General features: G+C 46.1%; 3 protein-coding genes across 15 annotated transcripts; 1 reads left to right on the top strand and 2 right to left on the bottom strand.

Moving 5' to 3' along the window:
- Positions 1–4,517: 4,517 nt before the first annotated feature.
- Positions 4,518–26,731, bottom strand: CAD (carbamoyl-phosphate synthetase 2, aspartate transcarbamylase, and dihydroorotase). 3 transcript variants are annotated; one of them, XM_063077644.1, is made up of 45 exons: positions 26,562–26,731; positions 26,209–26,348; positions 24,189–24,318; positions 23,181–23,323; positions 22,880–23,021; positions 22,500–22,671; positions 22,113–22,298; positions 21,821–21,933; positions 21,381–21,526; positions 20,983–21,114; positions 20,606–20,839; positions 20,260–20,481; positions 19,878–20,066; positions 19,491–19,615; positions 19,180–19,310; positions 16,430–16,542; positions 15,791–16,035; positions 15,320–15,566; positions 14,892–14,990; positions 14,494–14,718; positions 14,222–14,404; positions 13,819–14,037; positions 13,416–13,583; positions 12,641–12,823; positions 12,407–12,511; positions 11,690–11,929; positions 11,360–11,441; positions 10,887–11,053; positions 10,541–10,705; positions 10,237–10,368; positions 9,847–10,048; positions 9,229–9,419; positions 8,988–9,128; positions 8,649–8,750; positions 8,083–8,179; positions 7,733–7,804; positions 7,390–7,434; positions 7,117–7,286; positions 6,930–7,004; positions 6,164–6,376; positions 5,868–5,993; positions 5,527–5,682; positions 5,327–5,428; positions 5,010–5,104; positions 4,518–4,900 (listed from the first exon to the last, which is right to left on the bottom strand). In XM_063077644.1, the coding sequence occupies exons 1-45, from the start codon at positions 26,641–26,643 to the stop codon at positions 4,798–4,800; spliced, it is 6,750 nt and encodes a 2,249-aa protein (XP_062933714.1). In that variant the 5' UTR covers positions 26,644–26,731; the 3' UTR covers positions 4,518–4,797. The 3 variants fall into 3 exon arrangements, with proteins under 3 accessions (XP_062933714.1, XP_062933715.1, XP_062933716.1); XM_063077645.1 differs by having other exon boundaries at positions 7,733–7,783; XM_063077646.1 differs by lacking the exon at positions 7,733–7,804.
- A 294-nt stretch (positions 26,732–27,025) lies between these two features.
- Positions 27,026–31,583, bottom strand: ATRAID (all-trans retinoic acid induced differentiation factor). Of its 2 annotated transcripts, none has more exons than XM_063078251.1 (7): positions 30,852–31,583; positions 30,657–30,778; positions 28,461–28,532; positions 28,192–28,263; positions 27,975–28,096; positions 27,591–27,688; positions 27,026–27,367 (listed from the first exon to the last, which is right to left on the bottom strand). In XM_063078251.1, exons 2-7 carry the CDS (start codon positions 30,701–30,703, stop codon positions 27,263–27,265), a joined length of 516 nt encoding a protein of 171 aa, XP_062934321.1. In that variant the 5' UTR covers positions 30,704–30,778; positions 30,852–31,583; the 3' UTR covers positions 27,026–27,262. The 2 variants fall into 2 exon arrangements, with proteins under 2 accessions (XP_062934321.1, XP_062934322.1); XM_063078252.1 differs by having other exon boundaries at positions 31,456–31,583.
- SLC5A6 (solute carrier family 5 member 6) lies at positions 31,099–43,766 on the top strand. 10 transcript variants are annotated; one of them, XM_063078243.1, is made up of 17 exons: positions 31,099–31,316; positions 32,445–32,505; positions 36,133–36,655; positions 36,956–37,021; positions 37,357–37,408; positions 37,803–37,870; positions 38,194–38,348; positions 38,762–38,902; positions 39,103–39,232; positions 39,837–39,925; positions 40,332–40,444; positions 40,792–40,859; positions 41,275–41,361; positions 41,511–41,692; positions 41,904–42,007; positions 42,251–42,366; positions 42,764–43,766. In XM_063078243.1, exons 3-17 carry the CDS (start codon positions 36,263–36,265, stop codon positions 43,001–43,003), a joined length of 2,004 nt encoding a protein of 667 aa, XP_062934313.1. In that variant the 5' UTR covers positions 31,099–31,316; positions 32,445–32,505; positions 36,133–36,262; the 3' UTR covers positions 43,004–43,766. The 10 variants fall into 10 exon arrangements, with proteins under 10 accessions (XP_062934313.1, XP_062934312.1, XP_062934314.1 ...); XM_063078242.1 differs by lacking the exon at positions 31,099–31,316 and adding an exon at positions 31,717–32,055 and having other exon boundaries at positions 32,442–32,505; XM_063078244.1 differs by lacking the exon at positions 31,099–31,316 and adding an exon at positions 32,089–32,204.
- Positions 43,767–64,716: the final 20,950 nt, after the last annotated feature.

Here is a 64,716-nt window from a genome sequence, read left to right as displayed (position 1 = left end):
AAGGAACAATGGAAGGATGGTGAACAGGACGCGGGGCCAATGGCCCATCCCCAGCTCTAGGTCAGTATTTAAAGTATCTCCTTAGTCCCCAGCTCCCACCAAAGGCCAACAAGCCAATTTTTCTTCCATGCTGGCTTCCCCCAGGGAAATCTGCAGAAGCATTTGATGGCAACTATTCCAAGGAAGCAGTTTTCATTTCTAAGGTCCTCCAGGTAGGTGAGCTGCCTTCTCGTGGCCCTGCCCTGGACATTGCTTCCCCCAGCCCCACCACAAATGCACAGTGCCTAGCTTCCCCCCGAACCCCGCTTGGTGACTCTTTCGTCTATCTCCTGTGGATTCACCACAGCTTTTGCAACATTTCTAGACTCTCAAGTCCCCATCCCAACACCTCCTCTTTCCTTGCCTCTTGGCAAATGACCTCAGCTTCTAAACCAGTCCCTCAGTAACCCCACGAATCCTGGTACCCACCTTACACCCACAAAGCGTCAGATTACAATTGTGATACGCCCTTCCTTGCCCCAGGCTTCATCCTCTTTGGCCTACGGCAGGATCTGGTTCTACCAACACCTCCCCTGTACCTCACAGACCTCTTGAAGGGCTTTCTTCTGAGTTCTCCTCCCACCTTTCAGATTCAGGTTTTAGCCCTCTGTTCATTTCCCTATGCTCCCATTCCTTTTTGTGAACAGATGCAGATATTTTAAAAGCTTTGATTACCTGTATGTTGATGCTTCAGTCACCAAATGTTTATTGAGCACCTACTATATGCTCAGCACTGTTCCAGGTACTTGGGATACATTAGTGAACGAAGCCCCTGTTTTCACGGCACGTATGTTATCTCATATAAATACCACTTATTCAAGCTGTCTGATTAGCTCAGCTGGTTAGAATGTGGTGCTAATAACACCAAGGTCTGGGGTTTGGTCCCTGTACTGGCCAGCGAAAGTCAATAAATAAATACCACATACTCATCTGTCTCACCTTGCTCTCATTCTCCAGCTTTATTACCTCCATGACATCTCCATATAGATGGTCCACAGCAGCTGAGAGGTATTATGCCGAAACAGAAACCATCTTCAAACCAGCTTCAACCACCCTTCCCTACTCCAAACCTGGTCTATCTTCATCAGCCCTCATTCTCAGTCTCAAGGTCCCACACTGTGGAGTCATTTTTCTCTCTCCCCTCTCATGGATGTTATAACATCCATTCCTGTCACTTAATCCAGAACCTCTTTAGCCATCATCTGTGTTTACTGCGACAACTTCATAATGGGCTATCCCGATGGTGGGATGGCTCCTTCCGCACCTCTTCTAGGTGCTGCTGCCAAAGTGGATTTCCCTCTTGTAAAGCTACGCTACTACACCGATTGTCGCGACTACGCCAATTGTCAGGTTACAGCAATAGCTACGCTAAAGCCAAAATGTTTCATTGTTTTAGTGATAAGTTTCCATTTGTGTTGTCAGGGTTAGGGCTCAAACTCTTCAAACCCATTGTACAGACTGGGTCACCAAACCCCTCACATGCCAGGCTGGGTCACCAGACCCCTCACATGCAGGTCCACAAGCTAGGTAGTTGGGAAAGGTCCTGGGAGCCATTGGCAGATGACACGAGCTCAGTCTTCAGCAGCAGCAGTGGTGGTGGCCTCCTGGAGGGTCCCAGAGGCCCTGGCAGCAACAGCCTCCAGCAGTGGTAGCAGTCTCCCCGTGGCCTCCTGGGGGCAGGGAACACTATGGCTGAGCCACTCTTTCTTTATACTTAAGTCCATAACCCAGGATACCTGGGTGTACACGTGAAATTACATTAGACAATAACCAAGGAACACCTGGGTGCACATGCATATTTACATCAAATGTTCAGCAAGACTCTGAACATCTGAGGGGCCCTGACCATCTTCCTATATTCTCCCTATGCCTCTACCCTCATTTCAGCCTGGCTCTGATTCTCTGCTCTACATCTCCACCAGCTGATGTCCCTCCACTGTCTCTGGAATATTGTTGCAGAACTACAAATGTCTCTCAAGTTCACGCTGGGAACTTCCAACTCTACCCTTTCAACTCGAAGCACTAAGGTGCACCTACTTGCCCACAGTGGCAGCTAGTTAGTGGTAAGAGGCAGGAATAGGATGCAGGTGGCAAAGCTCCAAACAGATGATCTATTCTGAGGGGATTTCTCCTTCATTAGGGTAGACAGGGCAGAGTTGGGGAGGAAATGACTTTGCAATGATAATAAGCAAACATTAGGCCAGTCTCCTTCCATGGGATGAATAGATTTTATTAAAGAGTTCATCCAAAAGTGTCAAAAGGAATGTTAATGTTTGTAAAATGCTTAGAACAGTGATTGGCACATAATTCAAGTTTTTTTTTTTTTTTTTTTTTTTAAGAAATAGATCAAGTCTCTTAAATATTTCAGGAGGAAGAGAGACCAAGAAACTAACTTTATGGTTAACAACAATCAATGGAACATACAAAGTTTCTCAGTGGATATGCAACTGGCTCAGACAAGGGTAATTTGTTTTATTAAAGGGCCTTTTTTGTTTTTTGCTAATAGCTTATTTCCCAATATAATAAGATCTAATTTCTGGTTGTAGGGGAAAGTTTATTCAACTCAGAGCTGTGTTATGATTAGGAGAGCCAAAGAAAGGATCAGGGCAGGAACACCTCCCACCACTTAGCGACTGAGTAGAATATGTGTGCTGCTTGGCAAGCACCGCTGCTGCTTGAGGATGAGGCTCTCCAAGTTCTGTGGGAATCTGTGTGTGATGGATTCCCAAGTGCTCAAGAGCACCTGACTTGTTCGACTAGTTTAAGCAGGGAAATTGAAGCTCTAGAAAGGAGTTCTATAAATGATTCTCTACTTTTCAACCAACAACTTCCTCCAGATGCCTGAGGGAGAACCTGTCAGGATCAGGGTTTGGAGATTGGAAAGAGTTTACATCAGCAAGACTGGAGAGGTCTCAGGTCTCCTGAGGAGATCACAGCATTGTACTTTGTCCTACCATTCTTCAAATAGTACCCGTGGTTATGAATTAATATTTCTGTTGGAATCAGCATCCAAACCTCTTGGCCTGGTCCCTCAGACTCTCAACCCTAACAATACTGAGCAGGAATCCTCTGTCCGGTGTATCTCCTCACTGTACCGCAGACACGAATTTCTGTTCCTGTCAACTGTACTGTAAATAAGATCCTTTGTCCTCCTCCTGTCCACCTACTAAATCTCATCCTTCCTCAGGAACTTGCTCTAACCACCACTCCACGAGGCTTTTCTGACTCCCTATCTGTGATCTCTCTTTTCTGAAAACTGGTTCCCCACAGGACACTTTAGCCTTGTTCTCTAACCGCTTTAGATTTGTGTGGTTTTTCTCTCCTGCTGGTTTTAGATGCCCTTAAAGCCAGAAGTGACCTTTCCGTTCTTGTCTTAATAGAAAGGAGGGTCTGAAGTCAAGCAGTCCTGTGTCTGATTCTTGTGGCTAGTGGTCTGGCAAGCCAACTACTCTGAGCCAGTTTCCACATCTGCAAAATGGTTGGAAGGTTGGTGTGAAATTAAATATGTATAAAGTTCCTGCTTACACCTAGTTTTTAAAAAATGAGGTCTTTCTTTCCACATCTCTATATAACATGCTAACAGCTTTGGATGAAGTACATTCTCCCTGAACAGTGTTAGAGCACTTTGGACCATCATATGCCAATGTTTAGTGTTTAACCTGGAGAAGTCACTAGATGCCTTATGACCTGAGGTTACAAATTGAGGGTGAGAATGATCTTGTTTATCTTTGTATTCCCCTTGCACATGGTGCTTTGTACTCAGAAGGTGCTAAATTAAAGTTTCTTGGAACAAGAAATGAGATTTCTCTAATGCTACTGAAGTTCATGGAATGGGAAAGCTGCTTCACAGAAGCCCTCACCTGCAGAGACATGAACTATTCCACCCCAGCTCCCACCCCGGGGTCTCCAAGCAACAGTGCTCCTCAGCCCTCCATGGCATCGGCCCCTCTGTTCAGTATCAGGCAGAGGCTGCTAACAGTGATGGTGGCTGGAAAACTCCAGGGCGAGGATTTGAGGATGCAGTGGCAGCCTTAGCCACTGAAGGAGAGGACTAGCCAGAAAGAGGAGGGAAGAGTAAAGGGCTGGAGGTTAATGAACCTCATCTGTCCAGATCCAGGTCCTTGGCCTTCCTTTCACAGCCTAAGCGTTCTTTAAGTGTTCAGGAAGAATGCAAAGCTGTTTGTCAGGACTTTGAGTGCAACCTGATTGAGGAAGGAGGCCTGAACACTAGCCAGTGTCTCCGGGTGAGCTCTGGTATCGGTGTAACACAGGACTCAAGAGAGTGCCAACAGAATAACATGTTCCTGTCGAGTCCTAAAGAGCCATGACTCTGCTCAGCCCTGCCAGAGCAAGAGCCCTGCCCAATGAGGCTGCTCGTATAATTTGGGAATCTGTACCCATGTTCTAAAAGAAAGCTCTGTCCTACTACACTCAGCATCCTATGCTAAGGCCCATGACACTCACAAGGAAGCAGGAACTAGAGGCAGCTCAGATTTATTAAGTCAGTAGAAAAGTGACTGTACAGATCTAAGGTGCAAGAACGGAGATGGGGTAGACTGGGCCCCTGCACCTGGGACTCCACCTCGTCAGAAAGCTCCAGTCCAGAGCCTGAGGCATGGTCTGCGTGTGTGTGCACATGTACATGAGAGCTATCTGGATGCCCCCGAGTATCTACTAAGTGTGCTGCCCCCGTGGGGGGCACTGGGATTTCTTGCCCAGCAGCTGGGCTTAAAGAGAAGAGGCTGAGAAAGCCGGGCCCTAGAAACGGCCCAGCACGGTGGCTAACAGAGCCATCCGGATGTACATGCCGTTCTCAGCCTGGCGGAAATAGGCTGCCCGGGGGTCCGAGTCCACCTCCACACTGCAAGAAAAGGCAAGCAGTCATCATGCAGTCCATGAATCGCCTGTACGGCACTAACTCCCCTCCCCAAGGCCAGCCTCGAACATTCTCCTGTTCGATGCCTCCTCACCTTATCTCGTTGACACGGGGCATTGGGTGCATCACCACCATCTTTTTCTTTGCCCGGGTCATGATGTGGGGAGTGAGGATGAACTGACCAAAGCACTGTAAGGCAGAAGGGGTCCCCGTTAGCGCCTCAGAGACTACAGAGAACACAAGTCTTAACTGCTCCCATAGGGTCCCCTCTACAACTACACGCATCTAGGGCAACTGAGGGGCCTGGGGCTTAACAGCTGTGACACAGCCACCAGTGCTTGGCCTTCCTGCCTTCTCATCTGGATGCTTTACAGCTCCAACCCTGGCTTCTTCCTCAAGCTTGGCACTCACAGCTTCATACTCCTGGGTAGAGCCAAATCGTTCCTTCTGGATTCGAGTCATGTAGAGTACGTCAGAGTCGGGCAGTGCCTCCTCAATGCTCTCAAATTCCTCCTGGAGGGCGAGGCAGAGCCACAGTGAATGCAGTGCTGGGCTCTGACTGCCCAACCCATGGTCTCTATGGCCTCTGGGATGGGCTGTGAGGGTCTCACCTGCTTGGTGCCCCGAGAGGCCACAAAGTCCCACACATTGGGTGGCATACGCAGGCTGGGAGGTGCCACGTAGCGCAGGCTGACACGGTACTGGGTGAGCAGACAGGCCAGGGAGTGCACTGTGCGTCCGTGCTTCAGGTCACCCACCATTGTGATCTAGGGGAGGAATGCAATCACCAGAGAGACCCCAGATTGGACACCCCTCCGCCATTTCAAAGCTTTCAGCCTCAGGACCAGGATCAAGGCCTCTAAGATGCAGCCTGCCCTGGAGAAACTACTTCCTAACTGCTTGTCTTTCCACACCTCCCATGCAGAGCTCCCACCCCTGCCACCACCCTCACCGTCATGCCATTGACAGTCCCCAGTTCCTCTCGGATGGTGAAGATGTCCAGCAGGGCCTGGGTGGGATGCTCTCCAACCCCATCCCCTGCGTTGATCACTGGCCTCCGGCAGTGCTTGGCTGCCAGCTGTGAAAATGGGAACAAAGGAGAATCCTGTCTTCCACAACTCAGAAGCCCCTCCCTGCCTCAGTCTCACTCTTCCTGGGTCTTCCTGCCCATCTGGTTCAACCTGTGACTGAAAAGAAAACGTGGGCCTAGACTTATCATCCCCATCTTGGTGCACAGGCTGGCCTCACCTCCACAGCTCCGGGCTGGGGGTGCCGCAGCACGACGACGTCAGCATAGCAGCTCATGGTCTGCACTGAGTCAGCCAGTGACTCGCCCTTCTGGACGGAGGACGTGGCTTCGGAGAAGCTGAGGACAGCACCCCCTAGCCGAGCCATGGCTGCTGCAAAGGAGCTGCTGGTCCGCGTGCTCACCTCGTAGAACATGGAGGCCATAACCTTCCCCTGGGGAGAGGACAGGGTGGAAGGTATGTGTGTGTATGTGTGTGTTCATCTTGGGGAGCACAAAGGTAGGTGCCCACCTCCCCAACTTATATCAGAGCAGTGCTGAGAGGACCCTTTACCCCCTCAAACCTCCCCTGTGACCTATCAGAGTCTTGACATTTCCACCATTAGTGTCACTCTGAGCTAAAGGCTCTGTCTCCAAAAAGCCATTGTTAAGTGTCTGAATGGCCAGGGAGAGAAGGAAACACCCTAGCTCTCTCCTGTGACTGTCAGCACCGACCAGATAACCCCATTAGTGGGCTGATGCTCTGGTGCTCAGGGCCTACCAAGTCAGCTAAATACTGCTTTGAGGAGGAAAACATGGGGTAAAGATCTAGACCCAGAGGCCTTCCAGAGGAGAAGGCCAAGCTGACACAGAGAGTTTGGATTTGCAGGAGGGGACCTGATGACATGGGGTGTAAGACCCATTCTGACCACTGCACAGCCCTGCCCTGATAGGGGCCAATGAGCAGGCAGAGGTCTGGATCTTCAGCCCCACAACCCTGACCCTGACCTTGAGGATGTCGAGGCTCCGCTCTTTCTGTACCATCATCCGTAGCGTGTGTGCCACATTGAACAGGTGAGACATCTAAGAAAGATCCCAAGTCAGCTGGGAAGGCAGTAAGCAGCCCCAGAGATCCTAGCCCCAACCTTCCAATCCTCAAAGCTCTGGGTGTTGCCATCCTCCCTCCCCCAGGCACCTGATCCTTGGTGAATTGCTGGACAGACAGGATATGCTGGCCCACTAATGAATGCAGCAGGGGTGAGGTCTGGGGGTGTAGCAGGCCAGGAGTCCCCAGGTTCTGGGGTGATGCCTGTCTAGGTACTGGTGGTGGAGGGTAGCAGGTGCCATCAGGAGTTCCCATCAGCTCTGCAGTGAGGGATGGGACAGAAGAGGCTGGTCAGAGGGTTCCCTTACCCAGGCCAGATCACAGAGGTTCCCAAGGTGAGTATGTGTCAGGGTGGAGTCTCACCTGGCTCAGTTGCCTTCCGAGAGGACTTTTCCTTTGGCTCCTCAGCTGCAGGTGGGGCAATAGGATAGATGTAAATTTGCAGCTGAGGTTTAGGAAAGAGCCTGCATTTCCCCAGGAACTCTGGGTCACAGTGTATGTGTTAAACCAATTCACACCACAGTGGCTATAGCAGGTTAGGGGAGGGCAGGAAGGACTGCAGCAGCTCTTGGGACAAACACATGATTCCAGATGGGGGCTGTGCTGTGTGGGAGCAGTGGTGCCCTCCAGGGGCCTTCCCAGTTGGCAAAAGGATCCTAGGCAAGAGGAACGGCCAGGCTCACACCAACCAACGACCTGGATTTACCCCACACTCTGCTGCTCTGTGGGATCCCAGCTCCTGGGCGGAAGAACATAGCTGCCCACGACAAAAAAGGGCCTGTAAGAAGCAGCCTGGGATGTCTACCTCATGCAGAGGTGACTTATGTAGGCAAGGGAGGGTACAGTGGGTCAGACTAGAATGTAGAGATGGAGAAAAGGACAGGGTAAGTGGAAAAAGGAGAGGTGCTGGGAGGAGGGGCCTGAGTCAGTGCCCAGGCAACTGAGCCCCCAACCCTGATCCATCCTGGATACTGGGTGGAAAAGGATCCCATTCCAAGATCCCATGTCTTGGAATCAGAGTGACCCCATCTTTCGCATCATAGGAACCCCTCTTACCTGGGAGACCAGGGTCAGAGGCTCGGTGGATTCGGGGTGGCAGGTGGAAACGGCCATCAGGGAGCCCTGGGATGCCCCTGCGAGGCCTTTCGGGTGTCTGGAGGGATGACATCGGCCCAGCGATTTGAAAAGTAACTGACCCAACCCCACCTCAAATTCAATCCCTCAAGAAAAGCCAACTGCTCCTTGTCCACATGGATCCCACGGTACATTATCTCCCCTCAGTTCTGTCCTTTGAGTGTGTTGTCAACAAGTGGCAGACAAACTCCTCTTCCAATGTGTGTGCTCACCCAATGACAGGACCCTAAACTGTGTGCTCACCCAATGACAGGACCCCAAGACCTAACTCTGGTTGGATTAACAATGAGCTTGTATTTCTCACAGGTAGCCTCCTAAACTGGGAGTTAATTCTGTATTTTGCAGTAGGTGGTATGGACTTTAACCATCAAGGGTGGAGTCTTCCGCTGCTTTGAACCATTAATGAAAACATTCAAGCTGTTAGTCCTGCCCCTGGGCACACCCCCAGGCCCTTTTAGCCTGCCCTAGCCCAGAAACCACTTGGATACCGAGGTTATCTCACTGGTGGCAGGTGCTGAGGACGGGAGCTGGGGTATAGCCCCCTGAGGCCACTTCCGAACATCCTGTCCATAGCCTGGGGGCACCAGAACCTGCAGAAAGAAAGCAGGGGAATAAGGAAGGGGCAGAGACAGCCACAACTGGGATCCTAAAGGAGTGGACGCCAGCCAGAAGAAGAAATGCCTTGGGGGAGCTGTGCCCATCCCCTACCCCCGTACAGGGCAGCTGGAGGGGGTGGGCTGGATCGTGCAGATGTGCTGGGCAGGGAGAAATATGAAAATGGTGGGAGAGAAGTCACTACTGAGGTCAGACAGGGGCCACACACATACCTGCCCGTCAATATAGGCAACATCCCCTCGAAGGACCACACGGCGGACGGTGCCCTTCACCTTCTGCCCTTCGAAGGGTGTCCAGTGGGCCTTGGAGAAGGGCATGTGGCTGGGGATTGTCCATTCATGCTCCAGATCCACCTGTCCAGAGGGTCATGGGTTATGCTAGGGAAAGGCCAGGCCGGGGAACAGATCCTAGGGCTGAAGCGTCTGCCATCCACTCCGGGCCCTCAGTCCATACCTCCACATAGGTGTCCTCCTGTGGGGGTAGGTGAAAGATCCGCCGAGGATTGTGGTGCAGTCGCTGCAGCACGTCGTCCAGACTGAGCCGGCCTTCACTTACAGCTGTCAGTAACAGCGGCAGCATGGTCTCCAGCCCTGGGAAACCAGGCGGAGGCCTGGGCCCACATTTCTCCTCCAGGGTATGGGGGGCTGGGGGAACAGAGCCGTTACCCTCAGCACCAATCGCCTCCCCGCCCGGGAAGTCATACTGCCCCAGGACTGCACTTCCAGCAATCTCACCATACTCACTACCAACCCTGACGCTCATTTTTTCTAGAAACTAGAAACAAGGGAAATGGGACTGCTGTCATCTTCCGGGGCCCACACCTTTACCCACGTGTTCTCTCATTTACAATTCTGCTCATCTGCTCATTCATTCTTTCAAGTGAGTACCTATCAAGCACCAATCACAGACCAGGCACTGAATTAGAGGCTGGGGTCCTACACACATTAAGACCCCATCCTCATGGAGACCTGAGTCCTAACGGGGCTTGCATTTTCTTACTGGGCTGCCCCACAGCTTGAGCCGGGGCACAAGCCCTGCCAGGCAGAGGAAGTGCACACTGGGCCTTCTCACCATGGTCTGAGGCAAAGCAGTCGATGACAGCCATGTTCTCCCACAGGGCCTCCACATCCTGGTTGGAGCCAAGCTCAGGCCGGACCTCCCCCTTCCCAGGCCCCAGGCGTTCCAGGTCGTCACGGCTCAGGAACAGGTGGTGGGGGGCCACCTCACAGGTCACTGGAAGCCCCTGTGCCTTTGCAGCTTTGATCAGCAGGATCTGGGGGGTATAGGGAGATGCAGAGGAGGCCTCCCAAGTCCCCACAGCCAGCAGCCCTTCTCAGAAAGTTATGGGGCAGACACTAAGGATGCTGGCTTGCAGCTCTCCTTCTGCCCCCACAGTACTACCCTGACCTTTGGTGTTGCTGGGAAAGTGACAGGCGCACCAGGTCTCTGGTGCACTTTTACCTCCTCCTTCCGCGCCACATGACATATGTGCACTGAGCGCTGGGTCAGCTGAGCCACCATGAGGACAGCGGCAACACTCTGCTGTTCCGCGTGGGCCACGATGGGAAGATGGGCTGGCCACGTCTCAAAGTGCTAGGGGCAGAATGAAATGATAAGGGAGTGTGCAGAGCCTTTGATTCTGCGTGCTCATCAGAGTCCAGGCCTTTAGGGGCTCCCCCGTCTCTGCTGTCAAGACCGCTTAGGTGGGGGCCGTCTAGCCAAGAGAACCTGTGCAGCAGCCTCCTGCTACAAGTGCACTCCCTACCTCCATCCACTGGCCCACACTGTCCAGCCTTAGCTCAGAGAAGGTCTCGTTGAGGTAGAGCTTCAGCCCTGCTGCAGACCCAGCCACGGCGCCCAGGGTCCCTGCATTTTCAGACGAGGCCCCGAGGAATAAGGCAAAGTCACAGCGGGCACCAGCCTCTGCCAGCTGGAAAGGATGCATACAAGATAAAGATCACTGGCCTCCATGCCACACAGGCCAGCCTGGCACCAGTGGCCTGGGCCCATGGTGTGGTGTGGAAGGACAAGGGTGCAGGGAGGGAAGGGCACCTGGTCGGGGGCATATGGGTTTCTGAAACCAGGAAGCAGGAGGGAGTGCAGTGGCTCACCTTCTGGGCTAGGGACAGAGCAGGGGCATCGATGATGGGGGGCCGGGTATTAGGCATGGCACACACCATGGTGACACCCCCAGCCAGGGCAGCAGCTGTGCCTGAGGCAAAGTCCTCCTTGTGTGTCCCTCCTGGTTCCCGCAGGTGCACATGGACGTCAATCAATCCTGAAGAGCATGGTGGCGGCAAGATTAGAGGGAGCTTCAGAAACAGGAAGGACGTCAAAGAGGTGAGGCAGGAGGCTGGAAAACTAGCAGCAACTGATACAAGCAAGAGGTGGCAAGGTTCCTCAGTCAAGGGCGCCACTGATTGAGGAAACAAAGAGCTCAGAGCGAGAAAGATTCTGGGCCTTTCTCAGTCTATGCAGTCCAGCGCAGAGAGGGGCCCCACAGCCACCTCCCTCCACAATGACCGTCTCTGTGCTAGCTGCCACCAGTGACCAGAAGCCAAGTTCTCCCAAGAGATGTGCTTACCAGGTAGCCGCACAAGCTTCTGGGAAGTCATGCAGTCAACATGCACCTTCAAAGGCGGGGCTGGCCCGATCTGGCCTAGGGCCTGCAAGTGGAAGGCACGGTCAGCTTTGATTTAAGGGAACAGCAATCTTGGGAGTTGTAGGTAGGGACTGGGCTTTCCCATAAACCAGGTTCCTAATGCTCTACAGCCACCTCCCCGCTTTGTGGCCATCCAGCTTTATTATTACATGGCTGTTTCATATCGATATTTCCCAACCCCACGATGTGCTCACACCTCCCTCATCCCCCCCGCCACTGGCTGTCTCCCTCCAGCACCGGAGTCTCAGGTACCTCCACAAAGAGTTTGGTGCACTTGATATCAATGATGAGGGGCACAGAGAAGTCAGCGGCCAGGCGCCGGGTGCGGTAGCCCTTGGTGACAAAGGAAGAGAGACGCCGGCCTCCGGCCCCTCGCATTGACAGGTTAATCACTAGCTCAAAATGATTCTCAGCCAGTTGCTCCAAGATGCTTCGCTGTGGTGGGCACTCACCATCCACAGCCTCCTCAAAGTGCCAGTCCACAGCTGTTACCTGCCAGCCAGGAGCCAAGGTCAGGGCCAGCCTGAGCCTGGCAGGTGTCAGGAAGGATAGTCTGAAGGCGGGGAGCTGGCCCTGAAGCCCACGAGGAGACTGAGGACCCACAGCATGGGGACCGGGGGCTGCCTCTACTTGCTACTGACAAAGTATACTTCTTGACAGGAAAGATATCTATACTATTTTAAATAAGATAGGTGACCAAGGACTATGTGCAGTATGAGCTGACACACATATACATACAGACATAATGCTGGAAGGAAAAATACCAGAAGGTTAATAGTGGTAGACAGATTACAAGGGATTTTTTTCTCTTTGCCTTTCTGTATATTCTACCTGTTCTACATGGAATATAAATTAGTATATCAATAGTCATAACAAAAGCAGGGGAACAGGGAGAGAATCCTCTGGTACAATGTTTTCACACCCTCGAGAAAGGGCAGCAGTGGGGGTCGGTGGCCGGAGCCCCTGTACCTTGACGCCGTGCTCAGTGTAGAAGTCAGCTGTGCCCAGACTGGCATAGAGGCTGTAGCCCAGGCTCTCCAGCAGCCGCACAGTTGGGAGCAGCTCACTTTTGTTCTGAAACCAAGCAGGAGACTGATGAGGTTGTGTTTCTCCTGTCTTCCATTTCAAGGTCAGCTCTGGCCCAGGGAGCCAAGGCCATTTAGTTCCCCACCTCTCCAGGAGGCCCTCCCTGGACTCTGGTACCTTGTAGCTGCCAATGGTCAGCAGGATGTTCTTCTTGGGGATCTTAAAGCCAGTGCTGAGCATGGCCTTGAGGTAGGCTTCACAACGGCTCTCCCCAAAGCAGGCCACCTCCCCGGTACTAGTCATTTCCACGCCCAACACCACATCGGCACCCGCCAAGCGGGAGAAGGAGAACTGAGGCACCTGAGAGAGCAGAATGAAAGAGAGAAGGCCAGGTGTGGGGGGACATGTCCCCTCCCCAGGACAGGCAGACACAGCACCTCTTCTTGATCTCATCTGAACAGCAGGGCCAGCCTCCCCTCCTGCCCCTGCTCTCCATGTGTCCTGCCGCTTCCTACATACTCTGGGTCTTCCTGCAGCTTCCACTCAGGCAACTCCCTGGTCTTGGGTACTTCCCCAACAGGCTCTGCAAATCAAAAGCCCTAACCGTCCTTTAAGACGCCATTCAAATACCACTCCTTCTCTCAAGCCTCCCCAGGTCACCCCTCGTGGACGTGGCATCTCCTGTCTCTAAGCTCCTTCAGCATTTTGTTCATGTCTTGATTACGCAGGTTCATCACAGACTGTCCTGGAACAAAGCTAGTTATGGACCCAACTTCTCTTGCCTCCCATTACTAGGGTGGAAGCACCTAAGGGACAAAGCACCTTATTATCCTGACGTTCTGGCAATGCCTTGCAGCAGATGCCTGGTTTACATGCTGACTGGTGGCTTTGTGTGGTGAGTGAACCCTCTCACTATTTTTCTGCTGACCCCAAGGATTTCAATCTTTCTTACCTTTACCCCCACAACTCCAGAGCCAGTCATGAGCCCCACGGGTTCCACCTCTTCCCCCATGATGACCTGTGTGGCCAAGGCTACTAGGTCCACACCTAGTGTCTTGGAGACGAAGGGGAAGGAGCGAGAGACACGCACGTTGCATTCAATAACCTTCAGCTGGTCGTCCTGGGATAGAGAAGGACTGGTCAGGCCTCTGGCAGGCTGGCCTTATGACACTACTCCACTGACCTTGGCTTTTCCCCTCACCCACCATCCTGTGGGCTCTAGCTATGACCCCTCCCTCCAGCTTTCCTGCCTACTCAGATGAGGGCAGGAGACAGTGCAGTGCTTTGTGGCACCATGGCCAGCACAGAATGTGGAGGAGCTGCAGCCTTTTGGTCCCTTCCTTCAGCCTCATTACCTTGGCAATAAGCTGTAGGTTGAAGGGGCCCGTGACCTGTAGCTCCTGGCCCACAGCATGCACAATGGCTTTGATCCGCTCCAGGGTTTTGGCAGTGATGTCTTGTGGGGGGGTCACCAGTGTGGCATCGCCTGAATGCACACCTGCATTCTCCACATGCTCAGAGATGGCGATGGCTGCCACCACCCCGTCACAGGCCACAGCATCCACATCAATCTCCTAGTGGGGAAACACAGGCAGTGTGATGCAGGGCAAGGGTCATTTTCTTCTCCCACTTGCCCTAGGCTGCTCCCTTCAACAGCCCCAACACAGCCCACGTGTCCACAATTCTGCAGGACCTCAGAGGGGACTCTCTTCCAGGGCTAGGAGCCTACCCTCAGAGACCTCTTTGTCAGCCTCCCACCTTGGCCTCCTGGATGAATTTGGAGATGACAACAGGGTGCTCCTTGGACACGGCTGCTGCACTGCTCAGGAAGCGCTCCAGGTCCCCATCGGTGTATGCCACATTCATAGCGGCACCGCTCAGCACGTAGGAGGGGCGCACCACACAGGGGTACCCCACGGTCTGGCAGAACTGACGAGCAGACTAAGAGAGGCAGAGAGCTTAACTGAGTTGGTCACACTCACCCACGAACATCATCCAGCCTCCAGGCCCCTCACCAAGCCCCAGCCCACCTCTAGGTCACTGAGCTCCCTCCACTGCGGCTGGCTGATACCAATGGTATCGAGGAGCCGGGAGAACTTGAAACGGTTCTCGGCTGAGTCGATGGCTTCAGGGGAGGTGCCTAGCACGCGGCATTGTTGCCGATGCAAAGCCATGGCCATGTTGTTGGGCAGCTGCCCACCCATGGATAGGATCACGCCTTCAGGGTTCTCTAGCTCGTAGATGTCCATAACCACCTACAGTGCAGGGGGAGAAGCAAGTGGTGGCCACAGAAGGGGCCAGGGAGCTGAGCCTTCTTGCTCGCAGCTCCCCTTCCACCATCACCAAGCTTCAAAGCATCTTAGGTCAGCCAGCCAGTCCCACTTGAGCCTGGCCACCCAGGCTACCAGGCAGCCCCCATCCCTCTTACCTCGAAAGAGATCTCATCAAAATAGAGTCGATCGCACATGTCATAGTCAGTGCTAACTGTTTCTGGGTTGTAGTTGACCATGATGGTCTTATATCCCATCTGTGACAGGGCGAGGAATGATATTTAGCAATCAAGTGGAAAGAAGAATATGGGTAAACTAAGCCAAAGCCCCCACACTTCAGAGTGCCAGCCCAGCTTCCTCTGAAACAGCTGTCTAGGACACCTGCCTTGGGAGGGGAATAGGTACAAAGTGTTGGGCAGGAGACTCACGCACTGTGTGGGGCACAACAGGTGGCCTGAGAGGGGCCCCCTACCCCAAAGCAGTATGATAGAAGTAAGGGGTAGCAGTTAACAGGAAGGGCCAAGATTAGGTATGGAAGGACAGCAATGGCTAGAGCTGAACTGATAGGAAAGATGAACTCTCGGACCTTTCGGAGCTGCTGGATGCAGCCTACGGCGCACCAGTCAAACTCGACGCTGGAGCCAATACGGTAGACACCAGAGCCAAGGACCAGGACGTGAGGTATTCGAAAGGTGAGGTCATGGGTGGTGCCCTGGTATGTTAGGTACAGGTAATTTGTCTGGGCTGGCCACTCAGCTGCAACTGTGTCAATCTGTTTCACCGCGGGGCAGATCCCCAGTTCCTGTCGTAGCTTGCGAACAGCCAGCTCTGTGCTAAAGGAGAAGAAAGGTCAGAAACATGGGCCCTGGGAGTCACGTACAGACTGATAGAGGGGAGAGGCCCTAGGGCAGGGATGAGAGAGGAAAACATCCCAGGCATGATGGCCAGAAGGCTTCAAAGCTCCCCACACCCTCTCTCCCTTCCTAGGACCCCTTACTGGTACCAAGGTTTTCTGTCCCACATTTCTCAGCCCGAGGCCCTCACTGCCATTTCTGACCTCAGAACTGCAAGGGCAATCTGCTTGTCTGAAAAGCCAAGGCACTTGGCCTGGTGCAGCAGGTCTGGGGGCAAAGGCTGTCCTCGGTGTTGTTCCAGTAGCTGGGCGTGTGCTATGATGCGCTTCATTCGGTGCAGGAACCAGCGGTCTATGCGTGTGAGCTCATATAGGCGCTCCACCGAGTAACCGGCCCACAGAGCAGCTGCCACCACAAAGATCCGCTTATCTGTTGGAGTCTCCAGCTCCTGATGGGAGAGAGCAGAGAGACGGATACAGAAAAATTGTGCAGAGGAAGAAGATATCAGCATGTTAAACAAAAATATTCCTAACCTACAGTCAGCACCTTTAAACAAAGCAGGAGTGGCTGCCATTGTGTTAGGAAAGGGAAGCTGTACACTAGAGCACAGGCTCTGCCAACTACAAAATCCTGAATACAAATCTTGGCTCTGCCTCTCACTGGCTGTGTGGCTTTGAGCAATTTCCACAACCCCTCTAAGCCTCAGTTTCCACATCTGTGAAAACACAGCAAGTTTCCAGTGACAACTGCTGCTAGTGTTATTGGTAAGAAGCTCATGACCTGTTAGCAGAGAGAAGCAGGGTCCATTTCAGGGGTGTTGCCAAGAGAGGGGTGCTGCTTACCATATCACTGACTGGCTTCACCGTGTGATCAAAGCCCACACAGTTCTCATCCACCATGCGCAGGGCCTTCTGGAAGGCCTCCTCAAATGAACGCCCAATGCCCATGACTTCACCTGGAGGAGCAGGATAGAAGGACTGAGGGTCTGGAAGTGAAGGGGGTAGGGGCCACTGCCCAGAATGCCTACAGTTTATAGTCAAGTCTTTAAGAGGTTCTCAAGGCAAGTCCCTATGGTGGTGGGATTCATAGTGTTTCACTATTCAGAAATCTTAAACTTACAGCTCTTCTCCCTACCATTTTCATGTATAAATTCAGGTTTTGTGCTTACTAGTGAATGTGAAATTGATATGCCTAAAATGGGGCCATGAATATTGGAATATGTCATAGTTTCTCACAGTGGCCTGAACCACTGATGGATGCCCAGGTATTTGGCTTGCTTTATTCATGTTATGATGACACCATCTGAAATCTGTCTCGTTCTTTAGAATATGCCAACCACATTTACAACTACTAGGAGCTGGCCAGATAGCTGTTAGTTAGAGCAAGGTGTTACAACACCAAGGTCAACGGTTCAGATTCCCACACCAGCCAGCTGTCAAATGACAAAACAAAACAAAACAGAGTATAACACATTTACAACTATCATTTTAAATTAGAGTTTCTCTTCCTGGACTTTTTCTTATGTTTTATACTTGACCATAGCATACACACAATTTCCATCCTGCTTTTTTCCTCATCATAACAAGCATTTCCCCACATTGTTCTGTGACCTTATAAGTACCAGTATAATTCCTGTATGACCTGCCATAATTTAACTACCGATTCGCTGAAGAACATTTAGCGTTTAAGTGTTGATCATTATAAGTAAGGCTGTCATATTTTCTTTATTTTGGATTATTTCCTTAGGATAAATTTCCAGAAGTGCAGGGGCAATAGGTAAGACAAAATTCATAGCCCTTGATAAGTACTAATTGCTTTATATAGAAATTTGTGCTTTACAATACGAAGTGTAAGTTTAATTAACCTTCTAAGAAGTGGGCATAATCATTTTAGATGATTTTTGCTAATAAGGAAAAACGGTATCTCATTTTAACGAGATTTCTATTCACTAATAAGAGGAAACTTTCCCCCCCATGTTTGCTTATTCATTTCCTCTTCTGTAAAGTTTTGTCTATGTCCTCTGACCATTTTACCCTAGGGGATTCAAGTATTTCTTACCAATTATAAGCTTTATTTTTTATTTACAATCCTAACATTTATGTTTCTTTAAAAAATTGTTAAAACACCAAGATACTAAAATTAGTGCTGAGGAAGTGGATTATAAGTGATTTTGTTCAATTCCTTTGTACTGTGATTATATTATAAAGCCTTTTATTTTGGGATTTGTTATAAACGAGAAACCCAACACACTCATATTATATATGTATGCCTAGAAAATTTTTGCAATCATATATATACCCAAGTTAATCCATCTCTGTATGACAAGACTACAGGTGATTATTTTTCTTTGGTCAAAGTATCTTTTCTCATTTTTCAATGATTCATGTATCTTAGTAGTACAACAAAAGTTACAGAAGTTACCAAAGATCACATTCTAAGAATACTTGAATAGATATAAAACTTTTAAATGTCTCCTAGATGAATCAATCTTTGATTGTCCTATTTTCAATCCACTTCTTTTAGCCACAATTTAATTATGGCTTCATTCCCATGTTTACTGTAATTTTCATATAACAGAAATTCATCTCCAGAAGGAACAACTTGGCAGTCTTGTAGGATTTCTAAAAATTCTGAAATAATATCTGAGCTTAAACTGACTTGTTTAAATGCTACTTCTGCTTTAAATGGCAATTTGGAGCACAATGAAATGCTCTTATCTATAAAGCTGGTCGTGCTTTGTTACATGTACATGCTTGTTTTTATTGAAATGCTTTAGAAGACAGTCTAAGGCAACTAAAGGGACACCACAAAGAAAAATATTAACTCAATTCCAACATGCTCTACCACTGCTTGGTGGATGGCTGTTATACCTATTCGTTGTTCGCTAATAAATTGTTATAAAAAAGGTTTCTAATGCCCTGCTCTGATCTTAATGTCATGTTAAAAAATACTTTGTTTAGTGAGTGAAACAGAAAGTGTCACAGAAAGAGACATGCTAAGAATGGCTGCCACTGCGCTTACTTGGACTTAGGAGGGTTCAAGGGCAAACAGCAGTAATTGTTTCCCTGAAACATCAGTATTTATATTAACAGTGAACAAAATGTCACTGGCACTAATAGCCCAGTGATGAGGTCATGGGCAAAATGCCACGAGGATGAAATGCTGTGGGTGGAGTTTCATGAAACTCACAGACGACAGGCAACGTAGAGGAACAGAGGGCACACAACGAGGAACTAGGTCTAGTTTTCAGTGCCTCCTCTGCCTGCTACTCATTGGAGGGTCCTCAGCCACGTCCCTTTCCTTCCCTGGGCACCTCGGTTTACTCATTTGTAAAATAAGAGAGGGGAGACAGTCTGAGGGCTAGCACCCCATCCCAGAGATTCTGTGTTCCAACACAGACTTGCAGACGACTTTGACCCCCACTCCTGATAGGGACTGTTATCTTAGTTTAATTTTCCCTATTAGCTCTGAGAAACCATGCTTCCAAGCAGCTGCTGATACTAGGAGCTGAAAGGCTGTGCCAGGGAACTCTGACATTCATGGTTCTTGTTTCTATGGACCCTGTGGGGATAACCTGGGGCGTGACTCTCACCAACACTCTTCATGCAGCTCCCAATCTTTGTGCTGACACGCAGGAACTTGCTGAGGTCCCAGCGAGGAATCTTCACAACACAATAATCCAGGCTGGGTTCAAAGGCCGCTGTTCCCCCTGTCACAGAGTTCCTGGGAGCCAGCAGGTAGAGGGGCCAGAAGGACAGAGAGGGAGACGCAAAGGGTGAGCTTCCAGATAGCTTTCTCCATCCCCACAAATCCAGGCCAAGGTCCTTTTCATATTCTGTCCCATGAATGTCTTCTTCAGCTCCCCACGCCCTCATCACCATTATTTCTGCCCCATCCTTGTACCTGAGCTCGGGCAGAGGGATGCCCAAAGCTAGCTTGGCTGCCACATAGGCCAGTGGATAACCCGTGGCCTTGCTGGCCAGGGCAGAGCTGCGAGAGAGCCTGGCATTCACTTCGATGATGTAATACTACAAAGAGGGAGAAGAAAGAATCACCAGATACCTGGCCTAAAAGCCCTGCCTGGGAGAGATCTCAGAAGAGAGAGAAAATAAGCCCTCCCCATAGGGATGGATAGCAAAAGGGCTCTCGCCAAGGCCCAACCCTACCAAAGATGATTCTGGCTCCTACTTAAGAGCCTGTAGGGCCAAAGAACCTTCTAGCCTTGAGGCCCCAAAATTCTGGAAGAGGAGACAGCAACTAGAATATCAGCTCCAGGGCCTAGAGCCTCACCTGCTCAGACTCAGGGTTCAAGGCATACTGCACATTGCACTCCCCAACGATTCCCAGGTGCTGGGTCACCTTGATAGCCGTCTGCCGCAGTAGCTGGTACTCCCTATCATTCAGTGTCTGGCTTGGAGCCACCACTATGGACTCACCGGTGTGGATGCCCAGGGGGTCTAAGTTCTCCATGTTGCACACCTGTGAAGAGAGGGTACCATGGAGGTCACGACCAAGGAGAGTCAGGAGGCAGCATCCCAGGGTCCTGTTACTCTGGGGCTGGACCTAACCTGTCTCTGAGGGACAAAGAACCCTCAAAGATCTCAGTCCTGGTCTCTGCTCTTCCAAAAGCTCATAATGCCTGACACGACTCCCACCCCTCCCCACTACTCACCGTGACACAGTTGCCGTAGGCGTCTCTCACCACCTCATACTCAATCTCCTTCCATCCCTTCAAGGACTTGTCCACCAGCACTTGGTTGGTATGGGCAAAAGCTGGGGCCACGAGAGCAGACAGCTCCTCCCTGCTGGAGGCAAAGCCAGAGCCCAAGCCCCCTAGGGCAAAGGCTGCACGCACCAGCACAGGATAGCCCAGTCGCTCGGCAGCTGCTTGGGCCTACAGTGAACGGAAGAGTTGAACAAACAGGTCATCCCCTGCTGCCTAGAGGGTCCTGGACCCAGAGAAAATAAGCTATAAAGACAATGACATGATTCTACCTTTACCCAACCACCCCTCGAACCTGTTCGAGAGAATTTGCCGCCTCACTGGGGGCCACATGTTCTCCAATTTCTGCCATCCTGGCAGCAAAGGCACGTCGATCCTCAGTGAGTTCAATGGTCTCCACAGGGGTGCCCAGGACCCGGACCCCATACCGAGCTAACACTCCGGCCTTGGTCAGCTCCACACCACAGTTCAGAGCTGTCTGGCCCCCAAAAGTCAGTAACACACCATCTGGGCGTTCGTTACGTATCACCTGAGATAGGAGAGAGAAATAATAGGCAGTAAGACCTTGGAGACAGAGAGAGTATCAAGGAAGTTTAGAAACCTAGAGTGACCACTGAATCCCGCTGCCCACCATGAGTTCCCTCCTCAAGTCCAGCTTTACTCTAGCCTTACCTGGGTTACATAGTGAGGTGTTATGGGAAGGAAATAGACCTTGTCGGCCAGCCCCTGAGAGGTCTGCACTGTGGCAATGTTGGGGTTGATCAGCAACGTCTGGATGTTCTCCTCCTTCAGGGCCTTAATCGCCTAAGAAGGCAAGAATGGCGTGTCAGCCTAATTTACTGCAGAAGCAAGATCGCAAACAGTCTCAGACTGGCGGTTCCCCTCCTCTTCTTCCCCTTCCTGTATTCCTAGTCCCTGAAAACCGACTACTCCTCACCACCTCATCTCTCAGATCTCCTGGTTCATTTCCTCGCTACAACCAGTGTTCACTCATCAGTCCTTACCTGTAAGACTCCAGCCATTCCTGAGGGTCACACACACCCAGAAGGGTAGGGATGCACATGCCTTACCTGAGAGCCTGAGTAGTCAAACTCTCCAGCTTGGCCAATGGAGAGGCCCCCTGAGCCTAGGATCAGAACCTTTCGAGGTGGTGGAAGCCCAGAGCCTGGGGTGGGAATCCCAGGGGGACAGAGGCGCTCAGCCAGCCGCTCACGAACTTCGGAGGCAAAGAAAGTCACAAGATATTAGAGCTGAATGGGACCTGAGAGATTGTCTGGATTAACCCCATCACTTTCAGCAGAGTCCAGAGTGAGGACTAGAACCTAGGACTCATGACTCTGAAGCTCCTTTCAATAGAAGAGGCATGAACTATCTTGCCTTGGTTGCCTTCCTACCCTACCTTCTTAACCTCCCATATGTATATGAGTTTCCAGGGGCATGTCCATCTTATGCCCATCCTGCAGCCAACCCTATTTTTAGGTCCACAACCCAGTTCTGTTTAGGGGCTTACCTGTCTGGCCTCCAGGGTTCCCAGCTGTGGCCTCTTTCACAGTTTCCAGAAAGATATCAAAAAGCAGTTCCATATCTGAAGGGCCAGCTTGGTGCTCTGGGTGAAATTGGACACTGTTGAAGAAATTGGATCATGAAACCTATCATTGTCACTGGCATGACATTGGCAGTCTCAGAGAGGGGTAGTAGATAGAGGATCAGGTCCACTGCTGTGCTTGATTTTTCGATCTTTAAGGCTCATGGGGCGTCAAAGCTGTACAGACCCACGGTTGCCCAGAATCACCCAGGCTCACCTGAAGAAGGGCAGGCTGTTGTGTACAATGCCTTCATTGGAACGATCATTGGCATTGATGAAGAGAGGAGCCCAGCCTGCTGGCAGTGAGTCTGTTTCCACAGCAAACCCGTGGTTCTGGGATGTCAGAAAGCAACGCCCAGAGCCCACAAGCAGGCAGGGCTGGTTATGGCCTCGGTTCCCATATCTGGAATGGAAGCATGCAGAGTCACAGGCCCCTCTCACCCTCTCTTCACTACTGCACCAAACCCAGCTCTTGCTGATCTCACTACTCTTGCTAGCCCCACTCCTGTTCAACATTAAGACACTCCAACTCTCTTCCCATTCCCAAGACGCCTGAACCCTCATGTCAAAACCATGGGCTACTTCCTCTCCCCACAAGTCCCACCTCATCTTGTAAGTCTTAGCCCCAATGGCTAACGCCAACAGCTGGTGTCCCAGGCAGATTCCAAAGACAGGTCGGGGATTAGGCTCAGATAAGACACGGCTCAGTGCTGATACCACATTGGGATAAGAGGCGGGGTCACCAGGGCCATTACTTAGGAAGAGACCCTCATACTCTGGAGTGGGCAGAAAAGATGACATCAAAACCAGTATTTCAACTACAAGAGACACACATACTTATAGCCCTTGCCATCAGAGCAGAAGCCCTGATCTCCATCTTCACTGCAACTCGGTCAATATATTGACTGTTAGCAACAGGACAAAGGGACAGATCTTCCACCCAAGCTGCTTGTCTGAGGCCCTGGACAGGCCCCAACTACTCACCCTGGCTATCTAATGTATGGTCCCAGGGTACAACAGTGACCTCGGCCCCACGCTGGCAGAGGCAACGGATCTGATTAAACTTGAGGCCGCAGTCCAAAGCAAGGATCCGAGGGGTACCTCCTGCATTGAATACCTGTGTAGTCTGAGGAATAGAGGAATAAAGGGCAACAGTTGGCAGCCGTGACCAACGGGTATGCCTACACCAATCCCTACCTTTGAGGCCTCCGTGGATTCTCCCTCGAGTGTTGTGGTATCACTACCGGGCTACAGTTTGCAACACTCTCCCACTCTACCTCTGTACCTTAATGGAGACCTCTGGTACCAGAGGGCGGGCATTGGGGTCTGAGAATGGCAAGGCCGAAGGCTCTGTCCCATTCTGGACCAGCTTCCCCAGCAGAGACCCTTGCTCCCGCAACTTCTTAGTCAGCTCCCGAGTGTCCACTCCTGTCAAAACAGCACACTCCTCCAACTCAGTCATCTGTGAGGTTAGACTCCCAGAAGCACTGCCATTCCAGAGCCTTGAGTCACACACAGCTGTTCTACGGATATCAAAATCCTGGGCCATGTTGATGGGAGTACGCTATTGTGAAGTATTTTTGCCCAAAATAATATCACATCTGAATTGAACCACAACTCTAGATTATTCATTTACAGAAAATAATACCAAGGGAAAAAGAACATGCTAAATACACTATAGGAATGTAATCAATAAAGTGGGATATTCCTAAGGAAAAATAACCTGTTTTCATCAAATAGGTTACAAGGTCCATAAATCACATTTAAGAGACATATCAATCAGATGCAACCTATGAACCTTGTTTAGAGGCAGATTCAAATAAACAAACAGAAAAAGAAAACTGAGATATTTGAGGAAATTTTAAACATTGCCAGGATATTTGACATTAAGCAATTATTAATTTTTTAAAGGTATGATAGGATTATGGTCATGTTTTTTAAAAAAAATTCTTTTTTCATAGATATTGAACTATTTGTGGACAAAATAATGTGATGTCCAACATTTGCTTCAAAATAATCTAAGGGTGGTAGCAGAGGTGATAAAATAAGACTAGCCCTGAGTCGATGACTACGGAAGCTGGGGGTTCATTATACTAGTCTCTCCTTTGCATGTTGGAAAGTTTCTGTCTAAGTGAAAGCTCTGTTTCTTCCCCAGCCCTAGACCCCAATCTAAATCTTCCCATCCTTTTATCACAACCTTAGACTCAAGTCCCAACAGACAACAAAAACCCTCTTGATTCTTCCCATCCAGGCACACCATGCTCTGCTGACAAGCCTGTGCTTGCCCCCATACCTTGCAGGCCAGGTATGCCATGCTGCTGCAGCCAGTCATGCAGGGTGCGGGTGGCACTCCAGTGGCTGGGTGTGGGGCAGCACTCTCCCACCACCAGTCCTGCCACGTGGATCCCCAAGGATTCAAACCACTGTAGATGGAAGGAGGAGATCGTGAGGAGCCCAGGGTTAGGTATCTCCCTATGGCACTTTTGCCCATTGTATGGCCACAGACCCTATATTCAGCCACACTGAATGACCTATCATTCCTTCTATATACCAAGCATTTTGGGTTTTGCGCAGATAGGGAACCTTTACCAATAAGGCTGTCCCCCTTGTGAAACACTGAACGCATTTGCCTAGGGTGCTCAGTTGATAATTGAAAATGACATTTTCCTTTTTCCATTAACCAAAACTGAGGATCACAAATCCCCTTTTCTGTGAAGCTATCCCCTATCCCCGCTCATCCGCTAAACTCTCAGAGCTCAGCTAACACTTTATTTCCATCTTTTTCTTGCTATTTATATTGTGTATAAATATGTATTTGTCTCTGTCACAATGTAATAAACAAGATATTAATTATAGAGTATTAATAAAACAGAATGATAAACAGTCTGATAAAAACAGAATAGGATAGATGCTGAAAACATTGCTAAATAAAAAATAAAGATACAATACTAGACATGACTATAAGCCCCCCTTCATTTGGGATTATCATCAAAAAAATAAAGGATAACACAAATTTATTACTCAATAGACAAGCATTTAAGAACTAAACAGAAAAACAGGAAGTTTATGTGGAAGGAAGCAGTATATTTAAATAACATTCAGCTCAGTGGTTAAAGGTTTAAAGGCAGATGGATGTTGAGACTGCTCTTCAGGGATCTGAAGGTTAGTTTGGCAGAACCCTCCCTGGCCAGGTGGAGTAATCCACACATGTGCAAGTGCATTTACAGCCACAAAAGCATCAGTGTTGGGCTAGTGGCTTTAGGAGGCTTCGCTCCCCCTAGTCTTATCAGGGTCTCCATCATGCAGTTTTATAAACTCAATTTCATTAGTGTTTCTAGAGGTGACAAAGCTGACGACTGACATGTTAGCCAAATTCACAAGATACTGCTTTATAAACTAGAATGCAGTGTATTTATAGGTTTATGACGAAGAATGTCCTTTCCAAGAATAATAAGCGTGGTACTTTATCGAGAGCTCCCTCTTCCTAGTGACAGCGTGACTGGGAGGCAAATCAAAAATTAATGGCTCAGTAAGACTGGAATCAAGACGACAAAAGTTTTAAGGAATAGTGCATATATAGGCTATAGTGACTGTTAACTATTATGTATTGATTTCTTCGTTACTTTAACTCTCAAAGGGCAAATTAGTTTCCAAATGCCAGAGCAGAAGTTACATGGGAAACCTCACTGTAGGAGGAAACAGTTTTCTTACCTAGAGGTAAGAACACTATTGAAAAGCAGAAACTGAGACAAGGTAATGTAAGAAGAGCAAGAAGATGATAACCAACATCACTGGTTTTGTAGGTAAACAGCTGGGAAGAATGTGATCCCTTCCCAGGCTCTTTCCCACTTATTTATGTAATTCTAGAGCAATGCTCCCATCACAAGACTCTGCCACTAAAAAAACCTTTAACGGTTCCTTACCAAATTAAGCGCTGACTGTGGTTTGGCTTCAAGGCTCTCCGTGTTCTGTGTATCTAACCCATCTGCAGGTTTTTTCTCATGACTTCTCCTGCATTCCTATTAAGTTGGGCAACACTGTTCCCTTACACCTCTTGCCACTTTCCTGATCCATGCCTTCACTACATACACAATACTCTCAACTATGCCTCGAACCCTGATGCCCCTATCACAGGGGATAGAGCTCTCTCCTCTGAGGACTCCAGCACTCTGTGCCTAAAGCCTAATTACAGTCGTCTTAGTACTTGACTTCAGTCCGTATCTTTCCAGGATGCCTGCAGGGTGTCACTTCACTAACATTTAACAATTAGTTGATTTGAAAAGGAATGTAGAGAAAGCACGGCGTGTGGCTACCTTGCTGAGCCCGAACTCATCCACTTCATCTGGGGGGATGCCATAGTTGCCGATCACAGGATAAGTCAGCACTAAGATCTGTGCTCTGTAGGAAGGGTCAGTGAGGGCCTCGGGGTATCCGACCATACCGGTTTGAAACACTGCAAGAAAGAGGCAGGGCACCCTTTGGAATGCAGCCCCGCGCGATGAGCATGCCTTGGTTGTGAGGGACGAAAGGGGCTGAGGCGGGGACCTTGGGCACCGAGGGGGGGAGGGGGCGTGCAGGCGGGAAAATGGCGGGTTCGGCAGGGCAGGTCGGGCGGAGAGGGGCGTCAGAGTGGGATCAGGTTGGCAGCTTGCCCCGGCTTGCTTACCTACTTCCCCGGCAGTCGACACAGCGGCCCCAAAGGGCTGGCCCCGCAGGACTGACCCGTCCTCCAACACCAGGGCCGCCATGGGCACGGAGCTCAGCGCAGGAGCGAGCAGAGGCAAGCTGCACGGAACAGAGGCAAGCTGCAAGCCCCACTGGAGGCCAGTGAGGACTGCGCGCCGGAGTCAGCCCACGTGGCTAACGGCGCGGGGCGCCGAGAGGAGGCGGGCGCGGAAGCCGCAGCAGCCCGAGGCGCCAGGTGGCGGCAGTGACTGCGGCGGCGCGGGCACCCGCGGCGTGACAGGCGGAGCCGAGCACGTAAGGGGCGGCGCCGCGGGGCCGCGGGTGCGAGCCCGCCGGGCCTCCGCACTGGAAAACCCGGAGAAACCTGAAAAACCCTCCACCCCAAGGAAGAAACACACAAAGGCGGGGCGCCTTGACCTAAAAAGAAGAAAAGAACTAGAAGAAGAAAAGAGAAAAGAAGTGTTTATTACAGTCAGCAGCACAAATGGGAACTGGTGCAAGTCCACGCCTGACCTGGAGTGTCCACAACACTCCAGCTTGGTGCAATTTTCCATCTTCCTTCCAGTGGTGGCCTCAGCCTTGAGGAGGATCCTTGGGCCAATGATGGCTGTCTAGAAAATCTCCTTGGATGGGCTAAGGTAGATCAGAATGATCTTAGGTCAGAAGGAAGACCTACGTGGTTCATGAAGCCTTAGCTTTTCGGCGCTGGGTCCTCCAAAGCAGAAGGGAGATACATAGTGTGGTGGATCCCAGAATCCCGAAGAACATAAGCAGTGGGAATGAGCCCTGTGAATAACAGAACAAAAAAAACTGCACACAGTGTTACACAGAGGGCTACATCCTAACACCTAGTTCTTTCCTAGTATACCTCCTCCCCCATCCGGGGTAATTCTACAGTTTTCCTCCTGCAGGTAATTTGCATCAGCTCCTGGTCTTATGGCTCTCCTTTCAGAGAGTTTCTTGCTCTACGCATTCCTCTTATCCCTGATTAGAAGGCCTAACTTCTCACCTGGCGCATACACTTGTACCCATGGAAGCCATCAGCACAAACACACTGCAAGAGACCTGGACCATTAGGTGCACAAGATCCATTCTCAGGACACATTTCTGGGAGCCAGAGAGAAATAGAGAACATCACTGGATCTCATTAGGTATGTTTCTGAAATATCTGCTTCAGTTTAGATTCTCTCAAACATTTCTAGGTCAAAGGTAGAGGAAAGAAGATTACAGATAAAATCAGAACAAAACAATAATATTTTTAAAGACCTATTCTTTCCAAGGGGTTAGAGCCTCAGAACAAAAGGCACTTAAGCAACTTTGCCCTTCTGATCTAAAGTGGTAAATGCAAGAGAGGAAAGGCAGTTCCTTCAAGGGTATAGCAGAGACAGCATACCTGGGTTCCCAGTGCTATTGCAAAGGTTCTTCTGCCCTTGGCAGATTTGGTTGTCTCTATAAGAGGTGACAGTATTCCAGGCATTGATACCTCCAGGACAGTTGACATCTTGTGGCAGGACCCTGAAGACAACACAGCGGTCATAATATGCAGCCCAAAGTTGCTGAGCTCACAGTACTGCCCCTCTTTGATTCTCTTCCCCCATACCCTTACTCACAGAATCTGGAGCTGGATAAAGCCATGGAAAGTACCGGCCAAGTCATCCTTGAGGGGGTTTGCTTGCAGGTCTCTGCAAAGCACATAGTTAGCATTCTGCTCAAGGAAGCACCCTATTTACACTCACACATCTTCCTGGATTTGTAATCCAATTCTCATCCTAGTTGTCCAAGTTTAGACATTAGTATTCATCTATCTTTTTAGGAATCCATCCCCAAAGACTTTCCCATCAACTCTTTGCCATATTCAGGAGGATAGCTAACCACTTACATGATGACAGCAGTATGTGCCTGAGGAAAGTTTGGACCAGGGTCCTTCAGAGAACAGTTCTGGAAATCGAGCCTGAGGAAATAAATTCATCAGTGTAACTATGTCTTTTTCTTCATCCATGGCAAGGTTTGTATTTGTCTACACAATTCCCCTTTCAGCTAATATTAATTGAACACAGTTGTGCTCACAGGTACAAACTAGGTGCTGTGGTAGGCATTTTAATTATGCATTATCCAACATAGTCACCATTAGCAACATTTAGCTACTTAAATTTAAATTAATTTAACCTAAAAATTCAGTGCTCCATTTGCACTAGCCACATTTCAAGTGCAAATGGGATAACCACATGTTAGTGGCTACTGTATTGGTCAGTACAGACATGGAACATTTCAATCATCACAGAAAGTTCTATTAGACAGCACTGTTCTAGTCAGTATACTTATGCATCTGTGCATATGTGGGAAGAAATCTGTATTTGTCTAGATTAGTGAATCTTGTATTATGATTTTCAATCTGCAAGGGGCCTTTATTTTTTATTTTTATTTATTTATTTTGGTGGATGGCTGGTACAGCGATTAAACCCTGACTTTGGTGTTATCAGCACCACACTCTAACCAAAAGCCTAACCAGCCAGCCCACAGAGGGCCTTTAAATTTAAAAAAAAAAAAAAAAAAAAAAAAAAGCAAGTCACAATTTTTCAAGTGCATTTTTTACCACAGACTGGTTGTAAACTCCTGGACATTAAGGACTATGCTACATTATTTTTTCTCCAATATCTATTGCTGCACATTCCTTTATTCTACAAATATTTACTGAGTGCCTTTGGGAGAACGTGAAAATATACATAACACAGTATCTTAGCCTTCAAGTGGCTTACAATGTAGTTGTGGAACAAGACCATCATCAAAAATAAAAACAATGTAAACATTAAGTTACCATATGAAAGAAATAACAGGACAGTATATAAATAAACTCGAGTGGTACAGATACTAAGGATTAGAGGAAGTTTAAAAAAAAAGGTATTACTCTGGAATTTAATATTGGGGATCATTCACAAAAGATATTGGAACTGAAGGATGGATATGGCCTAATTTGGTGGAGGAAGGCAATTTCAGGTATGGAGAGAAGCCTGAAGAAAGGAACAAAAGTGGAATGTCTTTGTGGGGAGCCAGAGGAAAAGTGGGTTGGGATTGGTCTGTGGTAGTTCATGATTTCAACTTTACCCTGAGAGCAACAGACAGTTACAAATATAGTACTTAAGCAAGAAAGTGATAATGGAAAAATTTGGTTTTCAGAAAGTTCAACACAGAAATATTTAGGCAGATTAGGGAAAGAGGAGAATGGAAGCAAGACATGACATTTTGAGTTTGAAATGAGGGTGCACTCAGGAGGAAATGTTTAATAGGAAGCTAGAGGTACCCACATGTACCTGGAGCTTGGAAAGGTCAGAGGACACAAAAGAGATCTAGTTTTGGGAGACACCTGCATAATCATTACAACTGAAGCCAAAAGAATAGGTGGATTCTCCAAACAGTGTAGAGGGAGACAAGCAACCAGGGCAAGGAATGAACCTGAGGGACTAACCTGCATAAGGGGACAGGAAGAGGAACTTGCCCCAAAGACAAACATCAATTAATCAGAAAAGGAAAAAAAGCCATATTAGCACACTGTCTTGGAGGATAATGGAAGAATTTCATGGAGACAAACAGTAAATAATCCAAAGACCTGATAATAAAAGAACAAAGCTCTTTTTAAAATGCAGCTATAAGGGCCGGCCCGTGCTCACTTGGGAGAGTGTGGTGCTGATAACACCAAGGCCACGGGTTCAGATCCCAGATAGGGATGACCGGTTAGCTCAATGGGTGAGCGTGGTGCCAACAACACCAGGGTTAAGATCCCCTTACCCGTCATCTTTTAAAAATAAAAAAATAAAAAATAAAAAATGCAGCTATAAAAACCCTTAAAAAAGAAAACAGGCAAAAATTATGACTTTTACGCAGTTTCATCCAGGAAGAACCACAGAATTGTTGAACTAGCCAAAACTGCCATAACAAATCTAAAAGTTTGAGAATCATGGTTTAGATGCCTCCAGAACAGGCACCAGTTATTTATCCCAAAAGCCAATCAGGCAAAGCCTTGTAGAATCGAGTCTGGGAACTCTTTTCCAGTATCCAGAAACCTGGTCTTCTTCCTCACCCCAATATGGTGCCATTCTGATTCAGGCAGCAGCGGGCGTGCAGCATTAGTTCGGGTGTCCGCTTACAATAAAGGGCCACTTCTGACAAATTTTGCACACTCCCGGGACACTGGGTGCATACCTGCAGAAGAGAAACCTTATTAGTTCTCCAGAACGAAAAGCCAAGAAAGGAACAAACGGAGATCAAGAGTTACCTGACAGCATACTTCTCCAGAATGCCTCTAACATAGGGCAGAGAAGTGGCTTGTGTCCTGCCCTCACATCAGGGTAGACTAGGAAGTGCCATTTCTTCCCCTACAGCCTGGCGCCGAATCTGCGCACCAGAGACTTTCAGTACCAGACCTATCTATCCCTGGTTAGATTGTCATCTTTGAGGCTCTCTGTTCTAACATATTTATTATTCCCTCGCCAGACACTTCTCAATCTGACAGCCCCGGTTTGGCCGGTTTAAAAGGACTGCAGGTACATCATCAAGCATTACAGAAAGTACAGCCCTACCATCGCACGATTCAGCATTCGTGCATGGAGAGTCTGCAGAAGAGCCAGAGGACTCGTTTGTAAAAAGAACTTAAAATTATTCAAAGATTAGGGGGCGAGAGATCAAATTTCAAAGCACTTTGAACGTCAGCAAGGACGGGGGCGCCAGAGGCCTGCGCAACGTGAGTACTCGCGGACAAGACCCGCCTGGGGAACAGCTCGGGCTGGGGTCTGCTGGCTTCAGGGACGAAGTCGGAGCTGCGGGCCGGCTGGGCGATGGGGAGAGCTGCGGGCGGGCGCAACAGACGGCTAGCCAGCTACCCTGCTTCAGCCGGATCTCAAACTTGCTTCTGTACCTCGGGTAGCGCCAGAGCCCTTTCCACGCCCAGAGCGAGGAACAGGGCCGCAGCCCAGGGGACCAGGCTTGCAGGACTACGTTGCCCGCGAGGTGCCATTTTTCGCTCCCTTCGTCCTTTTCGAACGCTCGCGAGACCTGCGCGCGCAGCCTCGCCCCCCCGCCCCCCCCCCGGCGCGTCACGCCTTGGCCACCACGGGGCGTGGCCTAATTGGCCAGTCCAGTCGCCCCGGGGCGAGCGGCGGGGGATGCTGGGGTTGCTGCTGCTCGTCAAGGTCAACGTTTATCTCAGTGCGCCGCAGTCTCCGTTGGGGGCACTGGCCGGCCCCCTTTCCATTTGTCCTTTTAGTGAACGCCTCCTCTGAGCTGACTGCAGGCCTCTCAGCCTCGCGTGCCGGCGCCCGGACGCCGAAGTCGCGTCTCCGGTGCGGCTCGGGCCTCTCCATCCGCCCTCAGTAAACATGGCGGCGCTGCGGCTAGGACTGGCAGGGGGCGGGGCGCCGCTGTCGCCCGGGTGGCGTGCTGTGGGCCCGGCTCTCCTGCGACCCACGTTGGAACGCCGGCAGGTGGGCCGGGCGAGTGTGGGCCGGTGCTGAGAGGCTCCGCAGCATGGCGTCAGGGCAGGGGTGGAGGCGGGGAAGGAGAGGTGGGAAAGGGCAGAGCGAATCGGCCTCCAGCGTGGGACTGGAAGAATATCTGAAGTGCGAGCAGCGAGGTAGATAGAGGTCTCCGCACGTGTGGACGGAAGGGCTGGAACTGGGAAAGAAAGAGGGCAAGGGTAATGGAATAGCGGAGAACGAAGGGCAAACTCCGGCGGGAGGACACGAGCACCGGGTACCAAAGTCCCCTTCACTTTGGTCGTCAGACCGCACAGCCTCCCGGAGCCTGGAGAGGAGGTAGGGGCGGGGTTAGACGCTTCCCTAACTCCTCATCTTTTTTGCCTTCTTGGAAGAAGGGAGCGATGCTGATCTCAAGGAGAGTGAAGGGACCTTCGTAGCCCTGGCTGCACCACGGAGGTAAGGGAAAGCAGCGTTGTCCCAGGGTGGCTCGGGACTCTGACAGAAGGGCGCCGGGGAAGCCCCGCTCCGGAGTGTTGGCTTTGATTAGGGCCAGCCAAAAGCTTATCTTGAGTAGCCGGCCCAGGCTTCCCTTCCACGTACCCCCAGGTATCTGCCTGTAATTTCCTTAATGGATATACACTGAGCTGGCTGTCAAATTTTCTGAGACATTAATAGCTATTAATATTTTAATGAGGGCCCTCAAAGCCTGTAATACCTTGAGGAATTCTAGGCACAAGAACAGGTTTTGAGGGAATCTGCTTGGGACTGTTAGTCCTGCAGTGGCCCCTTTGCCTTTTGTAGGAGTCAAAGCAACTCAACGCAGCGTGTGACCAAAGTGACACGCTTTTCAAAAGGGGTCCCACAACCTGCTGTTTGTGCCCTAGTGTGTTACAGTTTTAGTGAAACAGCTCTTCCTTTTGGCTCCCATTCTCTCAGAAAGATGCAGGTCCACAGAGTTTGGGTCAGTGTAAAGTTTTTAGAAAGCCACTGCTTTGTTCTTAGAATTATGTCTGAAGAAGGCTTTGTTACTGGGTCACGTTTTTTTCTGTCTTGCCTGGCTCTGTCTTCAGCCATTCAGGAGAGTTCTCGCACCTCATGCAAGTAGAGTTCTGTCAATAAGCCCCATCAGTTTACTCCAGCAGTAGAGAGTCTCCATTTCTGTACATCTGTGTCCTGTGTATGGACTGAGACCTTTCTTTTTTTCTCCAACCACCTGCCTAACCATACCACTCACCCATTACATGTTCTTACTTGCACATAGCAGACATTTTTCTCTCTTACTGTCCAGTAATTCCCATCATGTCTGTCATAGCAGTAAAAACTGGGCAAAGAGGAGTGGGACAACTCAGAATGTTGCAATGTACAGTGTCTCGCGGCATCCTTCAGTTACACCAGAGTGGTCTGTAGGGAACCTTTTCTAGTGACTAGCATTTGTGACTGTAGAACATGTGATTCAGGAGTTGCCAGCTCTGATTTCCTCTCTTCATTGGCCCCAGGAGGTTCAGAGTTCAGGTTTAGTCTGCCTGCAGACATATCCTGCTAGTCAGGCCACGTCTGCCCAAGAACACAGTGTGGGAGAGTCAGAAGGCACCTGATCTTTTTCCTAGTGGACAAGAGCAGAAGACACAGTTTATATTAATCTGTCTCTAGATTAGTTGAAATCTAAACTGTGTTCCAGGAATAACTGGCTACAATTAACATTCTGCTCCTGCCCTGAGTCTCGGAGTAGTCAGGACAGGGCCCCTGGTGAATCATGTCTTAGCTGCAGACAGCACTGTCTCTTTCTCCTTTGTTTAGCATCATGCTGCATAACTTAAGCAACTTATCTAACCTCTCAGTTTCCTTATGAGAACTAGAGAGTATTCATGTCTTAACCCTAGATGGTGTTTTGAAAGTGTTAGCCTGTTTCTTTTGCTTATGACAGGATACCTGAAATTGGGCAATTTATAAAGAAATAAGATTTATTTCTTACAGTTTTGGAGTCTGAGAAGTTTGTAGTCCAGGGAATGCATCTGGTGAGGGCCTTTTTCTTGGTGGTGACTCTGCAGCAACTAGGGGTATCATATGGCGAGAATGAGCTGAGCAAGAGAGCTAACTTTCTCACTTGTTTTCCTTATAAAGCCATCAGAACCACACCCATGACCACCCTTTAAACCATCAGTGGATTAATCCATTCAGGAGGGTACAATCCTCACAATCTAATCACCTCTTAAAGGCCCCACTTTTCAATTACTATAATAGGATTTACCACCTTCCTAACACTTAAAATGGAGATGAAGTTTCCAGTACATGAACTTTTGGGAGTTGAGGGGGAGGTTGGCCTGTATGGGGATCTAAACCCTTGACCTTGGTGGTATAACACTGTGCTCTGACCAACTGAGCTAACTGACCAGCCCAATACATTAACTTTTGAGGGATACATTTAACCCATAGTACTGTCATTACTTCATTATTTATTATTGATAATGTTTATAAAACACTTAGCACACTGCTGTATTTCATTACAAGTGTTCAGAAAATGTTAACTATCATTATGTTAGGTTATCTAAGTACGTGGTAGTCTCTGGAGTTTTTATCCTATACCAGTAAGTTCCTCAGGGGATTGCTTCTGATGACATTATTATATACACGGAGAGCAGGATGAATGGGGAATTGCTAGGCATAGGTTCTAATCTATCTAGCCTCTGACAGTAATTGGCTCTGTGCTTTTTGAAAGGTCACTTGAGCCATTTTTGGGCCTTATTGTGCTTGTTTGTGAAATGAGGGTGGTTATAGTGATCTCTAAAGATTTCTTCAAGTTTTGAAATACTGTGATCTCGTCCCTTTTTCTCTAAGGGTTGTGGTGTATTTTTGGAGGATTAGTATTTCTTGTGTGGGAGTTAGAAAAGCAACTTTCCCTCTTTCTCCCCGTTGCTCTTTTCCAACTGTTTCCAGTACATAGAGTGCCAAGAGTGACTTAGGCCAAAAGCCTAATCCATCGAGGAATGCTGTTGGATATGAGCTGCTGCTCCCCATTCTGGAGCCTCTATGGCTGAGTTGGGATTTGGAAGTCATAGGGTGACAGGACCGTTTGGATCACAGTGATTGGTTCTCTGTAGGGGCCGGAACAAATGACTGTTGAGCTTTGCCCCGCCCCCAGTTTCCTATCTCACCTCAGCCTCTTATAGTACCAGACCTCCTCAGCCTCTATTCAGCTCCAGGCAGCTCTGCCTCCAAACAGGGATTGCTTCTCCAGGTAGGTGTCTACCCGCAGCAGGATGGGACCACTCTCTCCAGCTGTTCCTCTTGCCCCCAGCTCCCTGGCTGGTTTGCTTCTCTCCATAGTGGCCCTGGAATCCTAACTCTGAACCCCTGGATCTAGCACGGTGCCTTCTCACCTTGTCTTACGTTTGAATCTCATCGCTCTTTCTGGATCTGCCATTGACTGTCATGTGGCAGGTATAGAAAGGTTGAGAGATGTTTGGCAGATGTTTATCTAGTGATGTTGGGGAGAAAATTAAGGAAGGGCATAGAGCACTTGGCCTGGGGATGCCTGGAATGGAGTTTGGGGCTGCCATGGAGGTGATCTTACTGGTGTTTAGTACTGAGAAGGGGTGCTGTTAGGAGGGTGACACTGGGGATCATGCAAGGTGTGGGCTGAGGCTAGGGGCTCGGGAAGAGCTGCTGTCATTAGTCTCCATTTCCTCCCTGCTGGGCTGTGGCTCCAGGCTGGGCCCTGCTGGCTTAGTACAATGTAGTAACTGGGTCTGTGCCTGCCAGTGGAGGCAGGGAATTTTTCTGAGAGGAAACTTAGGCTAGAGTTGATTTTTCTTTTGCTACTCGGGTGGAGACCTGAGAAGGTTCTTGAATTTCACAGCTCTGCATACTCAAAAATCTTGGCCAAGTTAGTGTCTCTTGGCTGTCTCACTCTGCAGCTTCCACCTTCTCCTACCTCTCCTACCAAACCATACCAGGACCTCCAGATCTTCAAGGGCTACCACCATGCTGGCTGGTCCAAGTTTGGTAGGCATGGGACATACAAGGCCCAAGGGTGGCTAGCCATGAAGTCAGCACAGGTCTGACTAGGAGCTGTTGCCTTTGCAGCTCACTCTGGACAACATCACTCGGTGGAGAAGAAGGACTGTGAGTTGGTGGCTGGGAGCCCACCACTGTCCAGCCAAGTGGCAGCCCAGAACCCAGGAACAGCAACTGTGATCACAGACACAGTGAGGATATGAGTGTAGGGGTTAGCACCTCAGCTCCCCTTCCCCCAACCTCGGACACAAGCATGGTCACATCCACCTTCTCCCTCGTGGACTATGTGGTGTTCATCCTGCTGCTGGTTTTCTCCCTTGCCATCGGGCTCTACCATGCTTGTCGTGGCTGGGGCCGGCATACTGCTGGCGAGCTGCTGATGGCAGACCGCAAAATGGGCAGCCTTCCCGTGGCGCTGTCCCTGATGGCCACCTTCCAGTCAGCTGTGGCTATCCTGGGTGTGCCATCTGAGATCTATCGATTCGGGACCCAGTATTGGTTCCTGGGCTGCTCCTATGTCCTGGGGCTGCTGATCCCTGCACATATCTTCATCCCTGTCTTCTACCGCCTGCATCTCACCAGTGCCTATGAGGTGAGCAAGGGAGGAAGACAGGAAGCACAGGGTATATATGAGGGATATGGGACCCTCCGCCTAATGAGAGTGACAGAGGACTCATCGTGTGTTTATAAGTTCTTTCTGGGTGAGGTCAGGGCTAGGTTTGGGAGTGAGGGGAGAAGGAAGGTGCTGGGCTGGGTGGGGCCCAGAGTGGATATGAATTGGATATTCCCTCATGTTCCTGAGCCTCTTGAGGGAAGTTGTGTGTGAATTGGGGGGTGGGGAGGTAGGGGTAGAGTTGGGAGCAATACCTGTTTTCTGTATCCTTCTACTCAGTACCTGGAGCTCCGATTCAACAAAGCTGTGCGGATTTGTGGAACTGTGACTTTCATCTTTCAGATGGTAAGTGGAATGAGGATAGAAATTGAACCTGGGCATGGTTGGGGAACCTAATTCAGGCATGCTGAGGGAGGTGGAGCCTTCCCTGCTCTCAGACTGCAGGATTGAAATTCCTGCTAGGGGTCAGTGTCCCTGAAGGCCCCAGAGGCATCCTGCTGCCCCTTCCTTCCAATTTCAACACAGACACAGGTCGCAAGCCAGAATTTGGGAAGGGAAGGGCGAGGGAAGGGAACTTAGGTGAGAGGAAGCCATTGGGATATTGGAGGTCTATCTTTCCTCCTCTCTCTTCTCACCCTCATCTCCTCTCCCCCTCATATTCTCTTTTCCATATCCAACAGGTGATCTACATGGGGGTTGTACTCTATGCTCCATCGTTGGCCCTCAATGCAGGTGAGGAGTTCCAGTCCTTGGCTTCCAGCCATAGCGTGTTAGGAAAACTCCTTTGGGAGGGGCAGATAGAGGAGAGTGTGCAGAAAAGAATCTGACCTTGGCCAGGGAATTAGGTCCTTGGATTGGTCTCTCCCAGAGGTGGAAGCAGGCTTGGTTCACCTCACTCAAAAGCTAATCAAACATTACTGGCCCCGTCTGAATTGGTTAATCAACACCTTTTGGCGGAGTTCTGCAAACATTTTTTTCCCATAGTGGTGAATGGTTTATTTCATTGTTAATGATCAAATGCTTCACCTCCATGATGTGACATGACTGCCCTCACCAAGACTTCTCTGGCTTCTCCCCTGGGAACTCCTCATCCAGAGATAAGAATGTGACTTTTATCTGTTTACAGTGACTGGCTTTGATCTGTGGCTGTCAGTGCTGGCCCTAGGCCTTGTCTGTGCTATCTATACTGCTTTGGTAAGTGCAGTAAGCCCTAGGGGATGGAGGGGAAGGGATCACATAAGGAGGAAAGAAGGAAGGAAAAGAAAAATAAGGGACGAGATAAGAATATGAGGAGATGGGATGAAATTCTAGAACGGGATGAGATGAGCTGAGATTTAGGATGGGATGTAGGAGAGCGGATGGCATATGAAGGTGGAGGGTGGCATGAGAATGACGTCCCAGCATCTCAGCAGTTACACCCCCAGTAGCAGTATAGTCCCCTCACTGGTGGTATGATGGTCTCATCAGTGGATGGTTTGTAAGACATCTGTGACAGGTGTGCTGTCTTTCCCCTGCAGGGTGGGCTGAAGGCTGTCATCTGGACAGATGTGTTCCAGTCACTGGTCATGTTCCTTGGGCAGCTGACAGTTATCATCGTGGGGTCGGCCAAGGTGGGCGGCTTGGGGCATGTGTGGGATGTGGCTTCCCAGCATGGTCGCATCTCTGGGATCGAGTAAGTACATGCCTTCCCCTGGCTGGGTCTGCAGTGCTGGGGAGCTGAGCCCATCCTAGAGCCTGGTCTCAAAGCTGTAGTAAGCAGAGGGCAAACTGGGAAGCATCAGGTGCAGTCCTAGGTGGGTGGGAAGCTGGCACTGCAGAGATGGAGGGTGATCACAAGTACCCAAGCTGGTGTTTACAGAGGGTCAGGACATTACCTGGGATGAGTACCTGGAATGAGGCTAGGGGTTGGAGAAATGGATCCCTGCCTCTAATTTGCTGTGCTATCTCTTGAGTCCATCCAGTTTCTTGCCTTCATTCGCTGCCTCTGCCCTAGTAATGGTGTCTCTGCTCTGTTCTCTCCTGACTCCTATTGCCAGGAGAGCAGGAAGACTGACTCTCTCTCTGGGGTTGTGGTGTCTGTTGCAGGCTGGATCCTGATCCCTTTGTGCGGCACACCTTCTGGACCTTGGCTTTTGGGGGCATCTTCTTGATGCTCTCCTTGTATGGGGTGAACCAGGCTCAGGTGCAGCGTTACCTCAGTTCCCGCACCGAGAGGGCTGCTGTGCTGTGAGTGCAGGGACAGGAAGACAGTGGAGCCAGGGCTAGGGGAAGAGGTTCCTTGGAGGCGGTTGGGGTGGGGCAGGATATAAGAGCACGCACACACCCATCGGGGTCAGGACATGGGCCTCCCTTCTGGAGGCTCAGGGGTGTGTGCCTGAGAATATCTGTTAACACCATCTCTCCCCTTGTACTGGCCTCTTTTGCAGTTCCTGCTACACAGTGTTCCCCTTGCAGCAGTTGGTCCTCTGCATGGGCTCCCTTATTGGCCTGGTCATGTTTGCCTATTACCAGGAACATCCCATGAGCCCCCAGCAATCTCAGGCAGCTCCTGACCAGGTGAGAAGGCCTCCAAGGCCCCCTCCCATACCTGTGAGGGGCCAACTGGGCCCCTAATAGGAGTGCTGGGTGGCTGCAGAAAGGACACCCTGGGAATAAAGTCCTTTTCCACTCTGAAAGTCTAGCAATCTGGCATGTGAGAATCCCAGACCTAGCATCACCTAATCACAGTGCTCCCCCTACTGGGTGTGGGGACCTACCTTTGCTGACTCCCCAGTACACACCACATGCTCTGCTGGGAGCTTTCATACACCTGGTCTCATCTAAGCCTCCCAACAGTCTCATTTTACAGAGGAGAAAACAGGCTGAATGAGGTAGCCACAGGGCTGAAGTCACACTGCCAGTCAGAGAGAGCTGGGGCACGGTGTGAACTGTATCATTCTCTAGGGCCTATTTCTTCCTTCCTTCCTCCCTCCCTCCCTCCCTATTGAAACATAATTGATTGTACATATCTGTGGGGTATAGTGTTGACTGTCAATACCTGTGTGTAATACATGGTCAAGAGCCCATTTTCTCTATACTTTCTGTGGGGTCACTTGGGTGGGCAGAGATGCCTCAGTGCCATGGTCTCATGGAGAGCCATGTGCTTCTCCTCTGCTTGCAGTTCGTTCTGTACTTTGTGGTGGATCTCCTGAAAGGCCTGCCAGGCCTGCCTGGGCTCTTTGTTGCCTGCCTCTTCAGTGGCTCCCTCAGGTACCCCTTTTGACCATTTCCCTCAGTCTTGGTGCACCTGACCCCTACTTGGTGCAAGATGGCAGGGGAGGAGGGGAATCCCTCTGAGTTTCTCCCTGTGCCCATCCATCTGTGGGTGACAGGAGACAGCTCATCTGTGTAGGACAGAGCATGTCTTCTTCCAGGAGTTACTCCCATTTTTGGTTAAGCGTTCTTCTTTTACAATGCCAGGAATCAATCTATCAAACCTATTCCCACACTCAGAAAGGGACAGTGTCCTTCCTGTCCAGACCTCTGAGGTTGCCTCAGCTTCAGCTGTGAGGATGTTTCTTGGCTGCACGTGTTGTCCCTCTGTAGAGTCTCGTTAATTCTGCCTCTTTCAGCTCCCGGACTCAGCACAGCTCATCATATTCTTCCTGCTTTTTAGCACCATATCCTCTGCTTTTAACTCACTGGCAACTGTTACAATGGAAGACCTGATTCGACCGTGGTTCCCTGAGTTTTCTGAAGCCTGGGCCACCATGCTTTCCAGAAGCCTTGGTGAGATTATTTCCTCATTTCTTCAGTGAGGTTCTTTCTAAGATACACCCTTCGCACTGTCATCAGTGTGCTATAAAATACCTGCTTTATCCTGGGTCCAGCACTTGCCTGATGAAACATAAACCTGCTCTCCGTGGTTGTTTACATCTTGGGGCATTTACTGGGGAGGTCTCTTAGTCATGTCGGAGTGGGGACTCGGTGGGAGGGACCTGGAGCTGGGGCATGAGGTGTGATGCCCTCTGTCTGCAGGGACACAGGTGGTGGTTTGGCTGGGGAGGGAGCTTTGCTTTGCCCTTTTTCTTGTGTTAACTCAAATCTGCTTGTTTCCCCTTCTCCTTTTCCCCCAGCCTTTGGCTATGGGCTGCTTTGTCTGGGAATGGCCTATATTTCCTCCCACATGGGACCTGTGCTGCAGGTAAGGTAATGACTGTGGAGCTGGGGAAGAAATTTTTAAGGGAGAAAAGGAATTGGTTGAAACAGGAAATTGAGGAAGGCAGCTATTTTGCAGGGGGATTGGTACAGGGGGTAAGTGTCAGAAATTCCCCCGTGATGGAGTTGTGAATAGACTCTCAAGTAGCCAAAAGCCCCAGGGTCACTCCTTGGATGTTATCTGCTCAGCTAGATCTAAGGATCACCCTCAGGAGAACCCAGAGCACATTCTCTTAGCCATTCCTTCTCTCTGGAATGGTGAGTTCACATTGTTCCAGGTAGAAGAGACAGGCACATCTGATGAGTGGGGCTCTGAGGCAATGACAGGTGGCTGTGCTGTGTCTCCGTGAGGCTAGGCATCTCTGAGCCTGTGTCTTTTTTCCTCAACCCTGTCTTCCCAGGCTGCACTCAGCATCTTTGGCATGGTCGGGGGACCGCTGCTTGGACTTTTCTGCCTTGGGATGTTTTTCCCTTGTGCCAACCCACCTGTGAGTAATGCGTCTGGCTCCATAGTTGTGTGTAGTGGGGTGGGCCCGGGGAGTGGGTTGGCAGTGCTCTCGCCAAGAGTGCTGGGGACTAGCATGAAGGCTGGTAGGGCTGGCCTTGTGACAGGAGTGTGGGCTTTGTCTCTGGGCAGGGTGCCATCGTGGGCCTGTTGGCGGGACTCATCATGGCCTTCTGGATTGGCATTGGGAGCATAGTGGCCAGCATGGGCTCCAGCATGGTGGCCTCTTCCAGTAATGGGTCCAGCTTCTCCCTGCCTAGCAATATGACCACTGCCACTGTGACGACACTAATGCTCTCGACCACCCTCTCTCGGTGAGACGGCGCTTACTGTCCTTGGGGGCAGAGCTCATTTTTGAGGGTTTTCACAGGGGCTTTGTTTAGGGACGGGCCACCAGAGCCTTCAGGGAAATGTTGGATATTGGGTCCCAAGACTCTGGGACGGTGCATGTGGGTGGAGCCAGATGCCCAGAGGAATGCCCTGACAATGAATTGCTAATTATCCTCACTCCTCTGCTCTCCCCAGGCCAACAGGGCTACAACGGTTCTATTCCCTGTCCTATATGTGGTACAGCGCTCACAACTCTACCACGGTCATTGTGGTGGGCCTGACTGTCAGTCTCCTCACTGGTGAGAGTGATCACAGCACAAAGAAGGAGGGGCTGAAGGAGAGCTCTTGGGGACCCTGCAGTCTGCTGGCAGAGGACGGAGGGAGGGACCCCCCCCCCTTCTGAGCCCTTGGGTGTTAGAAATCTGTTGAGAAGCCTATTACCAAGAAATAGGTGGAGGCTGGGACCTCTGGGCCCTGGAACTGAGGGCCTGCTGCTCTAGATGATTACACCTTAGAGACTTCACAAGCACCTTTGCCTTCAGGGGGAATGCGGGGCCGGCCGCTGGACCCTCGGACCATTTACCCAGTGATGCCAAAACTCCTTGCTCTCCTGCCCTTGTCCTTTCAGAAGAGGCTTTCCTGTAGAAGTTGCAGCCAGGTAGTACCTGTTGTGCAAATGATCTCCTTCCTTCCCTTCTCTGCAGATGCTACCCGACTGTCCAGGTTTCCTTCCATCCATTTTCCTTTCCCCCTCCTCCCAGGGTCCCTCTCTCTGATGATCTACCTGAGTGTGGACTGTCCCAGCTTTACCCAGAGCTGTGCTCGCTTGGGAGGGGGGTGGGTGGTGGGTGGAAGGATCTTAGGGCCCAGAGGAGCTCAGTTCCTGGCTGGTGTGCCCTCTCCCCACTCCTATTTTGTGCTCCCTGCTGTGCCTTACTCCTCCCTTCCCCCCACCTGCCACCAGCCTTGCTCTCTCCCTTCCAGCAGGGATGAAAGGGGGGTCTTTCACCTTTTCTGCATTAATCACTTCACCACCCCTTGTCCATGCACACCAGCTCCACTGCCTTTCCTGTGCGTGTTCCCCAGGACCTGCCCCTGGACACCAACCAGTTTCCAGAGAAGATGCTGAATGGAGTCCTGAGGGACAGCAGAGAGGAGGCGATGGCCAAGGACAGTTCAGCCTATCAGGGGAGCAGACCCACTTTTGTCCTCCAGGAGACCTCCCTGTGATGTGGACACAGGACCCTGGCCTCTGTCTTCACTCTGGCAGGCAGCAGCCAGAGGCCACCCTGTAGTATAGGGACGAGGCACTTGATGTGTTCTGCAAGAATGGGTCTGGATGACCTAGCCCATACCAAAGCTCTTTGTTCTTAGAGATTCTCTCCTGCATTAGAAGCTGTCATATCTCAGGTGTGTGAGAGTGGGTCAGGGTTTCTCCTTGTTCTTTGCCAGTCTATTCTTTAGAGGACAAGGCTTCCAGGGGGCAGGATTGTGCCAGAAGTGAGGATGGAAACGAATCCTCTGGGGAAAGGATGATGGCTTCTGATTCAACATAGCCAGGGTCCTTTGAAGTGTCTAGAAACAGTACTTGTGGTCATAACTGTCCTAAGGTCCAATCCACCATAAAACTCGAGGCTGCCTTGGCCAGCTGTTGCTTCCCTTCCAGTCCCATCTCATCAATGATTCTGTCAGCCTCAGTGGGCCCTGTGATTACTTTCAGGTTGTCTGTGACACCCAAGCCCCTCTCATTGTCTGTTTACCTCCATTCTTGAGAGAGGTTTTGGTGTCCTTCAGACTCTCAGAATAGACCTCCATCTCATTTGTGTAGAGTAGGCAGATTTTTTACCTCACTGACCCCACCCTCCACCTCTGAGATGGGCACTTGGGGACAGGGCACATGTGGATTCAAGAGACCAGGTTCAAGACTGGGTCCACTGTGGAGTGTGCCATCCACCTGACTCCTGAGCTAGGCCACTCTAGTGTCATTCTGTTTCCTTTTGGAGTTTCTTCCCCACACATCTTTGTTTTTAGGGAATAAAAACTGCCATTGGACCTTGACTCTGGGCTCCTGTACTGTCTCTGATTGTTCTTGTCCACCTAGCCCCATCCCCTGGAGAGGATAGAGCGCCCCCTCCTGTGCACAGGTCAGTTTCCTCCGTTGAGGAGAGGCAAAGGGAACCTGCAGTGTGATTGCAAGTCTCCGCTGCTGCGGTGTCTGCAGGAGCAGCTTGTGCTCATCAGGGTGGGGGATGCACACGCTCCCCTTTTGAGGCTTCTCGTCCCCTGTGGCTTAGTCTATCCTTTGTCTAGCCCCACCTGTTCTTTGCCAGAACAGTCTCTGCTGTTGGAGATTTTTCACTTTTGGGGCTAGAGGAAGAATGTTGCTATTTGATTTTAGAAACTACATTCAAGCTGGACTTTTATGTTCTTGTGAAGAACATTGTGCCTGTGCCCGTGCCCACCTGGTCTTGGTCCCAGGCAGATCTGAGAGTCAGCTTTGGCTAAGGCCTTCCCACAGCTCTCGGCCACAATCCAGCTGTTCTCCCACATCCCATGCACCTCCAGGCTGGGATGTTCCCTCTCCTTTTCTGCCTCAACTTGCTGAGTCACTCCCTCAGCCTCCTTCCTCCTGCCCTGTGGAGGAATGTTTTAATTTAGGGTCTTTATGATGGAGAGTACCTCTCCAATGATTAGGAGAGATACAAGATGAAAATACAGGTAATATATTTATAGGTCCTGGGGAGTACTTGGCATTCTTGGAGGCCAAACACATGGAGGCTAGGGAACACGTGGAGAGAGAGAAGAGAGTGTGGCAACTAGCAGTGTACATTGGGGTCAGGAATTCTATGAGTGAGAGGGCAACTTGGGTGATCCTGGCTCAGGAGGTCTCGTGGGTTGCGCTCAAACTGTCAGCCAGGGCTGCAGTCATCTAAAGGCTTGACTGGAGCTGGAGACTCTTGTTTCTGAGGTGGCTTATTCTTAGTGCTGGCTGTCAATGGGAGGCCTCAGTTCCTCGCCAGGCAGGCCTCCCAGCTGGGCTACTTGAGCAGCCTTCAAGATAGGCTCACTGAGCCTGTCTGCCTTCTCTACTGCCTGCTAGGGAACTTGGAGAAGAGGTTGGAACACTAGAAATGGCCCCTGCACCTCTTGGCACAGGAAACAACAGCCTTACCCTATCCTCATTCGTTTGGGGCTTTGTGGGTACTTTTCACTGTGTAGGTTTTCCTTTTCCTTTCTGGCATCCCTGGCATGGACACAACCCTCATGTGAAAGGCTGCAGAGTCCCAGGTTCATCTGACATGACTTTGCAGTCCTTTCTAGGACAGCCCTTGTGGAGGAGCTCCCCTGATGTGTCCTGGCCATTAGCTCCGGGAGTACACTTGGGTACAAGAGGATTTCTTTTTATGTGGCTGCAGGTGTGGCTCTAGTACTTCCCTCCTACTGTGCGTCTTGCCAAGGCATTGGTTCCTACCATGTTCAGAATGTCTCCCAATTTGGTTTGGTCTGATGTTTCTTATGATCAGATTCAAGTTATGCATGTTTGACGAGAATATCACAGAAAGGATTCTGTTTTTCCCATTGCATCTTATCAGATAGTGCATGACTTTGATTTGTCATATGCTTTCCTTAAACACTGGTTATTGTTGTAATATTTATTGTAGTTTTCAAAGCACTTTTCATATACGGCCTGCCTTGGGAGGCATACGTCTCATATCCTCTGCTTTTTCATATATGATTTTTAATGTATGTAATATATAATTTAATATATTTTGATATATATTGCTTAGCTAGTAAGTGGTTGGGGCTGAGCTACCAGGTCCATGACTCCCAGTAGCCCACCTAGTTGTATCTGTTTCCATGAAAGCAATGTTCTTTTTGATAGAGTGTTCACACAGACAACAGGGTATTTCATGAGACAGCAGTCCAGAGTACAGTGAGGACTAAATGGAGACCAATAGTACCATCATTCTAGAATCTTTCTAGGGCAGTGGCTTTCAAACTTTTTTGGCTGAGACCCACAGTAAGATGTATATTTTACGTCATAATCCAATACACATGTGTATTACATATATGTTACTAAAACCAAAATTTTGTGAAAAAATACCCCTGGGGTGCAGTTAATATTTTCTGAGCTCTTCCTCTTTCCTCTCCTTGAATAATTCAGTCTTAAAGCCATTATATGGAGCAGAGCAAGGCAGGCATTCATACTGGGGGCCGTTTGGGATATGGGAGCTCAAGTGAATGATGAGGCAGGCAGGGGCTTCTTGGCATAAGTGTCAGAGCCTAAACACGTGTGTGTGTGTGTGTGTGTGTGTGTGTCCCACGTGGAGAATCAATAAAGGGGGCATCTACACATCTGAGTTGCCCAACCTAAGCTTTTAGAGCCTGAGTGCAGTGAGGACAGCATCTCTCTGGGAGGAGACCTGTCAGGTGGGAGTACAGATAGGGTGAGGAGATCGTCCACCATGGAGGCAGCCTGGGGTGGTGTGCCAGAGCCCAAGATGGCTGATGAGGACGTTCACATAGGGTCCAGCCCAGTGCAGGGTTTTGAGCCAGAGGAGGGCATCTGTACAAGAGACAGTGATGGGGCTTCGGCTGCGTACAGAGACACAAATCAAACACAGTAAGGATAACATGAGGGGAGGTACTCTGAAGAGAAGAAACATGAAGAAAACAGGAATTCAACAGTAGAAGTGAACTATTGGAGGAAATGATGAACAAGTTAACCAATAACCCTTCTTGTTGCTTCTAAATAAGAAGGAATTATTTTTTAAATATAATTCATTGATGTAAAATCCAGAATAATATTAACACTGGAGGATGATAGAAGAGCGAGGAGCAAAAGGCAATAGATTGAGCTGAGATCCTCCTCTCTCTTTTTTAGAGAATAGGATGTAGACCAACACCAGAAAACTAACAGATAACTTAAGGTGTGAGTTACACATCTAAAGATAACTAATAGAATAATAGAAATACAATGTATCACTTCCGCACCATTAGAACAATAATAATCAAATAGAACACACATGCAAAAAACCTTAATCCAACCAAAGGTGGAAAAGAAGGGGGAAAAGCATGCTAAATAAAAATGCTGAATGATCTGGTAAGAATAACTCCAAGCATATCACTAATCCCAATATATATGAATATGTAAAATTAAACCATAAAAGTCGGATTTCGGATTTGGCCAGATAAATTTATGCTATACTTTGAATGTGTCCCCCAAATTTAATGTGTTGAAAACTTAATCCCCCAATTCATATTTGATTGGAGGTGGGGCCTTTGGGAAGTAATTAGGGTTAGATAATGTCATCAGGGTGGGGCTCCCATGATGCGACTGGTGGCTTTATTAATAGAGGAAGAGAGTCCTGAGCTGACATGCACGCTCTTACTCTGCTACCATTTGATACCTTTCACTGTGTTATGACGCAGCAAAAAGACCCTCACCAGCTGCCAGCCCCTTGGTCTTGGACTTGCCTTGATGTTGGCCTTGGAGGATAGGCTTAGGTTGTGTGCAAATACTATGCCATTTTATATATGGGACTTGAGTTCTTTCTTCAGAATTGTAAGAAACAAATTTCTTTTCTTTATAAATTACCCAGTCAGTGATATTCTGTTATAGCAATGTAAAACAGACTAAGACAAGCTATTTAGGTATTTAAAAAGATTCTTAAGAGAAAACAGCACAGAATTATTGAAAATAAAGGGATGGAAAAAATTGCCACGAAAATGGTAACCAAAAAAAAGCAGAAGTAGTAGTAATATTAGACAAAATAGGATTCAAGGCAGAAAGCATTAAAACAGACCAAAAATATTTCATATTGTTTAAAACAAAACTACTGGGTTTGTATGTCTGATAATAAGCCTGGTGAAATATCTAGATTAATGCTCCTTTTGAAAGTGATTAACTTACTGAATAAAATATATTTTGGTTTTTTTTAAAACTTCTTAAAATCTTCATCTAGCTAGTAAGAGGTAAAGATTTATGGAGCCAAAGTCTAACCAAGGGCAGGAAGCAGAGAGGTAAGCAGAACCTGAGGCTACTTTTGTCCGGAGGGCTTTTGCAGATTTGGAGTGAAATTGAACTTCAGTTTTGACGGCTTCAATTTTGTCAGAAGTCTAGCCCAGGGGATGCCCAGCATGTGCAGACTAACAGGAGAACTTCCCTCACTATAGCTGAGACCCAAAAGGTGACACCATTAGGCACCAGGGACTGTAAAGAGAGTTGCTTTAGAACCAACAAGAGAAGTGAAAAAAATCTCTGGAAAATCACAACTTGGCTGTCTTGTGGATTTGCCGTCCAGATTCATATTGGTCAACAAGTCAAAGTTTGATGCTTTGAAAGGAATAATAAAATTCACCAGCTCTGGCAAAAATTATCAAGAAAAAAGAGAAGGCATAATTATCAATCCAGAAATATAATGGATACATAATTACAGAGATAATAGACATTAAAACTCTAGTAACTTCAGATCCTGACACTGGCCAGCCTCCAAAAACAAAAAACAAAACAAAACACCAAAATGCTAGTAAGATGTTATGGACAACTTTATGTCAATATGTTTGAAACTTTAGATAAAACAGACAAATTACTAGAAAAATAATCACTAGCAAAAATAGATGCAGAGAAAGGGGAAAAAAGAAAAATAGAAAAAGCTAAAATAAACACATAAGACTCAGGAAACAGTAGAATATCAGCATAGTACTAATCCCATTAAAGAAACAGAAACAGTAGTAGTAACAGAGAAACTTATCATGGAGAAAATCCCAGCCCATGTGATGCTTTTTGCCAATTAATAACCAATTTGTTCCTTAAGGGATAAATAATTCCAAATTTATGTAAATGATTCCAGAGTATAGAAAGAGGGACCCCTCCTGAATATACTTTCTGTATACCAGCAACAAGCATTTAAAGTATGAAATCTTAAAATGTGTGTTTTGTAATAGCATCAACCTATTACCAAAACAGACAGAAACAGTATAGGAAAGAAAAAGTACAGTCGGCCCTTCATCCTGCATCCATGGATTCAACCAGCCGTAGATTGAAAATATTTGGGAAAAAAAAAATCAATAAAAAATATAACGATAAAAAAACCCCACAAATAAGACACGGTACAACAACTATTTACATAGCATTTACTTTGTATTAGATATTATAAGAAATCTAGAAATGATTTAAAGTATACAGGAGGATGTGCTTAGGTTGGGTACAAATACTACTCCATTTTATATAAGGGACTTGAGCTTTCACGGATTTTGGTATTCAAGGAGGTCCTAGAACCAATCCCCTACAGATACCCAGGGACAGCTGTATATATAGGTCAGTCTCACACATGGACATAGATGCAAAATCATAAAATATTAGTTGATGGAATCTAGCAACATATATAAAAAAGATAATATATCATACCAATTGAGTTTATCTCAGAAATGAGAGGTTGGTTTAACAGTAGACATTCAAATAATATAATTCTTAACATTAACAGATTAAAACAAAAATCTCACCACTATCTCAATGGATGCAGAAAGGGTTTCATAAGGTTCAACATTCATTTATGAGAAAAGCCAGCACAGAAGGACTTCCCTAACCTGACTAAGGGAATCTGTGAAAAAATCTACTGCAAACCTTTTAAAACTATAATCAAAGTGAAATGTAAAATAATTTAAAAAATTCTTTTAACTATAATCAAAGTATTAGAAAAAGGGAAACAGTGGGAGAAAAACTGTAATGGTGAAGTGTTGAAATCTGGAATAAGATAAGGATGCCTGCTATTAACAATTTCTAGTCAGCATTGTTCTCGAAGTTCTAGTCAGCACAGTCACATGAAAACACAAAACTTAAAGGAAGAGTGATGTATTTAACCATATTAAAATTAAAAACTTCTTTTCAATGAAAGACACCATTAAAAGGGTTTAAAAGACACCATGCAAACCGTAGAGAATATATTTGCAACAAATATAACTGAGATAAATAACATATTACGTCAAGAACTAACAATCTTTGTGGAGAAAACAAGTCACCTTATTAAAAATGGAAAAAAGATTTGAATTAATATTTTACAAAAGACAAATCTGGGTGGTGGAGGAGCACGTGTGGCTGGTACAGGGATTTGAACCCTTGACCTTGGTGTTACAATGTCACGCTCTAACCAACTGGGTTAACTGGCCAACCCCATTTTGCTTTTACACCACCAGAGCAAATGTCTACAGAGTAAAAAAGGCAAATTACATCTTAGTATTGTTATAGAAGAAAATAGTTTTAACTTCAGTGACCCCCAGATAAGGTCTCACGGATCCTGAGGGGTCCATGGACCACATTTCAAGAACAGGAGACATACAAGAGCTTTCATAGCAACATATATATATATATATATATATATATATATATAATTTTTTTTTTTTTGTCGTTTTCATGACCGGTACTCAGCCAGTGAGTGCACCGGCCAGTCCTATATAGGATCCGAACCTGCGGCAGGAGCGTCGCCGCGCTCCCAGCACCGCACTCTCCCGAGTGCGCCACGGGCTCGGCCCCATAGCAACATATTAACCCCACACTGGAAACAACCCAAAAGTCCCTAAAAACTAGCATTACATTCTTACAGTAATACTGTACAGGAATGACAAAAAATTAACCACAACCATACACATCAACAAGGCAAAGTATGGATGAAAAAAAAATGAGTCAGAAAAAAACTGATTCCATTTCTCAAAGTCAACACAGAAAAAAATTAAGCTCTGCTGTTTATGGCCCCATTCGAAGGTGGTAAAACCATGAAGAAAACAAGCGAATGATTAACCCAAAGTCAGTAGTGGGACTTTTCTAGGAAAGGGGGCTTTGAAGGTACCAGTGATGCTTTAGTTCTTCACTGGGTGGGGACAGCACCAGAGGTTCACTTTAAACATTACAAATATATTTTGTACTCTCTATATACATCTCATGATACAAATTTTTATATCTAATATGGTGATGATAAGTCTCTCATTTCCAATATATTAAGAAGAAAAAAAAGTAAGATGCAGAATAATACATGATGCCACCATTTGCAGTAAAAATGAAAGGGAAAGAATACATTAGTACTTGTTTGTATATGCATAAACTACCTCTGCAAGGGTATAGAAGAAATGGTGGATGCCTGTGAGAGGGGATTGAATGACAGGGAGGCAGGGGTGTAAGGGAGCCTTACCTTCATCTCTCTACACCTGTTCATACAATTTGATTTTCAACTCATTTTACCAGCACTAAAGTATTTTTAGAGTCTCTACATCTGGAAGTTTTAAAATACTTAAAAAAAAAAAAAAAAAAGAAAGAAAAGAAACTAAAAATACTCCTAAATAACATCTGCATTAAGGAGAAAGTCATACTGAAAATTATAAACCGTTTAGAAATGTACTAAAACTAGAGCATTACAGAGCAAAAATTGTGGCTTTATGCAATCTATTAAATGTTGAACAATGTGATGGCTTAAAAAAAAAATCTTACTTAACTTGCTTTTTTTGATTACTATTGATTTTGAGCATGTTATCTTTTTTCTTTTCTTCTTCTCTCCCTCCTTCCTTTTCTTTCTTTTTTAATTAGATTTTTCTGTGAACTTCCTAGTCATATGCTTGCCAATTTAACACATTGGTGTCAGAATTCTGTATATATTCTGAATATTAATTTGATGCAGCAATTTTTTTCCTCCCAGTCTTCCCCTTTTCTTTTAACTTTGATTATAATATGTCTTTTAACAGAAGTTTTAAATTATATGAGAACAAATCTCTCAGTCTTGTATGGCTTCTAGGTTTTGTATGTTGTTTAGGAAGGCATTCTCCACCACAATGTTATAAAAAATATAGTTTAAAAACCTTTAAAATATTTTAACGTCTTTTTTCTAAATTTTTAACTATTTGTACCATCTGTGTTGGATGTGATGGGGCAGGAGATTCCATCTAATGTTATTTTCCTTTCAGTATATAGCCAGTTATTTTAAATGCTGCCTCTATTGTAAGCTTTATTTGCACATATACAAGTACATGGGTCTATTTTCCACTGATTGGTTTATTTTCATCCCTTTAGCTTAATATTTCTAAATCTATTTATATCATATTTATATAGTTTTATATATATTTGTATTTCCATCTTCATATATTGTAGGGCAAATGCCCCCTCAATAATCTTTTTCAGATGTTTTTTGGCTGCTATTGAACATTTTCTCTTAAAGAAGATAATCAGAATTCCTAAATTCCAATTTTTAAATCCTGTTAATATTTTATCAGGGTTGCATTAAATTTATAGATTAGTTTTATTGTCCTGGATGACAATAGCATGGGCATTGCTTTTCCTGGGTGATGTGAGTACCAAATCTGAATGGCTTTCCATTCAGAGTCCCCTTTGAGAATTTTTATTTGATTCTGACAGGCATTCTCAAAGAGCCCTCGCTCTGTCTGAATTGTCCACAAGGGGTCCCCAATATCCAAAGCATGGTTTGTGCTTGTGGTGGGGCTCTTCTCTCAGTCTTTGGACAGGCACTATAATGTCAAAGTGGCAAGCAGGCTCAGATGCAAAAGGCCCATTTAACTCTCATTGTGTTCATGTAGAAATGCAGTAATAATCTTAACCAACCTCTACTTAATCACCTCAGCAGATTGAGAGATGCTCTCCATATACTCTGCAAAACATACTGACTGGTGGCCGAACAAAGTTCACTAAAATCCCACAGCTAGTAGGCTACTCTCTAAAGCAATCACACACAGATGGCTCCCACTGGCCGAGTTGTATTTTTGCCAAGAATTAGTTGTGTGTTTTCCTCAAACCTGAGTTTTCCAGCTTACAGGTATTGTAATCACCTTGTTATCAGGTGGGAGTAGAAGTCTGGGTTCCCTACAGAGCCCCAGTTGACATCCTGGGATGGGCACCTCATTACCCTTGGACATGGGGTGAGTTCAGGCTCCCTACTAGGCCTCTACTGAAACACACCGGCTGGGAAGGGTAGGGGTGCTCCCTGCGTGGTCTCCAGTGACACTGTGGGCGTGGGACTCTATTTTCTGACTATGGATTTGCTATTCTGGACATGTCATGTAAATGGAATCATATAATATGTGATCCCTTGTGCTTGACTTCTTTCACTTAGCATAATGTTTTCAAGATTCATCCATATTATAGCATGTATCAGTACTTCATTTCTTTATGTAGCTAAATATTATTCCATTTATAAATATACTACATTTTGTTTACTTATTCATCAGTTGATGGACATTTGGGTGGTTTCCACTTTTTGTCTGTTATGAAAAATGCTTCAGCACACATACTTGTACAAGTTTTTGAGTGGACATGTTTCTATTTCACCTAGGAGTGGAATTTCTGGGTCATATAGTAACTCTGTCTTTAGCTATTTGAAGAATTACCAGACTGTCTTCCAAAGTGGCTGCAAGTTTTACATTCCCACCAGCAATGTATGTGATTTCCTATTTCTACATATCCTCCTCAGCTCCTGTTATTGTCCTTTTTTAATCTTATGGGTATAAAGCACTTCTCATTGTAGAGATTGTTTTTGTATTATATTTTTATTTTTAGAGCAGTTTTAGATTTACAAAAAAAAAAAATTGACCAGAAAGTACAGAAAGTTTCCACATACCCTCTCTCCCTGAGCATACAATTTCCTTTATTGTTTTAATAGTTTTTAAAAATTGACACATAATAATTGTACATATTTATGGGGTACAGTGTGATATTTTGATATATATATATATACACACACAATGTGTAATAATCATATCAAGCTAATTAGTATATCCATCACTTCAAACATTTATCATTTCTTTGTATTGGAAACATCCAAAATTCTCTCTTCTAGCTATTTGAAAATATACAATAAATTATTATTAACTATAGTCACCCTATGGAGGAAAATGAAGGAGAACACATGTTAAAGACGGAGGCACTCTTGCTCTCCAGGATTTAGACTGTCAGCAGAAATGCAAATAGACTGGGTCAACAAGAATTCACAAGGCTTAACCGCTAGCCACAGACTTCCCATTGAGTTGCCTAAGAGACAGGAAGGTATGGAAGGGGCTCACAGCTGGCTAAAACATATATAATACATGCCTCTAGACAATAAAGTTACTTAGTGCATGCACTAAGTCCCAAAACTTTGTGTCTGGTTTCTGGCTGCCCACCTCCCTAGGCAGCAGACCCTAGCTCAAGGCATGCCCTGAACAACTCACCTCGCTGCACTCTCTTGGCAGGGCTACATGTGGCCCTGCTCCCTGGGGGACTCCTGACAAAGGCTACGTGTAGTCCTGCCTCCTGAGACCCCTAGGACCAAGAAAAACATACAACCCTGCAGTGTTATAGAACACTAAAACCATTCCTCCTATCTAGCTGTAATTGTTTATCTGTTAACTGCCCTCTCCCTGCCACCCTGCCCCTCCCCTTCCCAGTCTCTAGTAACCACTATTCTACTCTCTACTTCTATGAGATCAACTGTTTTAACCTCCACGTCTGAGTGAGAACTCACTGTATTTATTTCTTGGTGCCTGTCTTATTTCACTTAACATAATATTCTCCAGGCTCACTCATGTTGTCACGAATGACAGGATTCCATTCTTTTTGATAGCTGAATAGTATTCCCTTGTGTACATATACCACATTTTCTTTACGCATTCATCTGTTGATGAACACTTGGGTTGATTCCATATCTTGGCTATTGTGAATAGATTGACCTCTTTCATTTAGCAACATGCTTTCGAGTTTCCTCCATGTCTTTTTGTGGCTTGATAGCTCATTTCTTTTTTATCACTGAATAATATTTCATTGTGTGGATTACCATAGTTTGTTTATTCATTCTTCTATAGGAGGATATCTTGGTTGCTTCTAAGTTTGGGCAATTATAAATAAAGTTGCTACAAGGATTTGTGTGCAGGTTTTTGTGCAAAGGTAAGTTTTCATGTCACTTGGTTAAACACCAAGTAGTGTGATTGCTGGATTGTATGATAAGAATATGTTTAATTTTGTAAGAAACTGCCAAATTGTATTCCAAAGCGGCTGTACTATTTTGCGTTCCTACCAGCCATGAATGAGAGTTTCTGCTTCACATCCTCACCAGTGTTTTCAATGTTCTAGATTTTAGCTATTCTAGTAGGTGTGTAATTGTATGTCATTGTGATTTTGCTATTAATTTCCCTATGACAAGAACTCCCTTCTTGACCAAACTTTAGTTAGGCTCCTCTGTTTCCTTTTCTTGACTACGGCTTATCCTTGGCCTGCTGAGCCCAGATTTAGCAAGAACTTTGCTAAGCCAGTATAACAAGAATCTCCCCACCCTTGGACTTCAGTCAAATTTCCTCTTTCCCCCACCTTTGACACCTGACCAAATTTCTCTTAGTAATTTTCCATCTTTTCCTCACCCTGCCTGTTGATTATAAATCCCTAACTGCCCTTGTTTTATTTGGAATTGAGTTCAATCCCTCTCCCCTGTTGCAATAATCTTGACTCCTATTGAAATAGTCATGAATAAAGTCTTCCTTGCCATACTTAACAAGTGTCTGGTGCAATTTTTCTTTGACATCTAATGACTAATGATGTTGAGCAACTTTTCACGTGCTTTTTGGCCATTTGTACATATTCATTAAAAAAAAAAAATCTAGTCAAAGATCCAGGGTTCGGCTCCCCGTACCAGCCAGCTGCAACAAAACAAAACAAAACAAAACAACAAAACTGTGTTGAAATCCTTTGCCCATTTGTTAAAAAGAGGAATAATCTTTAATTAATCCTGATTCCTATTTTTAAATTATTTGGGCTGGCTGATTAGCTCAGTTGGTTAGAGCATGGTGCTGATAGCATCAAGGTCCAGAATTCAATCCCTGTACCAGCCAGCCTCCAAAAAGAAACAAGGTAAATCATTCAATAGTTTTGGTATTTCAAGTATTTTTTTTTCTTTTTAAAAGAATAGTCTTCTGTTTCCTCTTTGGCTAATAAAGAAAACAAAGCAAAACAAAAAGAAACAGAAGACAACTCTAACACTGGTGGTAAAAAAAACTGGTTTTTTTTAACATGTAAAATAAAGTTATCAAGGCTGGCTGGTTAGTCCAGTTGGTTAGAGTATGGTGCTATAACTCCAGGGTCAAGGGTTTGGATCCTCATGCTGGCCAGCTGCCAAAAACAAACAAACAAACAAATAAAGTTATCAATTTAAATCTTGGTACATTTTATAAAAAAAGAGATAATGTTGCATTAAAACAGCAGTGGCCTTAGCCGGCAACATACTGTTTGTTAACCCAGTGTAATAAAATACTTTGTTCGTACTACACTTATTCAAACATGACCAACAGTAACTCCAGACATTTCAGGAACCTTTGCAGGACTCATACAGACATACCGTTAAAACTGAGAGACATTTATAACCATAATGTGCCATGAAAACTTGAAAACTTTACTTCTAGTAGAGATAATGCTCACATTCGAGTTTGTTTTAGATACTGAACATCTGAGTTACAAGGACTGAAAGTGCAAAGCGTTCTAAAAGCCCCTGAACACTATTGTTCATACCCTTCTTCAGAGCATGCTCAGCTTGTTAGACCCACTTCTCTTCAAACACAGCAAGCAACAGCACCCAGTAAAAGCCTGAGAAGAAATGCTGCTGTGTAAATACTGCAACTATTCCTGAAAAAAAAATTATGGGATATATATACTCCGAAGCTGCCCATTCCTATAATTCATATTGCATAGGTCACACAATCACACACATATATACACAAATGCAAAGGATATATTAACATGACAATGAAGTCTAGTCACAGAGCAATTCACAGATTCAATATATTTTTTACCCTTTGCTTGACAAAAAATTTCAATATTTTCAAAATTTCAGTCTTTCAATAGGCATTATTTACATTGCACTTTATGAAATCTAGAAGGTATTGAAATAATTTTTTTCCAACATTTTGAAAACAAAAGAGACAATGCTTCTCCAAATACTTGTGCTATCTACACAATCTGTTTGCTTTGATAACCACTAATTACTAAAACTGACTATATGAAATAATTAGAAAAATTATCTATCACCATGTATGGCTTGAATTGTTTTTTAATGTCTGCTGTGGATTGATTGAATTATGTCCCTAAAGTTCATATATTAGAAGTTTAATTCCCACTGTAACTGTTGAGGGCAGGAAATCCTATTATGGTAATTGAAAGGTGGGGCCTTGAAGAGGTGATTAGATCATAGGACCATGCCACAGTGAATGGATTAAAAATGGAGGTCAGGGGCATGGTTCTGAAGGCTTTAAAAGGAGATTGAATGAGGAACTATCTCTGCTCCACCATTTTCTGCCATATGAGACCCCTGGGTTACTATTGCCATCACCAAGACTCTCATCAGATGTGTTCCCTGGACTCTGAACTTCCCAGCCTCAGAAACTGTAAGCAATAAATTTCATCCTTTATAAATTACCCAGTTCCAAGTATTTTGTTATAAGCAACAGAAATGGACTGATACAATATCCTATCCTAGAAATATTGTACAAATCTTAAGGTTTAAAAAATTAAATCTCTGTTCTGATTTCTAAAAGTTATCTTCAAATCTATGACAGGTACATGGTATGGCTGGTATCATCTCCTTTTGTGATTTGACCTTTTTTTTTTATAAGAAGGTAGTAAAGCCAGACTCCCCTTAGGGTTTTGAACTGCACCTGCAGAAAATGAGAGTGCAGTGAACATAGTGCTCAGTCCTGCAGTCAGGATGCCATTGCTCCTGTCCATTCCTCAAGATACTGCACCTTTCTAGCAAGTGTCACCCGACGAGTCAAAACTTGGTATTTTTCACCACATGCTATTCTACCTGCAGCACCAAAAAAACTGGTCATTGAGTTTTTTTAGATGATCGAGTTGTGACTCCTGATCTGCTAAGTTATTCAGAATCTCTGTGTTGAGTTTATCAAATCAATAATCTTTGCCTTTATCATCTTTTACAATTTCTGAGTTCTGAGTGTGGACTGCTGTTCTTGGAAGACGACCTCTTCTTTGCAAATGAAGAATGTGGTATTGCAGCAGGCCAAGATCTTCCTGTGTGAGTTCTTTCTCTGGAGTCAGACAATCCATAATGCCTGATGAGGTAGTTTCTTTTGCACTGGAAGCACCCACGAACTCCAGATCTGAGGTATTGGATTAATGTGCAGTTCCCTCAGTTCTCCTAAGACAAAAGAATTTAAATGGTTTGACGACCTACAGAAAAAGGTAAATCCAGTTTGTGAATGTTTTTCTTGACATATTGTGCAGACCATTTCCCTACTTCCAGTGACTCCTGAACAAATACTTCATTTCTTCCTTAAACATTTTTATTCTGTTTGAATGTCATTCCAGAGAACCCAGGATTTAGAACTGTCTTCAAATATGATTAAGCAGCTCTGTTTCAATATGTTTATCTTTTTGATAGTTCCAAGATAAAACAAGCCATCTGACCATCTAGCAAGGACATCCTGACTCTCTTCAAATTTACATGCTGGCTTTTTGGCTTTATGTCCATCCTGGAAAGACAGTTTGGTCAAGGATGTTGGGGTATTTGGTTTTGAGGTAAAGGAGACCACTTATAGACCCAGTCAATTGCCTGCCCTTTTAGAATCTGCACAAACTGAGGTCCTTGGCGATGAGGATTAGGGATAGAATGAGTGTCCTGACACTGGCCTCAAACACAGCCCTTCATCATTTTGGTTTCCTGCAGACTGCTGGTGCATTCTCTCAACTGTTTATTAATAGCAACAAATTGCTTGCTACATACTTTGCAACAGAACACTGATCACAGCAAAGTTGAGAACAACTGGTCTGGTGATTAAAACAGCTTTTCATTAAGTTGTACATCTTTAAATGGTGAATTTGGAGTGTGTGAATTATATCTCAAAAACAAACAAATAAAAAAACAGAGGAAAAAAACCCCCAACAACAACAGCACAGACTTTGGAGACAGTTTGAGTGTAAGTCCCAACTCTGCCCTTCATAGGCCCTGTGCCCTTGGGCAATTGCCTGATTTCTCCGAGTTTCAGTTTCATAATTGTAAAATGGGGATAAGAAGTGCCCTTCATTCCACTAACAAGAGTCTCTCCTCCCTCCACATATGTGGGAGCCAATCAAGGTATCCTATCCTCCTAGATCAATGATTGGTGCAGACATGTTCACATAACCCGAAGAGGGTCAATCAAGATTCTTGAAGGAAATTGATGTGGATGCTGGGTCAGAACAAGGCTCTCTCCTGAAGTTATATTTTGTAGGGATCATGGGAGCCAGAGCTAACAGGGTCTTCTTTCTCATGGAAGGAACATACTAGAGAATGAAGCTAACATAGAGGAGATGAAGACCTTTGACCATGTTTAAATTGGATTATTTGTTTTTTTATTGTGAGTTGTAAATATTCCTTGTATAGTCTGTATAATAGTCCTTCCTCAGATATATGATAAAATGTATATGCAAAAATTTCCTACCACTCCATGGGTTGTCTTTTCACTTTATTGATGGCATCTTTGAAGTACAAGTTTTTAATCTTGATGATGTCAAATTAACTATTTTTCTTTTGTTATTTCTGCTTTTGGTGTCATACCTAAGAAACCATTGCCTAATACAAGGTCATGAAGATTTACATGCATGTTTTCTTCTAAGAGTTTAATAGTTTTAGCTCTTACATTTAAGCCTTTGATCCATTTTGAGTTAATATTGTATATGGTGTGAGGCAGTGATCCAACTTCCTTTTTTTGCATGCAAGTATCCAGTTGTCTCAGTACCATTTGTTGAAGGGGCTGTTTTTTCCCCATTAAATTGTCTTGGCACCCTTGTTGAAAATCACACTTGATCTTAGCCAAAAGGCCAAGAAGCGATCCCTTGTTGAAAATCAATGAACCATAAGCATAAAGGTTTATTTCTGAACTCTCAATTCTATTCTATGGTAGGAGGAAAAGGGAAGGATAAGATTTGTTTTTGAATATCAACATAGCAATATCAGTTTCCTTTTGGTTAGTGTTTACCTGGTATGTTCATTTCTATTCTTTAATTCAAACTTTTTGTATGCTTGTGTTTTAGATGTAAATCTTATACGTATCATGTGTTTGGATTTCTTAAAATCCAGTCTGACAACATATGTCTTTTAATTGAAGCCTTTAGACCATTTATATTTAATGTAATTATTGATAGTCTGTAACTCATGGACTGTCTTTCTTTTCTTTTATTTGTTAAGTTAGGAACCATAATATCCATCCTTTACTTAGTCTAATGTTAATTAATCCATTTATCTTCATCCTATGCAATGCCAAAACTGTAGAAAATTGAGAGAGTTGACCACCAGCAGACTTTCACTAAAAAAGATGCTGAAGGATGTGATCTGAGAAGAAGGAAAATGACCCCAGTGGAAAGAGCAAGATGCAGAAATGAATGAAGAGCAAAAAGAGTAGAAAGTACATAAGTAACCAAAATGCACATTGAATGTATGAAGCAATTATATAATGTTGTATAAAGCACAAAATATAGAGAATTTAAATACATGAAAATAGAGCATATACATTTGGGAGAATAAATAAAATAAACCTTTTCTTCAGTTTAAGCACCAGCAATGAACAATTGGAAGCCAAAATATATATATTTTAAGATGTACCATTTACCATAGCTCCAGAAAACCCCAAAATATTTAGGTAGAAATTAAACAACACATGTGTAGGATCTGTGAGATGAAAACCACAAAATGCTGATGTGAGATCAAAGAATAAAAGAAGAGACATATTCTGCTCATGGGCTGGAAGACTGTCAATTCCTCTCAAACTGATCTATAGATTTAATGCAATCCCAATAGGAATGCCAACGGAATTCTTTGTAGATAGAGAAAAGCCAATTTAGAAATTTATATGGAAAGATAAAGGAACTAGAATAGCTAAAATAATTTTTAAAAGAAGAATAAAGTTTAAGGATTCATACTACCTAATTTTAAGACAACCTACACAGTGTAGTATTAGCAAAAGGACAGACACATAGACCAATGGGACAGAATAGAAAATCCAGAAATAGATCCACACAAATGTTGTCAATTGATTTTTTTATAAAGGTGCAATGATAATTCAATGGGCAGTCTTTTCAATAAGTAGTACTAGAATAATTGGACGTACATATGCAAAATACTTAACTTTGATCCACACTTCACACCTTATGTAAAAACTAACTCAGGAAAAAAAAAACTAACTCAGAATGTATTATGGAACTAAATAAGGGCTGGCTCATTAGCTCAGAGTGTGGTGCTGATAACAAGGTCCAGAGTTTGATCCTTCCACTGGCTGCCTGCCCCTCTGCCCCCCCCCCCAAAAGTAAAGCTATAAAACTCTTAGAAGAAATATAGGAGAAAATCTTCATGACCTAGGATTAGGCAAAGAGTTCTTAGATATTACACCAAAGCACAATAAATAAAAGGAAAAAATGGATAAATCGACTTCATCAAAATGAAAAACTTGTGCTCTGTGAAGGACATCATTGGAGAATAAGAAAAGTCACAGTTTAGGAGAAAATCTTGGCAAATCATGTACCGGACAAAGGACTTGTGTTCAGAACATATACAAAGCTCCCAAAACCCAATAATAAGAAAATAAACAATCAAATTTTTAAAATGGGCACAAGGTTTGAATCAATACTTTATCAAAGAAAATATATAGATGGAAAACAAGTGCATGAAAAATGCTCAACTTCTTTAGTCATCAGGGAGATGCAAATTAAAGCCAAAATGAGATACCATTACACACCTATTAGAATGACTAAAATACGAAGTACTGACAATAACAAGTGCTGAAGAGGATGGAGAGCAACTGGAATTGTCATACATCGCTGGTGGGAAGGCGTACTGCTGGAAAGCAGTTTGGCACTTACTTTCCATGTGCCCGGCAATACCACTTCTGGGTATTACCCTAGAAGTAAAAATGAATGAAAATGAAAACTTAAGTTCACTCAAAACCTGTATGCAAATATATATCATAGCATTATTCATAATCACCAATAGCTGAAAACAATCCAGATGTCTTTCAATGGGTGATTAGGTAAACAAACTGTGGTACATCCACACGGTGGAATACTGCTCAGTGATAAAAAGGAACCAACTATTTTCTGGGTTTTTTAAAAAAATTCTTTTATTTTTTTGTTGGCTGGCTGGTACAGGGATTCACACCCTTGACCTTGGTGTTATAACACCACACTCTAATCAACTGAGCAACCAGCCAGCCCAGGAAGAAACTGTTGACACACACAAAGAACATGGATAAATCTCAAATGTATCATGCTAAATAAAGAAGCCAGTCTCAAAAGGTTATATACACTGCATGATTCCATTTGCATAATATTCCAAGAAAAGTCACAATAAAATCAGTGGTTGTCAGGTGTGGAATATACTACAAAGCATATGTACTTGACAGAGCCTGGTTTTCCAAAGCCTTGCAGTTTCAAATATTGACCTTGCAGAGTACTGGAAATTTTCCTCAGGCTATAAAGTCTCTGGTGTAAGATAAAGAATTGTGGCACAGCAAGGTTGCTGGCTCAAGGACAGGCTAGTAACTGATTGATATGTAAAGATACTGGGAAATTGCTGTAAGATCACTTAATTGTTTACTGGAATGCCATCTGGCTTGTTTCACTGAAAGTTACTAGCCTATATTGTTAAACTATTATCCCACCTATGTTCTCTTCCTGTAACTTCCTGGTCTGGAGAATAAATGCAGGAAGAGAACCCCAATTTGGGGTTAGTTTCCCTAGGAAGCGATGCCTTTTGCTTGAGTGTTCCCAAGGGGGAGATTAACCACTTCAGGGTCTCTCACTGCTCGGAAGAGATGGGCTTTGAGTAATCCTTTGTGTCTCTGTCACCCAGGGGAAATGGGGTGACAAATGCATGGGGGGTGAAGCAACACAAAGCAACAGTCAGGGGTTAGGGTTCAGGGAAGGGTCTGAGTATAAGGACATTCTTTGGCACATTGAAATTGTTCTGTGTCTTGTCCGTGGTAGTAACAGGAATCTTTACATCTATAAAAATTCATAGAAATGTACACCAAAAAGAAGTGAAATTTACTGTATATAAAAATAAAAAATTGAAAAACTTGAAAAAATTAAGCCAAAAAAAAAAAATGTAGTAGAAGAAAATCTGGGTGATTTTTACTTAGTAATCTCTTGAGTATGAAAGTTCTTTCTAAGGTTAATGCCCAGAAGTCATAAAATAAGCAATTTCTAAGTTTGACTACATAAAAATTAAAGATTAGACTAATTTTCTTAATGGATAAAGAGGTCCAACAAATCAACAAGTAAGAGACTGACACTCAATAAAAAAAAACAGGCAAAAACATGGACAGTTCATAGAAAAGGAAATACAAATGTCTTTTAACATATGAAAACTTTACCCCCTAATAAGATAAATGCAAATTAAACTATGTGAGATGTCACTTTCACCTCTCAGATTGGCAAAGTTAAAAAAGTTTGATAGTACACTATGTTGAGCAGGGTGTGAGAATACATTTTTGGCAGGAGTGTAAATTGGTAATACTACATTGAGGTCAACTTGGCAATAGCCATCAAAAACACATTATTTTTCATGCAGTGGTTACATTTTCAGTGTTTTATGCCACAGATTAATCCCCACACAGGCACAAAGGTGTATATAAGCATAATCATTGAAGAGTTTTGGGTTTTTCTTTTCCCCTAAAAAAAAAAAAAATTAGAAGAAAAATGAGATGTCTGTGTCAGACTGGCCTCTTGGTTGCAAGCAGCAGACCTGACTCTGGTTGATGAGCTGAAAGTCATTTACTGTAAAGATAAATGTGGGGTGGGCTGGAGAAAGGGCTTGATGCTAAACCTCAAGAAATAAAACCACAAACCACACACAGAAATAGCCAGATGAATAAAACACCCAGAACATTGTGCTGAGTGAGACCAAGAACTACATGCTGCAATTTGCAGTGCTGCCAAGAACTTAACTGCAACTGCAACTGTTACTTGTGTCAGTACCACAAATGTCTCTTCTGCAGCAGGAACTCCCTTTGTAACCTCTACTCTCCCAAAGCCATAAGCCTGCACTGCACCCTTGCCAGCAAAATGGATGCCCTGCCCAAAACCCATCTCCTACTCTGGCATCCACTTCTAGTTTGGAGACTGGCAGTGGGTGCAACTGGTCAGTAGAGCTTTAAAAGAGACTGGAGAGTGAGTTTTCCACATATGTTATGAGTGTTCCAAAGGAGCTGGCCAGCCAGAAAACATAACAAATGTCCATTTTACTGTCTATTAATAGAAGATTGGCTAATACATTATGGCATCTCCATGCTCCAGAATACTGTGCAGCCCTTGAACAGAATAAGATAGTTTTAAAAGTAATGATGTGGGAGCATCTCCAAGATATGACCATTGTGTATTATGTTCTAACATTTGTATTAAAAATGGAGCTTTACATATTTTTTTTTTAAATTTTATTATGTCGATATACATTGTAGCTGATTATTGCTCCCCATCACCAGGAGCTTTACATATTTATCTACTTGTCCATGTATACAGAACTCTGGAAGGATATACAAAAACTGATAATAATGGTTGTTTCTAGAAAAGGGAAAAGGGAGACTAGGAGGGAAGGGAGACTTATTGGTCTGAATTCTGTATATACCATGTGCATATATAATCTATGCAAAAAAATTTAAAATAAAAATGTTTGCCATACACCAAAATTGTGCTATTAAACACTTGATAAATTTTATTCATTTTAGAATGTTTAGAGATAAAATCAATAAATAGTGGGTGTTTTCCACATTGTGATCAAAAGTGACAGCACAGACGTCATAGACCTGATGATATCTCAGGATCACCAACACCAACTTCTTTGAGGTTAAAGGTTGCCCTTCTCCTGCCCACAATTGTAAAACAGTATCCATCTGTCCCACAAAGCTGGCCTATCTGGCTAGCTATTCCCCGTGCAGCCAGTTCAGATCTCTGAAGCTGTCAATGACATGAGGACATAGAAAACTATTGTCAAGAATAGCTACTCCATCC

This window comes from Cynocephalus volans, chromosome 14 (genome assembly GCF_027409185.1).
Source record: "Cynocephalus volans isolate mCynVol1 chromosome 14, mCynVol1.pri, whole genome shotgun sequence".
Taxonomy (NCBI): domain Eukaryota; kingdom Metazoa; phylum Chordata; class Mammalia; order Dermoptera; family Cynocephalidae; genus Cynocephalus; species Cynocephalus volans.
This window is presented reverse-complemented; position numbering and strand designations above follow the sequence as displayed.

Excerpts from the sequence above, each read along its gene's own strand:
- SLC5A6 (XM_063078243.1), top strand. The coding sequence starts at position 36,263 with ATGAGTGTAGGGGTTAGCACCTCAGCTCCCCTTCCCCCAACCTCGGAC. Across the intron at positions 37,871-38,193 it reads GTGCTATCTATACTGCTTTG|GGTGGGCTGAAGGCTGTCAT; the intron begins GTAAGTGCAGTA and ends TTTCCCCTGCAG. Across the intron at positions 40,860-41,274 it reads ACATGGGACCTGTGCTGCAG|GCTGCACTCAGCATCTTTGG; the intron begins GTAAGGTAATGA and ends CTGTCTTCCCAG.
- CAD (XM_063077644.1), bottom strand. The coding sequence starts at position 26,643 with ATGGCGGCCCTGGTGTTGGAGGACGGGTCAGTCCTGCGGGGCCAGCCC. Across the intron at positions 26,349-26,561 it reads GTCGACTGCCGGGGAAGTAG|TGTTTCAAACCGGTATGGTC; the intron begins GTAAGCAAGCCG and ends TCTTTCTTGCAG. Across the intron at positions 22,672-22,879 it reads CCATACATTAGATAGCCAGG|AGTATGAGGGTCTCTTCCTA; the intron begins GTGAGTAGTTGG and ends TGCCCACTCCAG.
- ATRAID (XM_063078251.1), bottom strand. The coding sequence starts at position 30,703 with ATGCTGCACGCCCGCTGCTGCCTGAATCAGAATGGCACCATATTGGG. Across the intron at positions 28,264-28,460 it reads GCACATACTGCTGTCATCAT|AGACCTGCAAGCAAACCCCC; the intron begins GTAAGTGGTTAG and ends TGTGCTTTGCAG. Across the intron at positions 27,368-27,590 it reads GGTACAAGTGTATGCGCCAG|GGCTCATTCCCACTGCTTAT; the intron begins GTGAGAAGTTAG and ends TGTTATTCACAG.